This window comes from Prionailurus viverrinus, chromosome D2, assembly GCF_022837055.1.
Source record: "Prionailurus viverrinus isolate Anna chromosome D2, UM_Priviv_1.0, whole genome shotgun sequence".
In the NCBI taxonomy this organism is placed as follows: domain Eukaryota; kingdom Metazoa; phylum Chordata; class Mammalia; order Carnivora; family Felidae; genus Prionailurus; species Prionailurus viverrinus.
Genome location: NC_062571.1, coordinates 23,705,963 through 23,778,051, shown reverse-complemented (window position 1 = coordinate 23,778,051; position 72,089 = coordinate 23,705,963). Strand labels below are relative to the sequence as shown.

General features: G+C 37.4%; 1 protein-coding gene across 2 annotated transcripts; it reads left to right on the top strand.

Annotated features, from left to right (window-relative positions):
• Positions 1-15,287: 15,287 nt before the first annotated feature.
• Positions 15,288-67,929, top strand: TMEM26 (transmembrane protein 26). 2 transcript variants are annotated; one of them, XM_047826002.1, is made up of 6 exons: positions 15,288-15,984; positions 31,489-31,567; positions 37,301-37,414; positions 39,332-39,552; positions 62,734-62,810; positions 65,550-67,929. In XM_047826002.1, the coding sequence occupies exons 1-6, from the start codon at positions 15,794-15,796 to the stop codon at positions 65,852-65,854; spliced, it is 987 nt and encodes a 328-aa protein (XP_047681958.1). In that variant the 5' UTR covers positions 15,288-15,793; the 3' UTR covers positions 65,855-67,929. The 2 variants fall into 2 exon arrangements, with proteins under 2 accessions (XP_047681958.1, XP_047681957.1); XM_047826001.1 differs by having other exon boundaries at positions 15,289-15,984; positions 65,545-67,929.
• The last annotated feature ends 4,160 nt before the right edge of the window (positions 67,930-72,089 follow it).

Genomic DNA, 72,089 nt, shown 5'->3' with positions numbered 1-72,089 from the left:
TTTAGAAATTTATAATTTACAATCCAGCCCTCAAAATACCAGGAAAGTATGTCTTCAGATACCCTTTATAAAAAAAGCCTCATCTAGGGTTTGTGCCCAGACTGGAAGTTTAATGGAATGGTTTAAGACATACAGACAATAATTGGACTGATATACTTCAAATAAATTCCCTCTTCTGTGATAGTAACAAATATCTCAGGTTAGGTTTGATCACTGTAGTAGTCAGCTCAGGCTGCTGTGAAAGATAACGCACACGGGGGTCTTAGACAACAGAGTTTTACTTTCTCACAGTTCTTGAGGCTGAAAATCCAAGAAGAAAATGTCTCCAGGGTTGATTTCTGATGGGACCTCTCTTCCTGGCTTGCAAATGCCACCTTCTTGCTGTGTCCTTACATGGTCTTTCCTGTGCATGTACAGATTGAGAGAGAGAAAGAGAGAGATCTGGTGTCTCTTCTTCTTACAAGGGTACCAGTCCTAACGGATTAGAGTCCCACCATTATGACCTCATTTAACTCTAATTCCCTCCTTAACAGTCTTCTCTAAGTACAGTGACATTGGGGATTAGGGTTTCAATACAGGAATTTTGAGGGAATTCAGTCTATAACATCTGACTTCCCAAGTACTTAAGTTATGAGATATCAAAGAGAAGAGTAAATACCACTCAAGGGCTTTGTTTCCTCTTCTGGAAAAAGGGTTAGAGAATTTTGGGTTGTACCCAGGATAGTTATATTGTTTTAGGTAGAAGAACGATCTTGCTATTTGCCTTATTTTAAGATTAAGTATGGTTTAAGGAGAAATGTAAAGGTGACAAGTTGACAAGGGTGGACTGGTGGTGACTAATTAAAAAATTTTTTTTTAAGATTTATTTCTGAGACAGAGAGAGACTGAGCATGAGTGGGGGAGGGGCAGAGAGAGAGGGAGACACAGAATCAGAAGCAGGCTCCAGGCTCTGAGCTGTCAGCACAGAGCCTGACGCAGGGCTCGAACTCACAGACCACGAGATCGTGACCTGAGCTGAAGTTGGACGCTCAACCAACTGAGCCACACAGGCGCCCCTGGTGGTGACTAATTTTATGTGTCCACTTGAATGGGCCCAGATTTTTTGTCAAATCAAACATTATTCTGGGTTTTTCTGTAAGGGTGTTTTTAAATGAGATTAACATTTAAGTTGATAGATGGAGTAAAGCAGATTGCTCTCCATAACCATAATGTGGGTGAGCCTTATCCAACCAGTTGAAGGTCTGCATAGAACAAAAGACTGGACCTCCCTCAAGTAGGAGTGAATTCTCCTGTCTCATGGCCTTCAAACTGGACATCTGTTCTTCCTGGTTCTTTAGCCTGCCATTCTTTAGATTCCAACTGGGACACAAACTGTGCAGATTTTAATCTTGCCAGCCTCCATCATCACACAAATCAACAGTTTATAATAAATCTCTTTATGTATTTTTTTTCTGGAGAAGTTGACTGATACAATCATCCCTACCTTTCAAAGGTCAGCTATCTCCAACTTATTGTCATTAATCGTGTATGCACACATTTATTGTAAATGTCTCCTATGTAGTCAGGGTTACAGTTTGTTGTTGCACAATTTAGGAATCAGAAAATCATAGCCATAGTTCTTACAGTTTTCTGACTCCTAATTTGAGTCAGAAATTTGAGTGATTACAAAATATTCAAATGATGACAAAATATTTCCTAAATTCTCTAATTTACTGGCTGCATGACCTAGCATGAATTGCTTATTTTTTTCTGAAATTCAGTTCCTCATTTGGAAATGGGGATAAAAATACATCCAAGTTTTACCTCATGAAATCACTTTAGAGTCTCATGTGAAAATTCTTCTGAAGATACAAAGCATCATCATATGATTGGATGTATTACTATTACTGCATAATACACATGTCCATTTGTTACTGTAGGCTGATCTTAAATTTAAAATTCCCAACTTTAGGAAACAGATCTTATTATGAAAAACTCTTTTGGTTAAACCGGGGATCATATGCTGCTACCCTCCATGCCTACTCTTTGGCAAACATATCAAACCTACCAACAAGGCACTTTCCCACAGAGCTTGTGAAGAACTTTGGGATTCTTCTAATGTCTCCTATTCCTGGCAGACACTATCAGTGGACCTGAGTAGGCACACAAGTTGATACCTTGCTGTCATCTCTGAATTAGTTACAAATCCAGCAATTCTGCAGCCCAGCCTGCTCTGTCAAAGGAATGTGTAGATTACTGTTAATTTATGTAATGCAATATGGATCTGTGGATGAGATGGAGAATATATATCCAATCTCAGTGACTGCATTTAGCAATAAGAATCATAACTTCTTGATCTGCTTTGCAGCACAACCCCCACCATCTTTAACCTTTGTGGTCAGAAATGCAGACAGGTCAGCTGTCATCTGCAAATTTCATTGCAAATGGGAGTTGTCTTTGTAGAATAGAGTTGTTTGAAAGGGAACAAGAAATCGGATTGTGTGCCAAGAGAAGAAAATAAGCTAAATTATACACATTCCTCACCACCTTTTTCTCACCCTCCTCCCCCATTATAGGTACAACTAGTCCTTCTGTGGATGTTTTCTCAATTCTTCTTCAGATTTCATAGAAGAAACCTGAGGTCTGTGATTAAAGTAAGCAGAAGGTTTTATGTTTCTTTTGTCACTGAGTCGTAGAGAAGAAACAAAACAAAACATGTTCAGCTCAGTCTCAACCGAACCAATCACATAGCTTTATTAAACATAGCATCAACAGAAAGAAAATATGAAGTCCTTGCCCAGGAAGGATGGATGCCAAGAACAGAGTAATTTTCTGGCTTTGTCCTTGATATCTATAAATCTTATTCTTTGTGCAAGTCACTACGTTCCTATATAGCTGTTGATATTAAACATTGGGGGAAACTTACAAATGGACAGTGAAATGCATTAGGGATTACCAGATGTTAGCTAGCCACACTCCATGAGAACCCTATTCACATCTGTTTTTGACCTCCAAAGTACATAAAGCACTTTCTTTTCTCTTCTATTATTCGATCTCCTTATTTTTGTGGCCAAATATATATTGGATGCAAAAACTTTTTCAGACCAAAACTTGGCATGTGAACTCTTGATTTGGCTGCAGTTGGGTTACCACCAATTTGCAAAATAAAGTATGAATAATAATCCAAGCTGTAAGAGTGCAAAGTAAAATAAATCTTTACTTTACCATCTTATCAGAGAATATAAATCAATCTGGCACATACGTCAACCTTAATTTCTGTGTAAAGTTTCCAGATGTAGTTATGATTCTATTTTATAAATATAACCAACATGTTATATATAATGAGAATTAAAGACCCCATGGATCTCATGAATGGCCCTTTCCTTATAAACACAATCTAAACCCAGAGCCATGGAATTCTATTGAGTTCACTTGACAGTGTTGCCTCTACACAGGTTTTTCTCATCTCTATTCCTGCCACTTCCTCAATTCAACTTCTTTCCCCTCTCCTTATTTCCTACTGTGTCTATGCCTCCTCCCTACCTGTAGACAAGAGATTAGCCCTTTGGAAAACAATCAGGGACACAAAGGGAATTGTTTTTAGAACACATATCTACAGAAATGATTTGGGATGTTGGCCTCTCCCTTGTTTTGTATTTCAAAACAGCCTTCAATACTAAACTCTTGCTTACTGGTTTTGAAACCAGAGACCTTAGTTATACCAGAACCTGCCACTGCTACTCTCCCTGCCTGGCACCAGGGCAGCAGCATGGGACTCTCTGCCCACCGGGGCTCTCTGCCCACTGTGTGCAGGCCTTGCATACACAGGCCAGGCCACCAGGACGCTCAGCCACACTCAAAGTTGAGAAAAAACCCACTGGCTCCCACCTAGTATGTATCTCCCACTTACTGTGGTACAAGAGCTTGGCCTTCTTTAGGGCCACAATAGCCTCTGAGAGCAAAGCTCTTATAAGTGAGGACAGGGAGGCTTAGAGAGTTAATGTACTTGCCTGTAGTTAACAGAGGTAGGTTGGCCTGATCTCAAAGCCCATGCCTTCAACATGAACTGATTCCCTCCTGGCCACATTAGAAGCAATCCCTTCTAGCCATTCTTCCCATTTCTGTAATCCTTGGTCACTAGGAAGAAGGCATCTCCACCTATCTCCTCTTCTTGCTACATTTCCATCCCTTACTGCCTTGCCATTCTGCACCCTCGACAGCACCAACACCCAGGATGCATTCTCCTGGCACCCCATCGAGTTCTTACCCTCAAGTATCCTCTGTTGAAGTCAGTGTCACCTGGGTTGAACAGCCTCTGCCTCTCTCAACTCTCTGGGCATCTCATTTTATTTACTCAGAAGCTTCATACATTGATTGGTCTTATTTTCTACTAAATTTTCTTTTAAGAGATTTCTTTTTACTTGCCCTTACCCCTAGAGAAACATCAAATGTCTTGCTACCTCAATTTTCTTTTAGTCCATTGGCTTCTTCAATTTCCCTTTTTGCCCTGCCGATTCTGGACTTTACAGCTGATGACTGAACAACTGACACCAGCCATTCTTGGCTCCTTTAGATCCCTATAGTCTGCACATCCTGCCTGGGAGTACTGAACCCAAGATCCACTTCCTCTGTACCTTCTCTACACTTGGACAGCTGAACGCTGCCAAAGGAAATTGCTTATTCCCCTGTTTGTGTTCAAACCAGCTCAGAATTGTTCACTAGCCCTTTATTTACCTTTTCTTACATTTGACTTTTCCTTCAGCCACAGTCCAAATCTTTATCACTCTCCCCAAGTTGCCCACTCAATTCAGCACACGGTCTCAGATCCTACTTCACTGTGATGACTGGTGTCCTCAGGGCTGATCTCGGCTGACTTCCCATTGCCCTTCAACCCCTGCTTTATCTAAACTCACACCCTTCCTTCCTTCCTTGCAATCTCAGAGGACAAATTACTTCTGCCTGGTATCCCTACCTCCTTTCTCTCCATCTGGCTAACTCCTCAATTATTTTCTAAGGCATCTAGGGTGGTCATTCTTCCATGAAGGATTCCTTAAAATTGGTCCTGTAGTTGGACTAGGTGCCTCTCCTTGGAGCTTTCTTGGCACCTATGTCTGCCCCTGTGCTTGTCAGGTTCTAGGGTAAAGCCACTTGGGTGTTTGCTTCCTAGACCAGGATATGAAGTCCTCAAGGTTAGACACTGGGTCTGATCCCCTTTAAATCCTCAATGCTTCCTGCAGACCTGTCACATAAAAGGGGACACAGTTTTACTTACTTGTTTTTGTTCTCAAACGTCCTTCTTTAACTTAGCTGGATGTGTTTCCTTAAGAGTCTTAAGGAAACAACAACAACAACACCCCCACCAGATCAACAGATTCACTAAGGAGCCTGTCTTATGCTTTTACATTTTATTTCTACTAAAAAGAAAGATTATATACATAATTCACTATATGATATATATTATGTATTTACATATTTACACACAAACACATGTATATATTCATATTTCTTAGTACTTTACATGCAATAAAAAAAATATTTTCTTTCACATTCTTACCACCACGAAAAACTAAATGAGTTGTGATTTTGGACAAGTCACCTGCCCATTCTGGGCCTCAGTTTGCAAAGTGAGAAGAATAATAAGCTCTGTGGTCTCCTCAGCACTGAGATAATTTTGTCGATGACAATGATAATAAAGCAGAGACTCTAGTTATGGGAGATGACAAACGAATAATTGATTCTGCTATTCTGAAAGTATTCTCACATTATCACATAATTCCTTTATCTGATATTTTTAAAGTGAGAATTTGAATTTTTAAGCTACTTTGAAATAAAATGAAATAACCAAATAAAATATTATAAGCATTTTAAAATAAACTTTTTAATATTGTAATAGTTTTAGATTACATAAAAATTTCAGGGATAATTCAAAGACTTCCCATATACCCCTCATCCAGTTTCTTTCTTCCTAACAACTTATGTTATCATGTTACATTAGTCACAACTACAGAACCCACATTGATATATTACTAGCAATCAGACTGTAGACCTTATTTGGATTTCACTAGTTTTTCCAGCAATATGCTTTTTGTCCCCATCCAAGAAACTGCATTACATTTAGTTATCTTGTCTGCTTCCTCTGGTCTGTGAGAGTTTCTTAGTCTTTTGCTTATTCTTCATGACCTTGACAATTTTGAGAAATACTGGTAGGGTATCCAACAGAATGTCCCTCATTTTGAGTTTGTCTCATGGTTGGACTAGGAGTATGGGCTTTGGGGAGGAAGACCTCAGAGATAAGGTGCCATTCTCATCACATCACATCAAGGGCACATACTATCATCATGACTTGACATTGTAATGCTAACCTTGACCCCAATGTATTTTCACAGAGCATCTTCATGTTCATGTCCTCATGCGATTCTTTTAAGGATCATGGAGTGTGCAAGGATGGACCTTTCAGCTCGATTTTACAAAGAAAAACCCCAAGGCAGGGCTATAACTAAGGCATTAGGACTGCCACCTCATCAATCTCTTCACAGCACCCTACCCACCTTCTAAATCATATCTAGAAGAAGCATTTATAGGAAGTAACACATTACAATGCTTTTCAGTGTAAGTTCATTTTAGTGTTCCTGTGGTTAATAATTTCCATGATTAATGTGACCCAGTAATTCCACTTCTTGGTATTGACCAAAGAAAACAAAAACACTAAACCAAGAAGAGATGCATCCCTCTGTGTTTATAGAGCAGCATTATTTACAGTAGCCAAAGTATGGAAGCATCCTAAGTGTCTATTGATAGATAAATGAATAAAGAAAATGTAGTATATATTCACAATGGAATATTACTCAGCCATAAAAAATGAAATCTTGCCATTTATAACAACATGGATGGATCTACAGGATATTATGCTAAGTGAAATAAGTCAGATGAAAAAAATTATCATATGATTTCACTTATATGTAGAACCTAAAAACATACCAAGTGAACAAACACAAAAAAGTAGAAATAGACTCACAAATACAGAGAGCAAATTACTGGCTGCCAGAGTGAGGTGCATAGGGGTATGGGTGAAATAGATGAAGTGGAAAATAAGGAACAAAATTCCAGTTATAAAATAAATAAAATAAAAAGAGAGAGATGGAAACAAGCCATAAGAGATTCTTAAATACAGAGAAGAAACTGAGGGTTGCTAGAGGGGTGTTAAGTTAAGCGGGGGGATAGACTAAATGGGTGATGGGCATTTAAGGAGGGCATTTGTTGGGATTAGCACTGGGTGTTATACGTAAGTGATGAATCACTAAATTCTGTTCCTGAAATCATTATTACACTATGTTAACTAACTTATATTTAAATGAAATTAAAAATAAAATAAAATAAACAAGTCATTGGAATGGCAAGTACAGCATAGGGAATGTAGACAATAATATTGTAATAACTTTGTATGATGACAGATGGTAACTACAATGACCAGGGTGAGCACCAAATAATGTATATAATTGTTGAATCACTGTGTTGTACACCTGAAACTAATATAATATTGTATGTCAACTACATATCAATAAAAAAAAAACTTAAAATAAGTTTTCATGATTAAATGCTATAGAGTATATTCAAATCATAGCTGTAACCGTAGGCTTGTTTGAAAAAATTTAAAATGGGTCAAAATGCCCACTTAAATGAATCAAATACATGAACTACATAAACTAAATATCATAATCTAAATTCGTGTTTTGAATAAACTTTCTTTTTCAAGCTGATTATATTGTGTTTGATAGTCACACTTTACTTTTGTAAATATTCAGGCTTTCTTACCAAACCCCAAAAATCATTCAAAAGAAGGTTGTTTTCTCATCCATAAAATAAGCTTGTGATTACAAAAGGATGTGACATTTTGTTTCAGAACAAAAGTGTGAATCACTTTTCAATCAGATGGGGAGGGAACCTGATAACTGTCCCTCTGAAGACACTAATAACAGCAATAATAAAGATCACTTTTTATAATTATAGCAATAATAATAATAACAATAGCTAACATATTTAACTCTGCCTGTGAGGCAGGCTTTGTGCTAAATGTCAATCTCATTTCATCCTCAAAATCTATGGATTAAGTCCTACTAATATCCTCATTCTGCCAATGAGGAAACTGAGGCTCAGAGAGAGAAACCTACCCACCCACGTTTACAGATATCACATGCTTGAAGTGTTTAGTTTGCTCAGGCTACTGTAACAAAACAGCACAGATGGGGTGGTCTAAAGAGTAGACATTTACTTTCTCACAGTCTGGATCGCAAGAAGTCTGAGATTGGGAGGTTGGGTTTCTTCTGAAGCCTCTGTCCTTGGCTTGCAGATGACTGCCGTCTTGTTATGTCTTCACATGGTCTTTCTTCTGTGCTTGTGCATCCCTGGTGTTTCCCTGTGTGCCCAAATTTCCTCCCTTTAGAAGGACACTAGTCAAATTGGATTAGGACCCACCTTAATGGCTGCGATTTTATTCAATCACCTCTAAAGATATTATCTTGAAATCTGGTTACATTCTGAGGCACTAGAGGTTAGGATTTAATATGTAGACTGGGGTGGGGGGCATAATTCAGTTCATAATAGGAGCTGTGATTCAAACCCAAGCCCTATGACTCCAGGGTCAAAATCTTAATTACTCAGCAATCCTGGCAGATGAGTCTCACACTATTCCGGGCAGTAAAAACGACCAGCATTGTCAGACTTGCTGTTATCTTCACAACCAACCATGCAGTGACTCCACTTATCTGTCGTCTCCTTCAGGAATGAGGCCTTGAGCTCATACCAATGACATTTACCAGCTTTATTACTTACCCTATCATTTACAAGCAGCTAGCCCTAGAAGAAGACTCAGCTATGGTATCTACCAGCTGGGCAGTCACACAATTCTGTTTTAAGGTGTTGTTTATTCAACCCTCATGCATATCTTCATTTATTTATTCAACAATTATTTACTGAGTGCCTGCTATATTTCAGGCATTTTTATAGGCACTATTGAAATATCAACCAATTTAATCCTTACAATAAATACAAAGGTACTATCATTATTCTTATTTTATAGAGAAGAAACCAAGGCTCAAGGAGATTAAGTAATTTGCCTACAACTGCATCACTTAGGAGGTGAAGCCAGAGCCTGCATAAAGCAGTTTGAAGAAGGCAACCTTCCTCCAAGTCCTTCACCTACACTTTAGATTTATCTTTCTTGCTAGCTTTTGAAGTGTCTGAAAAATGGGGGGCCTGGGTGGCTCAGTTGGTTGAGGGTCATGATCTCACGGTCTGTGAGTTTGAGCCCTACGTCGGGCTCTATGCCGACAGCTCAGAGCCTGGAGCCTGTTTCAGATTCTGTGTCTCCCTCTCTCTGACCCTCCCCCGTTCATGTTATGTCTCTCTCTGTCTCAAAAAAAATAAATAAAGGTTAAAAAAAATTTGAAGTGTCTGAAAATTGATAATTACCACTGAAATTTACTTAATTTTTTAAAGAAGAGTAATCATTACTATTACTGCTAACTTAATAGAACTCTCCTTTTACTCCACTATTATACATAATGTGAAACAGTTGCTGTTCTATTTAATCCACATATTTCAGAACAGCCAAGAAATCTGAGTTTTTGGATTCAAATTTTGATCTAGAAACTAAGATTTCACCTTTGAAATGGTAGAATTAATTTTTAAAAACAAAGAGGACACAATGAAAACAGTACTGGAAAAGTGTGAGGGGGTGGACCAGGACTTTTGAGGACTTTCAGGAAGATAGAATTGGACAGGCAGGATTGGTGTCAGTGGAGAAACCAGAGGGGAAGAAAATAGCCTGAGCTAAGCAGAAGTGAGCACAGGCCTTTTGTGAGAGCCCCATAGAAGCTGAAGTCATACCAGCAAGAGCAAACAGAAGTTGTTCTCAAGGGATTTACACATTAACTCTACTCAGGACAGTGGAAATGGTTGAGGATCTTCTCTGCTTCCTTACTCAGAGTCATTGATGATGTCAAGCTAAAATCTGAGAGCTGTACTTTTGAGAAAGATGGGAGTGGGGTGAGACTCCTAGTAAAAGTATAAAGAAAATCAGAGCATTCATGAGGAGTGGATATGGATATTTACAGTAGCCAGGGCTGGGGAATGACATAGAGAATATAAATCAAGGATGCTCTATCAAGGACTGAATGAATACCCTACGCACCAGCTCTCAGAGGAACTCTCCTTACCTTGACGTCATAGTCTGCTTCTCCTCACTGAATCCCACAGGGAAGCTGATCTGACAAATGTATCCTGCCCTAGTCCTTAGGTCCATAACCGACTCTCTCATTCAGTAGACAGCAACTCAGAACACCTCTACCAAATTTGTCTCCTGGCCAGCCTAGTTCATTGTTTGCAAATATAAATGGACAACAAAGAATCATCCTATTTTTTGAGGATCACCAGATTATAAAACCCTGAAAGTGAAAGAAGGAATGAATAAAAACTGAGCAATCAATGAAGTAAAAGCAGAAATGATCATCAGGAAAGATAAAATTATGAGTAATAGTAAAGGAATTTTAAAAGCTATTGCATCCATCAAATGATAACAAGCTGCTATGAAAAAAATGGGATATCAAGTAATTAATCAGTTAATAAGAAAGGCTTGTTACAAAATAAATTGGCCAAAAGAAACACTGATAGAGTTGAACAATAAGATAAAATCATCTGAAGATTAAGTCAGACATCGGGAAGAGAAAGTTAGGAACCTCTATCAGAACATAGATCAAAAAGACAAAAATGGAAAATATAAAGCATTCCAGAAGGAGAAAACAGAAACAATAGGGAAGAAATTATCAAAGAAATAACAGAAGATCAACTTTCCTAAATAAAGAAACAAGACTAATCTGTAGGGTAGTGTAAATGGAAAAAGTCCAATATCTATTTACACACATTCAAATGATAAACATTCCAGGGCTTTGAAAAAATCCTAATAATTCCAGAGATTAAAAAATACTTATCTACAAAGAGAAGACAATGAGATGTACATGAAACTTCCTATAAGTAATACTGGATTCTGAAAAATAATAGATGTTCTCAAAGTTCTGAGGAAAACATACATTGCATATGAAAATTACATTGAATACTAACTACATATTTTAAATATTTTGTGTTGATTTTCAGTTTTTAAGACCAATGCAATATATTTAATTATATCTAGGGAGCAGTATGTTGTTTTCATAGACAACATCATCTCTAACAAAATTTGGGAAGTAGAGGTGGAGTGAAGAAGAAAGAAAATATTGTGGGAGTATCAGACTCCCCAGCTTTCAAATTTTGTGAGTTGGCAAATTAAGAAACAGAGAAATATAAGGTATACTTTAAAAGATATAATTGTAACTGCCAAGAAAAATGCAAATGGAAGGTGTTAATTGTGAACAATTTCTCTGGGGAGTGGAAGTGTACTTTCCTACAGTGTATGATTTTTACCATGCATCACGCATGGTACGTATGTATGTATGTGTGTATGTATATGAATGATGTCTAAAGACCAAAATGGAGTCAAGGGAGGAATGAACATTAATAGGAAGCTGTGGCTTTTGAGACCCAACTGCAGCTTTGGTGGCTTCTGGAGGCAGATGTGATTTTGGATTGCATTGCTGTTTGGAGGCCATAATTGTGCCTACAATGTTTAAATAGTATCAGACAGGGTCATCTCTAACACTGTAGAAATAGGATGTGTACATATCAGCCAAGGGACGGATGGTCCTAGATGCATCAGTCAATATGCCTGCTGTGGCCCTTCCTTCTCTGCTCAAACTGTCCTACCCAGAACCCCATGGTGAAGGATGATGAAAGCAGCATCAACACCGGGCTTTGCATTGGAATGGCCAATGATTGAATTACAGTCCATCAATAGCCTACTCACTGGTCCAGTGTGTGGCCTGGTAACTAGAATTGAAAAAATTCAGTGAATTCCTTTTCTCAGGAGTTTGAACTCAGAATGTGGAGAGATTGCTTGTAAGTGGACAGTGGCAGAGAGTTGCTGTGAAAAGGTCTATAAACTGCAACTAGGAAATCCCAGAGCCCCTCCAGTCCACAGCTATCCTACAATTCCAGTTGCTCAAGCCTCTATTGTACTTTTGTGCTTGATTTCCAAGGGGTTTCATCTCCTTGTTAGACCTTGTTAGACCTTCCAGTAACTACTCCTTTTACTTGAGTTAGCATGAAAGAGATTCTTCCATATAAGCAAAATCACTCTATTTGACAGAGATGCCTGACAACGGTTTCATTTTGCATTCAGAAGGCAAGAGAAGTGTGGCGACTGCTGTCCCCTGGGACAATAGGGTGAGCTGGTTCCACTACATGCAATCCAACTCTATATCACAAGAACTGGGTGTATGAGGCTAAGATTGCTTTTTCAAGAAGAGACATTTTGGGCGTGCTGGGTGGCTCAGTCAGTTAAGCGTCCAACTTCGGCTCAGGTCATGATCTCACAGTTTGTGGGTTCCAGTCCCACGCTGGGCTCTGTGCTAATAGCTCAGAGCCTGGAGCCTGCTTCGGATTCTGTGTCTCCTTATCTCTCTGCCCCTCCCCTGCTGGCACTCTGTCTCTTTCTCAAAAAGAAATAAAAACCTTAAAACAATTTTTTTAAAAAAGCATCAGACTCTTGACTTCTGCTTAGGTCCTGATCTCATGTTTTGTGGGATCGAACCCCTCATCAGGCTCTGTGCTGACAGTGTTGAGCCTGCTTGGGATTTTCTCTCTCTTCTCTCTCTGCCTCTCCCCTGCTCATGCTCTTTCTCTCTCAAATAAATAAGTACACTTTTTTTTTTTATAAAAAGAAAGAAGAGTAGGATTTTTTTAAATTGCCTAATTTTTTTCTTTTTAAAAGATGTGTGATCTATTTGGATTGGAGATCTCAAGATAGTTCTCAAAGCCTCCAGTCTTCTAAAATGAGCCTAGGAACAATATTTTTTTAAATAACCTTAAAGTTATATTTAATGACAATTTTGTTTTTCAGACCCTCAGGTAATGGAACTTAGACTGAATCTAAACCTTCAAATCAAGAAGCAATATAGATGTTTGGAAGCTAGCAGAGCAACTCCCTTCCTTGTTAAACTTCCCAGGAGGCTTGAGAAAGAGGAGAGAGGCAGCCAGGCCAGGCCCTTCCATCCTCCCGTGAAGACAAAAATTTCACAGAACATGAACATCAAGCAGGGCCACTCTGTGAGGCTGATGGAGTGAGACAGAAGTAGGATCACTGGGCAATTTTGTCTGAACTCAGACAAAATATGAACATTGCCAAACCATGGAACTGACCTAACTGACCCCTAACTAAATAAGCTTTATTAAGACACCCCATCATAGAATTAACCCCACTTCCTGGGAGCATCCAATTAGAGTAGCGCCCCACTTTCTTAGCTGTCCTCAAATCACTGAACAGAAGTTCAAGCGCTCCTTAGTGAGTCCTTTCCAATGCCTTCTTCCTGAGATGCCCTCAGTTCTCCCCAGACTGTGCTCTCTTTCCTTCAAAGAGCAGTAAACCTCATTTGTTCAGCAACAGATGTGTTCCTGGTGGCATTCAGCCGGGATTTGACAGGCCTTGCGAGGGTCACATTCGTTGCTCCACTCTGAGTATTAATTGTCTCAGATCGTCAAAGAGCAACTCCCAGAACTAACTTTCTTGGTCCAGGCAAGAATCATCAGTGATTACCAAGCACGTCTTAGCTGCCAGGTTCTTTATATGGATTGATTCATTTGATCCTCACAATGGCCCTGTGAATTGATGAGTTTAGTACCCCATATACAGATGAGGAAACTGAGGTACAAAGTTTATAGCACTACTAAGTGACCGAGCCAGGAGTCTAAGACAGCCTGCTGGTCTGGCTGTAGGGCACCGGGGTCCACACCACCCTGCCCCCCACTGCCCTAGTGCACAGTGCTCTTGTGTGCCACTGAAGAGTGTGAGGTCACTGGTCACTGTGCTATCCGCCTACAATAAAAAGCACTATAATAAGCGATCCCAGAGATTTCACTGCTGGGTTCCCTGGAAGATATGGAAGAATGCACATCCACAGGATGAAGAAAATCTTCCTAATAACAGTTAATCAGAAATAACTGAGCTTCTAAGCAACTGGATTTTTTTTCACCTAATGAACACATGGATCATAGAATTCAGAATTTGCAACCTAATTTTAAGAAAGGTATGGGATGATTCTAAGTTGAATAAACCTAACCAAGAAAAATATTCCTTTTGTGTTTTCCTCTCAATTTTACTAATGCAATTGAGAGAACATTCCTGCTTGGTAGTAACATGACTACCATTTATTTCTCTTCCCAGAAAGAGGGGTGCTGAGGTACAAGAGCCTTAGAAGGCAGTGGTTAATACTTAGTGAGATTTCAATAACTTAGTTTCATTTTATTTTAATTTTGTAATTACCTTCCATCTATGGCCTACTATACTGTTTTTTTTCCATTTATGAGTGATATAAAGTTTCATTTAAAATTATTTCAGTATAAATTTGAGTTCATTTAAATAAAAATGTAAAATAAATAGTGATACAAGTGGTAGGAAACCAAACAGGAAAACAAAAATCATGGGGCACCTGGGTGGCTCAATCCCTTAAGCATCTGACTCTTGATTTCTACTCAGGTCATGTTTCCTGGGATCCAGCCCTGTGTTGGGCTCTGCGCCGGCAGTGTGGGGCCTGCGTGGGATTTTCTGTCTCTGTCTCTGTCTTTCTCTCTGCCCCTCCCCTGCTCACACTGTTTTTCTCAAAATAAATAAATAAATAAATAAATAAATAAACTAACTAACAAACTTAAAAAACTTTTTTTTTTTTTTTTTAAATCATGAAGGTGTTTTGGGAAACCCTGACTTCAGTGTCCTCTTCGCCTTGGATGCTGGAACACCAGAGTTTAATTCATTGGTCATTGATCTCCAGGGCGCAGTTCCCAGCTGCATGAATTTCTCCCTCCAGTCCAACTCCTGTCTTTATCTTCTACCTCCTCCCTCACTTTCCCCTCTGTCTTCCTGTCTTACTACCCTCCCTCTTTCAGATGAAATTAGTGGGGGGGGGGGGGGGGAGAGAGTAGGGACGACTTAATAAAGAACATCCCTTTGCTTTGGTAACACCGTGCCCAAAGACTGCAAGTGACCTGGACCACCTGCCCCCTAAATGCGGTGCGGGGAGCTCTCAGAAAGCCCCGGCGGATTCCCTCCCGTCCCGTGAAGTTTTCATTCTCCAAGCGGCGCAGGAACAGCGTTTCTAAAACTGCTTGGACAGCGGATTCTTTGGCCCTCCTGGGTTCCATCTCAGAGTCACTGTGAGAGCGTGTTCCTGTAAGAAGAGTGAGTGAATTAAACCACTTCGGCGGAAGAGCCAGGGAGCAGATGCCGCAGATGTGGCCCCCTTCCCTTTCCAGACTCCGTAGCACCTGGACCTTCACTCCCCTCCAGCCCTCGGAGAGTTTGGGGGAAGCCCCTGCGGGTGGGATGGGCTTGAGGGTCGGGATGGAGCCTGACTCCCGGCTTTGGGAGGGCAGTGGGCAGCGCTGGGGAATAACGCCCCGGACCCGGAGCCCCGGCGGCACAGCCCCAGACTTCCTGGAAAGCCCAACAGTCTAGACGTGCTGGGTTTAGATCTCCCCTCTCCGAGAGTTCTCAGGAAGTTTGGGGGAGGGGCGAGCCGCTGTCTCCCCTTCGGGCGCGGGAGGCTGAGCCGGGACTGCGGCAGCGGCAGGTCTCCAGCTGTCACGTCCCCGCCCACGGGCGGGCTCCGGGGCTCCCGAGAGGGGCGGCCGGGCGCGGGCGGGGGGCGGCGGCGGGCAGAGCGCGCCGGCCGGCATGGAGGGACTGGTCCTGCTCAACGCCCTGGCCACCCGGCTGCTGTTCCTGCTGCACTCGCTGGTTGGGGTCTGGCGAGTGACCGAGGTGAAGAAGGAGCCGCTGTACTGGCTGCTCGCGCTGCTCAACCTCTTGCTCTTTCTGGAGACTGGGCTCACCCTCAAGTTCAAGCGCGGCAGAGGCTACAAATGGTGAGCGCACCCCGGGAAAGGGCGGGCGCGCGGAGTCCCTGGGCGCTGTGCCCTACAGCTCGCGGGCAGCCCAAGAACCCATCTCCCCGCAGCCCGCCGATTCCTTACTCGGGTACGGACCCTCTTTGTCCTCGCCCGGAGCTTCCAAGGAGCGCGAGACCTTGCGCATCTCTGGGACCCGCCGGAGTACCTCGCGGTCCCAGGGCTACACAGGGAAGGCTCAGTTGCTGCCCGGTGTCACCCAGTCCCAGGTTTGGTAACTTGGAAGATATGAAAAAAGAAAGGAGGCGCTTGCCTGCTCTACAGACGGTGCCCCAGAGAGGGGGAGTCGTGCGGCAAGGGGGTGTCCATGTGCCCTGCTCCCTGGGGTGTGTGAGTGTGCATTCGCATGCAGGTGTGGGGATGGCTCCAGAGAGGGGGAGGTGTGGGGCAAGAGGGTGTCCACGGGCCCTGCTCCCTGGGCTGTGTGCGTGTGCATTGGGGAGTCGTGGGGCAAGGGGGTGTCCATGGGCCCTGCTCCCTGGGGTATGTGCGTGTGCATTCGCATGCAGGTGTGGGGATACGTTTCGCTGGGCACCAGCGACTTTTGTGAGAGCTTGTGTGCATAGAACAATCTCCCAGGGTGAGAAGTCCCTCGAAGCACTTCTGTGCCTCTTTGCTTCCTTTAGCCGGGGGCCCTGGCATGGCACCCGCTTCAGGTGTCCTGGTTCCTTCGGAGCTTGGTAAATGGTAAGTTCATTTTGTCAAAGAAGGGTTGCCACGCAACCTCAACCTGCAAGAACTGCCTGACGTTTTATTTGCTCCCTGAAGATTTGAATGGCAATAGAAGAATTGAGAAAAAGATTATTTTGCCATTTACAAAGAGTTTCCACCTCCATCCCTCCACTCCCAGGAGGTTTTCATCCCAAAGTTCTCCAAGTTAGGCCTCTTCCTATATTAATTTTTAAAAACTAAAATTATGGTCACATAAAAATTCAGTAAAATGTTTGCTATACATTAGTAAAAACAAAACAAAAACAAAACAAAACAACAAAAACCACCAGTAAGTCTGTGTTTTCATATGTCGATACTTTTAAAAATACCTAATCTACAAGAAAATATTATTAGTCAATTCAAATGTTACATACACGATGGCATTATAGTTAGCCACCAAATTAAGGGGGAAGAAAACCCCTCTCTATAGTTTTATAGATTAAGCTGCAAAAGGCTGTGTATTTCGTGACAGTTCAAGGATGAGATCCTGTTGTCTCTTAAGATGATGTGAATCTTGCTTAAATTTTCCACTGTTGAAAAATTTCTGGAATTATCAATGAGAAAATTATTCAAGTAGAATCCTAATATAACAAAATAAGGATTGGAATGTTACTATCCCTCCCTCTCACTATGAACAGCTTATTAAGCAGGAGAGATTTGAGGTACTTTCCAATGTACCTTTTAAGAACCTCAAAAAAAAATGGCGTTAGCTTCCCCCAATAAGCCTTAGGGTTAAAGAAACAGAAGCAGAGAAAAGTGTTCATGCAGCAGGTCATGTGAGATTTATTTAGTTTTTTACTGATCAGTTTTAAGATGCTAGAGTAGAAAATACCTTCTGTAACAGGAGCATGAGGTCTGAGGCTGAAAAGTGTTCCATGAAAGATAATCTTGTCACCAACTATCACAGCTTCTGGGAGAAATGTCAACCTTAGAGGAAGGACCAACTCAACCAGCCCTAAAATATCCTCCCTGAATATACTCCCTCCAAATATACTCCCTCCAAGAGTAAACCAGAGGCCTTAGCTCATGTGAAGTCAAAATTCCTCTTCAGTTGTATAGAAATACTGTAGCCAGTTGAAACTTTACCTCTATGTCTATACCATCATTGGCAGCTGATTCAGACTGGTATGTAACTTACCACTAAGAGAGGAAAGAGATTGGGGCAAAAATGGGTGATCAATGTGTAGAGTTAAATAGGGAACTGGGGACGTAGTCATGTGTGGTCTCAAGATCAGAAGAAAAATGGAGTAATCTGGGCTTTCCCACTTACTTGCTTTGAGGCGTTGAGCAAGTTACTTAACCTCTCTCACCCTTAGTTTCCTCATCTATAAATACATATAGGTTGTTATAAATCAAATGAAATAATATATTTGATAGTCAATGAATAAAAACGGAGTGTTTTTTTCTAGATCCTAGGGTTTTTCTTCTTTTTCTTCTTATTATTAAAAAACACTTTGTGTCAACTGGACACATTTTCTGTCTGTACAAGTCCAACAACTTTACTTGAGGGACTGGCCAATAAACCATTGATTCAGAATCAAAAAGTAAAAAAAAACATTCTCACCTTTATTTCAGAACAGTCCAATGATGTATACTGTGTATTATAGCACTAATTCAGAAAAATTGTGCTGGCTCCATATCTAGACTAATATTTTAAAATAAGCAAAGAAAACAGTAGATTTGGCTTATAAAATTTCAGGAACAAATGAGTCCTTATAAATAATGTAAATAGAAATGTGATTGATAATGCTTTGTTCTACTGATCTTACCAAATGTTTTGTTCTATGAGTCTGCAAATGTGGTCATTTTTTTGTGGTGGACAAAGTAGGTGGACACACTATTCTGTCAAAAGGAAAAAAAGTCAGAAGATGGGATGCTTAAAAAATATAGAAAAATATAGAAAATTATCCCTGATATAACATGGTAACAATGAAAAAGGATTTGATTTGGGACATATTTCTTTTCTGGGCTGAAGTTTTCTGAGTAAGGCAAGGCATAGTTTTTGTTATATTTGATTGTTAAAAAACAGTTTCAATCAGAAAATCAAGACTGATGAAATAAAAAAAGAGATAAGTACATGTTATGACAGTGTCTATATCTGTATACAGGAAAATGCAGATCTATCCATCTATCCATCTATCTATATATTTGATTGTTAAAAAACAGTTTCAATCAGAAAATCAAGACTGATGAAATAAAAAAAGAGATAAGTACATATTATGACAGTGTCTATATCTGTATACAGGAAAATGCAGATCTATCCATCTATCCATCTATCTACATGCAGATCTATATGTTATATGCTTTTTGATTCATTGGCCTTACATTTTAGAATCTACCCTATAGATCCAAAAGTACTCATATGTAAAGGCATATGTACAAAATATTAATTTCCATTTTGTACATAGAAAATAAAGCTAAAAACAACCTGATTATCTATCATGACTGTTTGAAAAATTGTAATATACTCACACTATATATAGTTTGCTGGTATTAAAAATAATGAGCTAGAGTTTAGCTATTGACCTAGATGGATGTCTATGGTATGTTGTCAGGAGAATAAAGTTACAGAATTATGTGTATTATAGGCTAAATTTTTAAAAAACTTGTTAAAGAATTATCCTTTGTATCAATTGAATACATTATCCATTTATAAGTCAAGAAGAAGAATAAGAAGATGAATCCTTCCCATACTTAAACTCAATCAACCAATAAAATAATGCCTGAATGGTAGATTAAGGTCTGTATACACAAGAGGTGAATGATTCTTTTCTGGAACATCGGATCCATGAACCTCCATTAGACTACTCAGAGCTACTTTGAACATTGTTCTTTTTACTAAAATCTGCACGTGGCCCCAAGTAAATCAAACTTACAGAAATCATGGAATGATACATTGAGCTATAGAGGAAAATGTGAACAAAGTTTCCTAAAACATAGCAAACATATTACACTTGTCCAAAGAATGTTTCTTTAGCTATCCTTTGGAAAGGAAACGTGGCACTAGCACTGCTGAGCTCAGCTGTCGGGGGACAGCAACATTACATCAACACTAATAACTTACAGTTGGACAAGTTTAATGTGTTGGAATCCTATAGAATAGAGAGGGCAAGCCAACGGACACATCCCCTGTTAAGCTCAATAAATGTGTGCTAGTAGAATTCGCTCCTTTTCACCTGGTATTTATTGATTTCATGTGCATGTTCACTTATATTTCTTTAAGATGGAGACTAGTATCACTTGCTGTATTTTTTCTTGATTTTATTCTCTATGGTCCAGTTAACAATTCAATAGATCCATGAATTACCATTTAGGTAAAGTCAAGCACAAGACGATGTTTCTGTTGATTTTTTGCCACTACCGATCAGGTATTTTTCAAGGGTTAGAGAAATGACCAAGACTGTGACAAGTTTGAAGCCTGTTCACATGAAAGCAGGAGGTATCTAAGAATAAATAGAAATCTAAGTTGAATTTATTGGTAAAAGTACAGAATTTTAAGCACTGAGCTTTCTTCCTCAGAATCCTAAGCATATAAGGTAAATATAATTGAGTTAATAAAATACCTCACTTCTTTGGTCACCTTTCTTCATTATGTCTCTTTCCTTTTTCCTTTATTGAGTTTAATCAGATGTCTGTTTGTTGAATCACCTAATAAGTACATGCAATACTATGCTAGACACTGTGTGAATGGGCAAAAGAAACAGAAAACAAACACACTTGAGATTTTAAAATAAAGGGTAGTATTTTGATTAAGTGCTCAAATGTGTGGGAATAAGAATAATTATGAATATTTAGCATTTGTTGATGTGCAGGCTCTTTTAAGTGTCTTACACAGATTAGCCCACATGACCCTAACAGCAACTGCAACGATTTTCTGTTTCTCTGTCTTCCCCCATTTTTAGATGAGGAGACTGAGGCACAGAGCTGTGAAATCAACTGAAGGAGCAGAGGTATTAAAAGTCCAACAGTTTAGAGGAGAAAAGATGTGACGAAGTGTACTGGGGATGGGGTGGGTAGAGACAAGCGATGTCATGGCATTTGAGCTGGATCAGGAAAAATGGGTAAGAGACAGGAGTGCAAAGGCTGTGTAGGTAAAGGATATCCTGAGGGAGGTGAGTGTAGAGAGACTTGAGCAGATTTCTCCGGAGGAAGCACACAGCCTTATCATTCTCGATTCAACAAAAATATCTGAAACAGCCAATATGTGTTAGACATTGAGTGTCAGGAATATGGAAGTGAATAAACAGGGGACTCAGAAAATAAAGAAGTAAATAATAAACAAGTGAGCTAGTAAGTAACAAATGAGTGATCAGAACTCTGGAGGCTTGAGTGGCAGGAGTTCCAGATGGATGTGGGAAGAGCCAGGGAAACACAAAAGAGAGAGGGAAGAGTTAAGTGTGCCCTGGGACATTTCTGACACACCCCCAGAAGACAAATAAAACTGGCTTTCTTTTCTACTCTTCCTTATCTCTACTCTTCCCCATGTCCTTTGCCAACACAGAAAAATTCCTTCTGGATTTTATACTGTTACCATATCTTATTTGAAGCATCATGTGTTAGCAAATATCTGGGTATCTCCGAACTCAAAATAGGAAAGACGAATTAAGAATCAGAAGGGATTCTATCCTAAACTGATTTCAAATTCAAACCAGTTTTGTAAAAAACAAAAACAAAAAACAAAAAACCAAAAGCTGAATGAAATCTGTTTTGAATACTCAATTGTATTCGGAAGGTTCAACAGCAGAGATGGAAACCTAGACTTGACAGATGCCACATGAAGCCTGATCTTGAAGGAGTCTTGGGTAGTGTAGGAGAAATTCTTTGTCTGATGTAATTCTGTAGTGTTCGACAAATTGCTTACAAAAATGCCAGCGAGAAAGTTGGGAAATAAAAGCATTCTTCTGCTCATCTTTTTGGCTATCAGAAAGGATGAAATAAAAGGGTTTAGAAGCAGACCCTGTGATTTCCATATAGCCAACTTGCACACTGGACATTCTCCCTGCAGATAGACTATTTCTTTTATTGTTTGCACTTGCTGTCCTGATTTCCTGAAACCTCTCTTTAGCTTTTCAGTTATTCTAGTAACACTTCCGACAGTGCACTGGGTTTATCAGCCTTGTCCGCAGTGTGTGTACAGTTTTATAATACTTGTCTTCACATGTGTTTGTGTGTATGTGTTTTATATCCTGAACCTTGAGCCCAATGCACGAGGATGACTTAAATTTGCATGTTTTTGGAGGCACACATTGAATGTTAGCAGCAAATGACTTTGTTTTTAGTGATCTGAGTCATAGCTTAAGAAGAGTCTTACCCTCACTTGAATTAGTACTGTGCTTCACTCCCAAGAAAAAGTCGTATTTTCTTCTTTTACTTCACAATGGACTTGGGACGAAAGCAATAATTGTGTCTGCATAATTAATAATAATTCTAAAAGAATGGGACCCCCAGGAAACTGAACCATTAAGTGATGTCCATGCTTTTTCCATGACTATGTTCAACTGAGACATTTAGAACTGAAAATTATGGTTATAATATTTTGTAACTTCTTGTACTTGACAGGAAGAGAAGCAAAGTGCAAATTGGTGTGGGCAGCTCTCGTGAGTCAGTATAAATATATCTTTACTTCTAAATTCCATGCACTTCCCTTTCTCATGGTAGTGCCATTATTTGCATTCAGCATCAGGACAAATCTGAATAGTTTAACTTCTTTTCCAACAGTGGAACATTCACTTTTCCATCAAGGTTTATCCGCCTCACGTGCACATCCCTCACTACTCCAGAAGGTCCTCTGAAGGACTGTTATCAGAAGAGTTAGATCTAGGGTATCTACATTATTCTGTTTAAAAAAAATCAGTGTTTTGTTTTGAAATAAAATAGGGTTTTTATATGCAAGTATCAAAAAGTGTTCTTTGAAAGTCACATGGAAATAATATTAAGGACATACAGATTGTTGGTATAAAATGCTAGTGTGGGGACTGATTTTATAATTTTTTTTTAAATATTTATTTTTGAGAGGCAGAGAACGAGCGGGAGAGGGGCAGAAAGAGAGAGGGAGACACAAAATCCCAAGCAGGCTCCAGGCTCTGAGCTGTCAGCACAGAGCCTCATACGAGGCTCGAACTCATGGACTGTGAGAGCATGCCCTGAGCTGAAGTCTGATGCATAACGGACAAAAGCCACTCAGGCGCTGCCTGATTTTGTTTCTTTTCTCTGAGTATGAATCCACAGTAGTTGTTTAGGAAGGGGTATTATATTTTATCCTCGATTTGTCTGACCTCACAGAGCCAGCTGGCATACAGCTAACAATGTTGTGCACTTATCAGAATAACAATTAATATTCCTTAGGGGGGAAAAAGTCCTCTCTACCATCAGGGCAGCTGCCAGCCCTTGTTGGGTCCTTCAGTATTCCTTTGCTTTCTTATTTCCCTGAATTAGCCTCCTATCTCACACACCTGTTTTAATCCACCTCGAATAGCTTCCTGATAAATTGGCTGTGCCATTTTCTGACAGTACGTTAACAGTAGTGGTGAGTATGATGATGAAGGGGACGGTGATGGTGATAATGGGGGTGGAAACAGTTATCAATTACTGAGTACTAACAATACTGCAAGCCTGCTTTACATCCATTATCTCCGGGAATCCTCGCAATAACCCTATGAGTTAGTTTTTATCTTTTTTTTCAAGTTTCTTAAGGTTTATTTATTTTTGAGAGGTAGAGAGCGCAAGTGGGACAGAGGCAGAGGGAGGGGGGACAGAGGATCCAAACTGGGCTCTGCGCTGACAGCAGCGAGCCCGATCCTGGTCTTGAACTTATAAACTGTGACATCATGACCTGAGTTGAGGTCCCTCACCATCTGAGCCATCCAGGTGCCCCATGAGTTAGTTTTAATCTTCATTCCCATTTTATGATGAGGATACTGCTGCACAGCAAGACTCCATCACTTATGTAAGGTCGCAACTAGTTGTAAAAAAATCACAAAAACAATTCCTAGCATCCACTGAGTCCTCACATTTACTGAGCCAAGAATTCACATTGTCCACATTACCTGATTTGGTCCTCACCATAACCCCAGAGGTATTATTCTTGCTTCTCCTGGCAAAGGAGGAAGCAAAACCTCAGAGAAGGAGTCTCCATCCCAGCACTGAACTCCATCAGCCTATTTCTTGTGCTCTGCATTCAACATCTGATTGGGTTTTCTCTGTGGAAAATACAACTACATAAATTTTTAGGATCAAGGATTCCCAATAGCAAAGAAAGGGTCAAATTATTTTTCTATTTTTCAAACTTGGGTCGGCAAAATTCTGGGGGACCTGAAAATGAGCACTGGGATGATTTTGCCTAGTGCAGACTTTGGGAAAGTCCAGACTACACATGGACGTGGCTCAGAGACATACTTGCACAAGCAGACATACTTGTAAAACCAAAATAGGATGTAAAACAAAACAGAAGAGGAGGAAAAATCTCAAGTGCCTTTATTTTGGGTCCCAAAGTAAAGAAACAATCTCTTCTACAGACCAGAAATAAATACCACTGTCTTTTATAGAATGAAATAAGTTAAAGCATTACATAAATACCATCCATCATGCATTTTATCCTCTCAGAGACCATTAAAATTCCTGTAGTCATTAACATTTAAGTTCACTTAATCATTAAACAATCATTTATTGTACTAAGTGCTATAATGATGTTTTTGAAGGAATATAAAATAGAGGCAGTTATATGGGAACAGGAGAAAACAACACTCTGAGAACAAAATAATTTTCCACGAATTAAGCCCAAGACTGCAGAATGTCTGCAGAATAAAGATATGATCAGTACAGTAGGCTTGTTAGACAAGGAAAATTTCTCAGGTAAGTGATTTATGTACGAGCTTCTGTAGTAGCTGGGGTTTTACAAGAGTGTAGAGAAGAGAGAAGGGCTTTTCAGGTGGAGGCAATATCATGATGGCAGGGTTTTAGTTGGAACCAATTCATTTAAGAAGATGCCATGATTTTCTTTGCCTCGGAAATTTTCCATGAGAAAAATAATACATAGATCCTAAAATTGATGCAGATTTTGTTTAGTCGTCCTAAAGCACACTGCTGAGTTTTGAACGTGAGCGACTCCAATTTTAATAAAGCTTGTTCTTGCTTTAGGTATCCTTTTGGAAAATTTTAAGTGAAGTATATAGTACTAATTTTGCTGCCAGCTTATATCATAATTTGGGAATATGACTTTATTTAAAAAAAAAACAACCGGCAGCAGCAATCAATGAAAATTACAATTAAGAGCCCTAATATTCACCTTTGGAGGTATTCTCTTTGCAAGTCTAAAAGTGGGCATTTTTTAAAGGGCTTTTGAGGTATGAAGAATGGTTCCACTGCAGGGGGTATTTCCAGCCCTTATGAAATTCCTCCCAGGCTCTCTGTTCTTGTGCTTAGTCCGCTCTCTCATAAGATCAGACAGACAAACCCATCATCTGATTTTGGCACCTATTAAAACACGCACACTCCTTGTTAAATTTTTCCTTTTAGGGGCAGGTCTCATGAGTAAATGCCCAGTTAATTTTGGCCTCCTCCCCTCCCTAGTGGGCGGGCACAGGCAAAGGGCTCTGGGAGGGAGGTGATTGTGAGGTTACGGTAAGCTAGTTAAGAAGGCCACCAAAAGGGTGGGGGCTGGAATTGAACTAGTGACTTCCCAAGTGTTCAGAGGTTCAGTGGTCTGCAAGAGCATTGGGCACATTTGGAGGTGTATGCTGAGGCTGTCATATTGGCCACTCTTTCCTGCTCTGTATTGACATAAAGCCCTTGATGAGCAGCCCAGAGGGAAATCGTGGATGTTAAGGCCCACTTGGAGAAAGCAGTCTGCGTGAGAGAGGGCAGACAATCCTTAAACTGTGAGATACCCTTTGGGGGCTTGTGAAAGGGTATCTTGACCCAGTTTCTTGATTTCCATGAAATTAGGCCTATTATCATAAAATGCCCTGGAAATTTTATTGAGGATACTCAAGGCAGTTGAACGTGAGATTGTGAAACTAGTATCCTTACAACTCCAATCCGCCTTTGTAGAGTAGGGAATACTGAAGAATGAGATACAAGTAAAATCATGATCCACATTGAAGTAATCTTGGAACATTATTTTGCTTCACTTAAATATTATCTATTTTCTGATTCATGCGTATGATTAGAAGACTAGAATCCTCATTGTTTGCAGAGAGGAAAGCTAAACAGGGTCGTAGGCAATAGGATAGTTAATTTTTCTATTTGCTTATTTATATTGTGGTATGCTTCTGAGATGAATGAATCTTACTTTCTCAATAAGGAAGCACTAACTCATTTTTAGAAAAATAAAATGGAATCCTGATTTTAGACTAATGGTGAACTAAGGTAAATAAGATCCCTTTGTAGGGCCAAATTGTTAAATGTCATGAAATAATCATTTTGTGAAAAATACTGTAATTTGTTGAAATGACAACTGTTTATGATAAATAATATTTTTGGATGAAACGAACTGAAAAAAAATGAGGATAGACCTTTAACAGCTCAGGGAAGTGTCTAGCATGTAGGAAATAAACATCTCTACTTGGTAAACAAATGAGTACATAAACAAATGGAGGGAAAAAAAAAACCTTCAAGATAGGTGATACTCCTGCCATGTACTTTAATGAGAACTGATAGGGTGAATAAACCCTGAAGTTTCAAAACCAAAACTAAAATACCAAACTTCTGTGGAGAGAAAGAATATCTTTAGGAAGATATTAATTTAAAAAATAGCTAATTCAAATAATTTGTCATTAAAGTATTAATGTTGCACACATTCTGTATTCTGACAGAGTAGTAGGAATTGGTATTATAGTAAAGCTGAGTCTCTAAGGGCAGATAGTGGATTAGTAATGGGGTAGTACACATTTTATAAAAATTTCCCACTTGGACATATCTTCTGAATTTGATCATAAGTTTATCAGTTTTTGTTAGCTTGTGAATAAATAGTGTATCTTATATTTAAAAACAAGTATCCAGAAACCTGATTTAAGTTATTTCTGGGTTGGCTAGATCCTTCTATGGTATTAGACTTCGTACAAAATACTTGGCATTGACTTACTTCTGATGCCATTAAGACATAAAGACTGGAGTAAAATTATTTGGTAGCTCCTAAGAAAAGGCACACAATTTGATTAATTACATAGAAAAAGGTGGGGTCGGGTCTAGTTTTTAATTTTTAGAGTTCAGATTCTCCTTGGTTCCAAAGGTGAATTACACTGACAATGCATGATCAAGAATATACCAAACCTTCTAACTAATAAGTAGTGGCTAGATTGTCACCTTGAAATATTAAATCTTTCATAGTAGCAAAATAATATTATATTCATATAAGAACAGAATAATTAATTTCTTCAGTAAAACTTCTGATAAGATTCCATTTATGATGATATTTTAAGAGGAAATTTCTAGCTAAACCAGCAACAGATTGTCAAGAAAATAGAAAACAGAAAAATCAACCAAGGCCTGATCAAATCAATAAAATAACCCACCTTGGGCCAGGTACTGTGGGAGGACCTGAGGGTATAATGATGCACTTACCCTTTTTGTGCTTATACTACCTACAATTGCCAGGAGACAACTGATGGGAAACATGCACATACACATGCACACACATACAGTTATAAATTTTGAGGACCTATAAGGTAAAAGTGAAGAGTGCTATAGACAAGCATGACAAGGAAATCTAATTGAGACTGGAGGGACAAGAAAAGTTTTTCTGTAGAGTTCCATATACCTGACATGAGCTATGAAAAGGAGATACACAGGTGAAAAGTGGGTGGGATAAAGAGATATTTCAAGGGAGAGAAATACATGTGTGAAGGCCTGAGTTAGGAAGACACATAGTTTTTCTCCAGAAATGAATGAAAAGCAATGTTACAGGAGCACAGTGAGGAAAAATGGCAAGCAAGAAAGCCCAAGAGTTAGGCCGGGCCCTGACCGTGCAGCATTCTGTAGGTCATCATGGGCAAATGGCCCATGCAAACCACAACTGTATAACAGTAATTGCCATAACATCGAATATGGAGTTTGTCCTCAGCAGCGCAATTTCCTTTGATTCAAGATGTCTTAAATAGCTTTAGTTTCGGGAATTATAGTTTGAAAATAGAATTGATTGTGAGTTGGTTGAAGAAACAGTCTTCCGAACTGGTGCCCTCTGGGTAGGTACCAGTTATGTAGCTGTGAGTTTACTTGCAGAACGGAGCCTAGACAAGGGAGTAGCTCACATGTATTAAGCATGTACGCCATCAGGCCTGTGGCACACACTGCCTCATTTAATCCTCACACCCATCCTAGGAGGTGGGTGTTATGGTCTCCATTTTATAGATGAGGACACTGAGTCACAGGGAAGGTAGTGAATTCCACTACCCTGGAAGAGACAAGATTCAAATTTGGGTCTCCTAGGTTTGTGAAATTTCTACTGCAGTGTAATAATTCCTCAAGGGACACACTCCGGGAGCATACTAGATCTCATGGAATGGGAATAAAAGTCAGGTAGATGCTAGTACCCTTCATTCCCTCCATTTGCTTAGTCCTCCCATTATTCATAAATTCACAGATTAAACATTTAAGGATGTGCTTAGTAAGCATTTATTAAAGACTTAGTAAGACACCTGATACCACTGAGAAGAGGAAAAGATGAATGAGAAGTAAGAGGGAAGGGACATAAATATATAGAAGACTCAAAAATCTCCCTTCAAGGAGTCTTTATTAGGAAAGCTAAGGCTTATATACACATAACCATGAAATAGGGGAGAATATGTTGGGTCACGGGAGAAATATAAGCTAAGATTAATTCCTGCTATGCTTCTGAAATACGGGTAGGATGTTGATGGGTAGAGATGTAAGAGGACAGCATTCCATAGCAGGCAGTCATAATTTGGGAGGACATTTGCTCTAAAACCATTTCAGAACCTCTCTTCTCAGATTAATCAAGCTAACGGAGCATGGAACGCTTTGTTCTATATATGGCTAAAATGTAATCCCTCATATCCAAAATACAATATATTTAGACACATTTTAACACTTCCCTAGATAATTGAGACTTCTATTTTCTCCATAAGTTTTGCTGTTGTTTTAATTTAATTTCTGCTGTACAATGACCACTGCCTGCTACAGGGAATTAGAAGGAGAGGAAGGAGAGAAGGGACCTCCTGATGCTGCTTTGCTATTATTTACCTTGGGGTGCTGTGCATTTCATCAATAACTCTACCTGGAAGCTTCCTGAAATTCCAGCAAATCCTCTCAGGTGTAGGGTTAAGAGGATGGGACATGTGAGGAAAAGGCTATGGACTGAGTTGAATAGGATAAATTCTTGGGCTTTCGGTGCGATTGCTTCTTTCTACCTCCTTTTCACTTATGTCAAAAAAGTCTGTGAAGATGAACTGAAGTGAGGGGAACTTTAGAGAAAACATTTTATTTTGTTTTGGGGCTATGACACAGGAAGAGAAAAGGGAAGTGGAAAGACTAGAATATCGAAGCTTTGAATATCAGATTACAGAATTTAGATTTTCTGTGGCAGGCAGCATAGAAAATCTTGGATCTTGAAGTTTTTAGTTTTGGTGTTTTGATATAACCAGATTCCTAATTAGAGGAAGTATCTTGAAATGGGGTAGTATTTTATTTTTCAATTATAGAAATAAGCCTCATGCATAGAAGATGTTAAGAGTTGTTGTTATCTGTTTAACCTTGTTTAAGAACTATCATATGTTCAGTCCAGAGTTTCCTTAGATATTATTGTAATGGCATTGTTAGGGGAGTCAATCTCAAAATTAATCCCAAGAGAGTCAAGAAAACTGCAGTCCAGTGGACATTTGACATAGCAGAACAAACATTTACATATTCCAAATGTCCTTGCGACTGGAAATCATTTCCTTTCTTAGTCACACAAAGGAAATACTCTCTCCTGATGTTTCCCTTGATATGTAAGGTCAAGGAATTAATTTCCCCACCCCCCTTTTTTTAGGTGGATGTTCAACCATGGGGTTTTTGCTCTCTCCATTGCCCAGCCATCTGCCAAGATTTCAATAATATCATGACCTATAACCTTTGTTTCAAAATTGGTTCTTTGCAGGAAATCAAAGATGGAGGAATTTCTATATTAAATACTGATTTTTAAAGAATTCACTTTCTTTTGTCCTTTCTTTCTTCTCCCCAGAAGTTAAAAGGCAATATTAGTGAAAGGGTTAAGAGCCTTTCTTTAAAAAGTCCATTCTAGATGTTTTCTTCCACTTAGGTCTGGTCACTTTTCTCTCCTGGGTTATAATAATATGGTTTTAATACCAATTCATCTTGAATAATTGTATTTATTGAGGAATTAGCATTTCTAATTTTTAGGTCATTTTAAACCACCACATGCATATACTATAAGTATTTTAATAAAATTATATTAGCTTACAATTTTGACTTTGAGATGGTCTATAAAGCAATAGTCCAATCTAAAATGAAGTGCAATTTGAAGAAATAAATTTGGAAACTATGCTATTTTTCTCTTATTTCAAAGTTCTAAGGACACATTTTCATTGTATAATGTCTTATAAAAATATTAATAGTAATTACCTGTTATGATGTGCCTACGTCTGCTAGGCATTCTTTACAGAAAGTATAATAAAGACCTCTGTGGGATAAATGTGACCACTATGGACTGAATTCTGTTTCCCATAAATTCATATGTTGAAACCCTAACCCCCAATGTGACTCTATTTTGAGATAGAGGTTTTAGGAAATGAGGTCATAAGGGTAAGATCTTAAGCCAATAAGATTGATAGACTTTTAAGAGGAGAAGAGAGATCTCTCTTTCTCTCCTTGTGAAGTGCATGTGCCCCGAGGAAAGGCCGTGTGAAGACACAGCAAGAAGGTGTCTTCTAAAAACCAGGAAGAGAGACATCACCAAATCAAAATCATCTTTGAACCCCAATCTTAGACTACCAACCTCCAGAACTGTGAGAAAATAAGTTTCTGTTGTTTAAACTACCCAATCTGTGGTATGTTGGTATGGCAGTCCAAGATGACTAATACAGTGACTGTCCCCATTTTGTGGATTAGGAAGCAAACTGAGAGTCACTGGCAAAACTGATATTTGAAACTGATTATTTTTGATTATAAAGGCCCACTATTTGAACTGCCCTCGGAATTTTGAGCCAGAAATAATGAATGTAGATAGCTTTAAAAAAATACCAAGCACTTCATGTGTTGTTGTTTGTTTGCATTTTTATTTTCACTAGGCTTAGCAGATACAGTCAGTAGATTTTGCTCATTCCTATTCATTATCATCTGATTTTTGTGTTCTAGCAGGATGTTACTATTTGAGCTTTCAGAATTCTAGGTTAATATTAAAAAATGCAGCCAATTTTCCTGAAATTGCAATGCTGAGAAATCCAAGAAGATTTACTGTTGCTGTATTTGCTATCTGTAAAACATATTAAACACAAAATATCCAGTTTTGTGCCTGCAACTAGTTGGCAGTGTCCCATTAAACCATATTAAAATTAACTTCTATTAATTGGATTAGAAATTCAGTGAGAATGACAGCTGCTAGTGCCTTTTGCAGTTACTTTGTTTCTCTATAATCCATATGGCAGAAATCACATAATGCTTTTTTCCCTATTGAAATGAACACTTCAGATAAAGAGGATTGACTGGATGTGATCAGGGTATGTGCATTTGTTTTGTTTTCTTTAAATTTTTTTTTTTTTTGTAAAAACTAAACTATCTTTTTCTCTTCTTCCACAGGTTTTCACCAGCCATATTTATATATCTGATTAGCATTGTTCCATCATTATGGCTTCTTGAAATGCACCATGAGACCCAGGTATGGCCTTTTGGAAAGTAGGAAAGTGGAAAATTCATCAATAAACTACTTTCATACTATAATCCAATTTGTTTCAGAAATGCATGTCTCAGAGGAATTGGAGTTATCAAGAATTGAATAAGTAAGAGGCCATTAGCAAAAGAAAGTGAATTCACAATCTGTCAAAACCAATAAAAATGTTACATTTATTTAAGATTTAAAATTACATAATTAATTAACAATTTATGTTAGAGATCTTGTTCCTAAGCATCCCCTAACCTCCGAATATGCTAGAGTTTATATGGGGGGCAGGCTGTGTGTAAAAATTTGGTTTTAAACTTTACAGATTTAATGAGTTTCTGTATTGTACCAAGAATGGGCAGGGCTCAATAATCCAGCATCCTCTGAAATATTTTTAAAAATAGCAAAAACAAAATAGAAACCCATTGTCTATACCCTGCTATGTAAATACAGTCAAACTTGGAGGGTCTATTTGAAATAGTCTATCTTAAAATTTAGGCCTTACAGATTACAAAAGATTCCCTTTTGAGAGTCCTAAAGTCCTATGATCTGTTTTAGTGAAATAGGAATTCTATTCTGGAGCCAGACATTCAGGGTAAAGGAGAGGAGTATGGCACCCACCATTGGGAAAGGTGGACTATATGTATGAGGACCACACTGATTTAAAAAATAAACAGTGGTTTCCAATAAGAGTCCCTAATCTATATATAAAGAAAGAGCTGCTAAGCGAGTTGCTTCTCACATGGGCAACCCTAAGTCTCAGGCTCTGGAATAGTCTCACAATCTGTTGTTATTAAGGCTCCATACTGTGGATGGCAAATCCCATCAGATTCCAGACCACACTTCACATCTTCAGAGCGTGGATAAAGGAACTAGGTTACAGATGAACTTTAGCTATGGTATAATTTTAGTACCTTTACTGATAAAATGCTTTAGTCAAGATAAGACTTTGCCCCTATACAGATTTCTTTCCTACAGTCAATCATTTTATAGTAAAGTTAAGCCTCTTGTGTATGTTTCAGATATTCAAACTGCATCTGGAAAATGTTCCAAATTTTAGGTACACACAGGGGAATTTAACTCTATGGACTATTTTTGAAGAATTCCACAAGCACATACCAATAAAACAGGCATAAAGAAAACATTATCTGCCTTAAATCTCCTATTTAAAAAGTATTAAAGTCATAGGCTATCTTTATATCTGTGGCAAAAATATTTTTGTTACAATAGATAGACTGGTTCAAGTTATCATGGTTTTTAAAACTGTACCATGAGGAGTTAGGGGACTGTTTCAATTTCCTTACTACTTACAACTTTCAGGGTTATGGAAATAAGCTCTGGTGATTTGAATCATTTCTTTCCTTCACATCCAATTCTATAACATGACTATCATCCACAATAACAATTCATTTCCCCAAACGCTTTTATAATATAAATGCATTGCACAGTTAATTGATATACAGGTCAAATCCCATTACAACAAATAGCATGCAACCAAAAGCTCTCTTTTTAATAAAAAAAAGATTTTTGAGCCCCAGGCAGTACCTCTCTAATTTTCATACTACAAAAGAAATTGGACCTTTAGTAGTAATGGATTTGACTCATTTTGACACTAAAAATTAAAATGAATGCCCAAAGATTGAATTGGGCAGGGTGGGCAGAGATGGAAGTAGAAAAAAGTAAGAGAAAGAGAGACAAAACAGTAGTGGAATTGCATCTAAGGAAAATAAATGGCAGAAAAAAGGGAGGCACAGCAATTCTCTTAGTCCATTCATTTAAAAATGTTTGGTTGTGATAATAACCACTTTTCTTTATATCATCCTTTTTTTTCTGAAAGTATTTTCAAATACATTTTCTCCTTTATGAACTCAGGCACTCCATAAGTTAGGCATGGTATATATATATATATATATATATATATATATATATATTTCTACTTTATAAAAGAGGACGGCTAAGACTCAGAAAGATTAAGTAATTTTCTCAAGGCCTGCTCAGCTAATCAGTAAGAATTCTGGGGCTTAGCACCTAGGCCTTGATCCCTGCTCTGTTAACCCACACTGCCTTTCTCAGTTACATGTTCTATGTTTTACAGGAGTTTTGAATCAAAATCATCTGACTTTTTTTTCATGACAGGAAAGAATAATTAGTTTCTTTTCACATTTTCCATGTATTCTACATCCTAAAAGTTCTAACCTGTGTTTTGGCATTCGTAAAACATCTTGACCTATTTCATGAAGAGATTCCAAATCTTAAATGATCAATTCTGTGCCTTCATTTCTGAATCTGGCTAGGTCTACATAGCTGAAAACAACTATGACCATAACTCTCAAGTCTATTTACGAAGTAGCAAAATTAAAGCAATGAAAAGTTTCTAGTCTTGAAGGTGTTTTAGTCTGGTTTGACCCAAAGGAATATTTTTGAAGCTAGTAAGAGTTTTTAAGACATAGCCCATGAAAAAGTGGTTTGTTGGTACCCAGAACATCTACATGACTCACCTATACAACGTGAAATGTAAATAATATTACCATAAAAACAATACAAGTTGGGTTAGGTTGTAGGCATCAAACCAGTTGGTTTTTGCTGTCCAAATGCAGTTGCCACTTAAAGGAAAATTTCATCATTTTGTAGTAAGTAGAATTACAAGAATAGAATGGGACTCAGATAGGTTGTAATATCTTAATATGGACTACAAAGCTATTTGCTACTGCAGTGCAGATGACTTTATTTAAATAATATGTCTATGGATTTTTGGTGATAAGGATGTAAAAAAACATATGAAGGTCACCATTTTTAATATACACTGTGCTTTCATGCCTGCAAATAAAGTGGTCAAAATTTGTTTCCTATTGCCTATTTGATTCTCACAAAGCTACTATGCAATAAGGATTTGTTGCTTGGTTCAAAGATTGAATTTTTTATCTTCATTATCTTTTCTTGGAGCCTTAGCTGTACAGAAAAAAATAGTGTGCTAACAGCTGGATTTTTGCTTTTAGAGATATGGCACATGGCCATTTTTCCTAATTATTCTTGTCATTTCACTCATAACACTAGTTGTTTGGGGAGAGACTAGAAAAAAAATAGTTTCTTGACATTTCTTTTTACTTTTTCAAGTGGTTTATTTAATGATCGATGCAGTATCCAAAATAATTAAGAAAAATATACTTCTCACAGCGTTAGCATTTGAAAAAAAATAGTTTCTCTAAACCCAAATACATGAGTGTGGATATGTGGTGCTGGTGGTGGTGATGGCAGTGCTGTGTGCATCTGTTTGTGTATGTTTCAAAAGTATGTTAGCTCTGCAGGTGTTTAAAACAAAATCTTCAATCTTTTTTTTTAAACAGTGTGTGAAATAATCAGTGGCTACCACTACATTTTCAAGTGCCACCCCTTTTCTCTCTTATAAATCTTTTCTCTACCTCAGATTCCCAGCATCTGGATAAAAATCATGCACAGTCCACCTGCAGAAATTTACACACAAAATGAAAGAGTGAGGGGGGAAAACATTTAATTTAGGTCTTTGTCAAATTTTTCATAAACCTAAGTTGACTTTCAAAATGCCACTAAAATGTATATTTTGATGGGTGAACATGATAATTCTTTTGATTGTTACAGTGCTTAACAGGCAAGATTGAATGTAATTGGATTACCGACCTAAGTAAATGGTATTTTAGATAAAGAGCCTTCTGGACAAGAAATAAACTCTTAGAATCAACACTTTGGCCAAGATCATACATGTTTTAATGCTGTCATTGGTTGTTGATTTGTTTTGCAATTGTTCCAGGATTCAAGAAAGGAAACCCAACTATGACTCCATAAATTGTACAGCTCTCAAATACCAACAGCAGTTTTCACAGAACTAGAACAAACAATCCTAAAATTTGTCTGGATCCACCTAAGACCTCAAATAGCCAAAGCAATCTTAAAAAAAGAAAAGCAAAGCTGGAGGCATCACAATTCCAGAGTTCAAGTTGCATTACAAAGTTGTAGTGATCAAGACAGTATGGTACTGGCACAAAAACAGACACGTAGATCAGTAGAACAGAATAGAAAGCCCAGAAAAGAACCCACAACTATATGGTCAACTAATCTTTGACAAAGCAAGAAAGAATATTCAATGGGAAAAAGACTGTCTCTTCAACAAATGGTGTTGGGAAAAGTGGACAGCAACATGCAGAAAAATGAACTTGGACCACTTTCTTACACCACACACAAAAATAAATTCAAAATGGATTAAAGACTTAAATGTGACACCTGAAACCATAAAAATCCTGGAAGAGGACACAGGCACTAACATCTTTGACATTGGCTATAGCAATTTTTTTCTGGGATTTGTCTCCTGAGGCAAGGGAAACAAAAGCAAAAATAAACTACTGGGACTGCATCAAAATAAAAAGCTCAGCACAGTGAAGGAAACAACAAAACTAAAAGGCAACCTATTGAATGGGAGAAGATGTTTGGAAATGACATATCTGAGAAGGGGTTAGTATCCAAAATATATATATATATATATATATATATATATATATATATATATATAAAACTTCTAAAACTCAACACCCAAAAACCAAATAATCCAATTAAAAATGGGCAGAAGTCATGAACAGATATTTCTCCAAAGAAGACATACAGATGGCCAAAAGACACATGAAAAGATGCACATCACCACTTATCATCAGGGAAATGCATATCAGAGCTATAATGAGATATCACCTCACACGTGTCAGAATGGCTAAAATCAACAACACAAGAAAGAACAGTGTTGGCAAGGATGTGGAGAAAAACGAACCCTTGTGCACTGTTGATGGGAATGCAAACTGGTGCAGCCAATGTGGAAAATAGTATGAAGGTTCCTCAGAAAGTTAAAGCTAGAACTACCTTAGGATCCAGCAATTGTACTATGAGGTATTTACCCGATTAATACAAAACACTAATTCAAAGGGATATATTCACCCCTATTTTTATGGCAGCATATTTATAATAGCCCAATTATGGAAGCAGCCCAAGTGTCCATCGATAAATGAATGGATAAAGAAGAGGTGGTATATATATTCAACGGAATATTATTCAGCCATATAAAAGACTGAAATCTTGCCATTTGCAATGACATGGATAAAGCTAGAGAGTATAATGCTAAGTGAAATAAGCCAGTCAGAGAAAGACAAATACCATATAATTTCACTCATATGTGGAATATTAGAAAAAAACAAATGATCAAAGGGGGGAAAAAAAGAGAGACAAAACAAACAAACAAAAATCCGGACAATTATAGAGAACAAACTGATGGTTACCAGAGAGGAGCTGGGATGGGGGTGGGGGTGAGTTAAATAGGTGATCAGGATTAAGGAGTGCACTTGAGATGAGCACTGGGTGATGTATGAAATTGTTAAATCACTATATTGTACACCTGAAACTAATATAACACTGTATGTGTATTAATTGGAATTAAAATTAAAACTTAAAACATTCTACAGCTCTGCACAATGAACTTGGAGCTTCTACATCCTCATAAACTTGTGGAAAAATAAAACATGTATAGTTGAGTCTGCTCTCATATTAATTGAAAAGTGGTTTTCTATCTCAAGACTATAATCTGATTTTTGGAAATGTTTATGCATGCTGTGTAAACTCTGCATATCTACTCATAATTGCTTAGATAATTGAAGCCACTTGGAACTCTACTATTGTGTGTTTTTTTTTTTTTTACATATTGCCTTTTTACAAAATTCTTAGCATTGCAGTAGCCAATCTGAAGGGATGTCACAAAATACCAGCAGCAAAGAAAACTTCAATCAAACTTTGATGTCAAGTGAACAAGCCAATGGAGCAGATGATCTCATTAAGACGGTGAGAGCTTTTTCCACTGTGTTTTAAAGGATCTGGCAAATCACCTTTTCATTTGGTGAGAATAACATGCTCTACACCTTGCAGCTCATTCTTTCCTAAGGAAATTTGCCAATCATTTAATCGTTTGCTCAGGATTTTGCAAAACAATTGTATTTTTATATTTATTAAACACATTTAACATGCATAATAGTCATATATATCTAATATATACCTGTATATTAATAGGTATATTTAACTTGCAGCATTAAGTAACCTATAACACTTAGGTCAGACAATGTATGCACAAAGGGAGATACATATTTTTGGTAAAGGAATGATATAGTTAAAAGATTGGGATCTGTCCTGTATATATTTTAGGAGTTTACATTAATAAAATAGGGAAGATTTTCAGCCAAAATAGAATTACTTCTTTGTTCTTCACATGCCTGATATTTGTCAAACTAACCATGGCCTATTAGGAAATGATATATGGGAGAGACTCGAGGCCCAGGCCTGTACCAATGAGCCATGGTTTCAACAATAAGATAGATTATTGATTCTAAGAGATTTAATTCAGTCTAATTCATGGATTCTAAATCAAGCTCCCGTCACAGCTGACTGACATCACTTTGAAAAAATCACTTAATCTCTCTGTATCTCAGTTTTTCATCTGACAGTTGAAAGTATTAATATCTACCCCACTAGTATGCTTCCTATAAGAATTAAGTAGGATGTATGGGGCACTTGGGTGGCTCAGTCGGTTAAGTGTCTGACTTTGGCTCAGGTCATGATCTTGCGGTTCATGAGTTCAAGCCCTGCGTCAGGCTCTGTGCTGCCAGCTCAGAGCCTGGAGGGTGCTTCAGATTCTGTGTCTCCCTCTCTCTCTGCCCCTCTCCTATTCACACTCTGTCCCTCTCTCTCTCAAAAATAAATAAACATAAAAAAAAGAATTGAGTAAGATGTATATGAAGTCTCATAGAAGAAATATTAAATAGTGTGTAAAGGCAAGATCACTGATCTTCATGCGTGGCTTCAATCAGGTTAGCATCCTGCCTTGTCTTATCCTGCCTTTACCTGTACATCAGTAAGTAATTGAGAGGAGTAAATAGATTTGCACAAACATAGTCAAGTTACTTGTATAAATCAGAATCAACTATCCAATCCACCGGAGACCAACATTCCTGGTCTTTAAAAGATTATAGCCTCTGAGGGCCAGTGATATATTTTAAAACTGATATAGAAGTTAAACGGGCAAGAGATATCATTCAGAAAACAAGAAAGGAGTGTAAATTTTTCTCAGAGTCCAAGATTAAAGGCAGAATAAAATTTGGTTGCTAGCTTATAGATTTTTCAATTATGTTAAATGTTCAAAATAAAAATAGTAACTATAGTTAGTCTCTTTCTTTACATTTACATAATTAATAAACATTATTATACATTCTCTCATTTGATGTAGCAGTGTTTTAGAGCAATAAAAAACAAGAGATTTGTACCATTTTAAAATATTCCCAGATTACTAAATTCAGACTTGAAATCTCTGAAAGAAAAATACAAGGATTTTTTTGTGATTTTAATATGGTATTTAAAAACTTTTGCTATGTGTTGTGTCATACTTTGTTACAGAGAAAGTAAAATGAGAAGTGATCTTTAAAACGTCATCAGATTGGCTCTTTAAATACCAAATGTTACAATCCTACTAGCAAGTGTGAGGTTTAAATTACTTCTTATAAGGCTGCCCCATTTTAAAAACCATCTTAGCTTTTTTTCTCCAGAGTTTTCAGTTGAAAGGAGCTTTATTTTCTTTAGTAAGTGAAGAATCATTTTTATGAAAATGACCTTCCAGAAAAACTGTGGATTGAAAGCCATGGTGAACATGGCATCACTTTCCAAGGTGGCAGCTCATGGTCCTTCTCTCTGTATGACATTTCTGTTACACAGGCCAAAGTTTTTGTAAATAACTTATCTACAGTATGTGAAAAAGTTTGGACTTTGGGACTCCATCAGACATTCTTGCTAATGCTCATAATTGGAAGATGGCTTCTACCCATTGGAGGCGGGATCACTAGGGACCAACTCTCGCAACTTCTCCTTATGTTTGTGGGAACAGCTGCTGACATACTGGAATTCACAAGTGAGACCCTGGAGGAACAAAATGTGAGGTAAGTAGGCCTGCAAGGTCAGGCCCTCATACGTGTCTATTCTTTTATTTACAGAAGAAATATAAGGATTTCCAGTCTATCATATGACCAGTGATACAATCATAGAATTTCCTGATGTTCAGGTTTAGGTACGAGCCCAGTTTATATATACATGAACTTCCTGCTAAGGAAAATGGGCAAATAATATTTCCTTTGGGTGAGAACAGAAAGGCTCTCTACATGTCTGCATGACCATAACTAACCTATGGGGCTGTAGTGATCAGAAAACCTAGAGGTAGAGTCACCATCCATAGCTCCTCTCTCATATTCTCAAATGTCCAGGAATGCCCCCAATCATAAAATTCTCTTCTAGAGCAGAGCATAGCTACCATTCCAGGAAATCACCTAGAAAAGACATAAGGAAATCTCTCCTCTACCCAGGTGAGAATTTATATTCCCTCGTGTGAGTGGAGAATGGGGCAGATTAGGTTGGGGGTTTTTTTTGTTTTGTTTTTTTTCACTAAATTTTATTTTTAGTCAGTTTTGTTCAAAGTGCCCAAAGGCTTTCTGGTGGAGATGCCTATAAATTAAAACTTATTGAGTTGGTACTTTTATTTTTGCCACAAGCAAATAAACTCAGAATCCATGATCACATCTGTTTATGGAACTACTTTCTTACCTTTAGGGATTTAAGTCTGAGTGCCTGTATGTACTTTCAGCTTGGGTTGTTTTGCACTATGCTATAAAAATAAATTGCAATGAAGCTGGCTTTTAATGCTACAGTTTACTTTATGCTGTGTTTCTCAAATAACGAAACATAAAGCTGAGCAAAATGCACTAACTTACTGAGTAAACTTAATATCCCAATTATAGCACAAAGTATATCTGTAACCATAGGTTACCTGTATATAATCATTTCCTATTCCACTTGTACTGATTTTTCTTATATTTTATTAAGTACATGTAGAATTTTAAAAAGAATTCAATTTAAATTGATCCATTGTCCTCAAAATGTTGATTTCAGTTTTGTATCTTTAATACCTTACATTTAGCCAGTGTTTTACATTGTATAACAAATTTTAAGATACTTTAGGACACTTATGACACAATGGGATTACAAGAAAAACATGAAAAAATCATGACCAAGCACATAAAAACAATAAGTAACTATATAGGCACAGTGACAGGGCCATAAAAATACAAATATGACTAGCCAAACTGTATAGAAATAAACACATACATGCTAAATATCTAGGGAGATGGGAGGGATATAGGGTAGGAAATGGAGTATTCAGGAGGAATATGTTTTGTAGGGCTGATAATAAAAATGCGAGAAATGGGCACCTGGGTGGCTCAGTCAGTTAAGTGTCTGAATCTTATTTTGGCTCAAGTCATGTTCTCATGGGTTTGTGAGACCAAGCCCTGCATCTGGCTCCACGCTATCAGTCTGGAGCCTGCTTGGGGTTCTCTCTCTCCCCCTCTCTCTGTCCCTCTTCTGCTTGCATGTGTGCTCTCTCTCCCTCTCAAAATAAAGAAATAAATATTTTTTTAAAATAAAATAAAAATGTAAGAAATGACTAACTCGGCTATCTTAATGGTCTGTTTATTAGGTCCATCCAGAAATGACACCAAGGTGCATTTAACAGATCAGTGTTTGCCAATAGATGTTAAATATTCAATAGGTTAGTCATTAAAATCTTAATTCCCCCCAAAAAACTTTGAAAATCATGAGGTACTCATTCATTCATCAACTGTAGATTGATTATCTAGTGTGTACCAGGCAATGTGCTAGGTGGTTACTGAAGAGCAAATGGTGAGTAAGTAGTGAGAGAAATTCTGGACACACAGTCGTATCCCAATCCAGGTAATTTCAATTCAGCAAATTCTCCTGCCACCTACAAATTAATGTGAACATTTCAAAAACCTTTTTTTTTCTTATTTTAAACTTGTATTATGTCATGAGAAGGGATCAAATAAAGTATGCCCTGGTTATTGTTTTAAATTTTTAATTTTTTTAATGTTTATTTATTTTTGACAGAGAGAGAGACAGAGCATGAGCAGGGGAGGGGCAGAGAGAGAGAGGGAGACACAGAATCCGAAGCAGGCTCCAGGCTCTGAGCTGTCAGCACAGAGCCCAACACGGGGCTTCAACTCACAGATCGCAAGATCATGACCTGAGCCGAAGTCAGACACAACCGACTGAACCACTCAGGCACCCCTGTTTTAAAATTTCTTTTAGGTTTCATGGTTTCAGACTGAAGTTTTTTAAAATTTTTATTTATTTACTTTTTAAAATGTTTATTTATTTTGAAAGAGAGAGAGAGAGGACATGAGCAAGAGAAGGGCAGAAAGAGAGGGAGGGAGAGAATTCTAAGCAGGCTCTGCACTGGGCTCCATCCCATAAACTGTGAGATCATGACCTGAGCCGCAATCAAGAGTTGGATGCTTAACCGACTGAACCATCCAAGCTCCTCTCATTTTATTTTTGATATAACTACATGGTGTCAGTGACCTTCTGTAGTCTCCTCCCATGCGACTCCATCACTACTCAGACTCAGAAAGAATTTAGAATTTTTTCTCCCTCTTAAAACCCACCTTCTGAGTTTTGATTTTGTCACCAGTATCTTCTGTACTGGAAGGGTAGACACTGCAAATGTCATCTCTTCAGAGGAGAGACTTAAACCTCTCCCACTGGGGTATAGCCTTCCCCTTTGACCTTAAAAAAGACGATCATGAAAAATAAATTTAATGTGCTTGTGAAAGATGTTCACGTGCAATAGTAAAGGAGGCTACTTCATTATAACCCACTTAGCATTACCTATTTTTATAACATTTTATTTTCTATTTTTATTTAATTCCATAATTTGGGCTGACAGATTTAGGAGAAAACCTTCAATAATGTGTACACCACGATGATACCTAGCTCTCTTTCCTGCATCCTGGCTAAATATCTCAAATTCAATTTTTTAAACTTAAATCAATTTCTGTATGCTCACTTTAAGTTCATTTGCCTAATAGTTATGAATTTACATGGACTTGTGAGATGCTGCAAATTTTTCTTAAGAGCTTAACTTTACACACCATAAAATTCAACTATTCTAATTCTGTGGTTCGATATTTAGTAAATTTATTAATGTGTAACCATAATCAGAATCTAGATTCCTTATAGCTGTTTGGAGTCAATTCTCACTCATTCCTACAGCGAACCCTAGGCAACCTCTGATATGCTTTCTTTCTGCACAGTGTCCTTTTCTAGAAATTTCATGTAAAAGGTATCATAAAATATGTAGTGTTTTGTGTGTAGCTTTTTCACCTAGAATGTTTCTAGGGTTCATTCACACTGTTTCATGTATTGGTAGTTAGCCGCTTTTTAATTGCTAAATAGTATTCCATGCATATACCACATTTTATTTATTCATTTCATAGTTGATATATGTATGTACTGCTATTATCTTGCTATTAAGAATGAGATGGCTATGGACATACACTAAAATCCTTTGTATAGATCTTTTTTTATTTCTCTTGGGTATATACCTAGGAGTAGAATGACTGGGTTTATGTTAAGTACATGTTTAATTGTTTAAGAAACTACCAAACTGTTTTCTAAAGTGGCTGTATATTTTTATATTCCATTTCTTCTCATTTTCACCATTTTTTTAGTATTTTGATTATAAACATTCTGTTATGTTCTTGTGGTATCATATTACAGGGTTTTATTTATTTACTTTTTAGTTTCATTTTTAAATATAATTTATTGTCAAGTTAGCTAACATGCAGTGTATACAGTGTGCTCTTGGCTTTGGGAGTAGATTTCCATGATTCATCACTTACATGAAGCACCCAGTGCTCATCCCAACAAGTGCCTTCCTCAATGCCCATCACCCATTTTCTTCACCCCTTCCATCCTCAGTTTGTTGTCTGTATTTAAAGATCTCTTACGGTTTGCCTCCCTCTCTGTTTGTAACTATTTTTTTTTCCTTCCCCCACAGTGCTCTGCTAAGTTTCTCAACTTCCACATATGAGTGAAAACGTATGATATCTGTCTTTCTCTAACTGACTTATTTCACTTAGGATAATACCCTCCAGTTCCATCCATGTCATTGCAAATGTCAAGATTTCATTCTTTTTCATTGCCAAGTAGTATTGCATTTTATAAATATCCCACTTATTATTTATCCATTCACCAGTTGATGGACATTTGGGCTCTTCCCATAATTTTGCTATTGTTGATAGTGCTGCTATAAATATTCAGGTACATGTTCTCCCATGAATCAGCACTCCTATATTCTTTGGATAAATTCCTAGTAGTGCTATTGCTGGGTTGAAGGGCAGTTGTATCTTTAATTTTTTGAGGAACTTCCATACTGTTTTCCAGAGTGGCTGCACCAGTTTGCATTCCCACCAACAGTGCAAAAGAGTTCCTCTTTCTCCATCCTCACCAACATCTGTTCTTTCCTGAATTGATAATTTTAGCCACTCTTACCAGTGTGAGGTGATATCTCAATGTAGTTTTGATTTGTATTTCCCTGATGAGCCAATGTTGAGCATCTGGATGTCTTCTTTGGAAAGTGTCTATTCATGCCTTTTGCTCATTTCTTCATTGGATTATTGGTTTTTTGGGTGTTGAGTTTCGTAAGTGCTTTATAGATTTTGGATACTAACCCTCTACCCAATATGTCATTTGCAAATATCTTCTTCCGTTCCGTTGGTTGTCTTTTAGTTTTGTTGATTGTTTCTTTTGCTGTGCAGAAGCTTCTTATCTTGATGAGGTCCCAAGAGTTAATTTTTAATTTTGTTTCTCTTGCCTTCAGAGACGTGTCAAGTAAGAATTTGCTATGCCTGAGGTAAAAGAGGTTGTTGCCTGTTTTCTCTTCTAGGATTTTGATGCTTTCCTGTCTCACATTTAGGCCTTTCATCCATTTTGAATTTATTTTTGTGTATGGTGTAATAAAGTGCTCCAGTTTCATTCTTCTGCATGTTGCTGTCCAGTTCTCCTGGCACCATTTGCTAGAGACTGTTTTTTTTTTTTCCATTGTATACTCTTTCCTGCTTTGTTGAAGATTAGTTGGTCATACATTTGTGGGTCCATTTCTTGTTCTCTATTCTACTCCACTGTTCTATGTGTCTGTTTTTCTGCCAATACCATACTGTCTTTATGATTACAGTCTGTACTGGAGTACAGGCTAAAGTCCAGGATTGTGATGCCTCCAGCTTTGATTTTCTTTTTCAACATTACTTTGGCTATTTAGGGTCTTTTGTGGTTCCATGCAACATGTTGTAGGTTTCTAAAATTTATTTATTTATTTATTTATTTATTTATTTATTTATTTATTTATTTAGAGAGCAGGGGCAGGGCAGAGAGAAAGGGAGAGAGAGAACCCCAAGCAGGCTCCACACTGACAGCATGGAGGGCTCCATCTCACATACCATGAGATTGTGACCTGAGCTGAAATCAAGATTCAGAGGGTTAACAGACTGAGCCACCCAGATGCCCCCATATTATAGTTTTAATTTCTGTTTCCCTAATGACTAAACATGTTGAGCATCTGTCTATGTGCTAATTAGCTAATCCTATATTTTCCTTCAGTGAAGTGTCTGTTCAAATTTTCATCCATTTTTTTTTCAATTGATTTTTTATTGTTGATTTGTAAGAGTTCTTTATATTATTTATATTTGGACACAAGTTCTTCTTTAGGTACATAAATGTAATTTCCCCCCCTCTCCGCAAGTATACAGCTTTCTTTTCATTTTTTGTCATTCAAACACTATTTTTAAAAATTTTGATAATGTATCATATCAATTTTTTTATTTTAAGTAGTGCTTTGGGTGCCATATCTAGGAAATATTTTCCTCATCAAAACTGGAACTATTTCCATGTATAATAATCTGACTTAACTTTTTGTGGTGTAATATAAGGATCTAAGTTTGTGTTCTGTCTTTTTGTTGTTGTTGTTTTTTGGCACTGTACCAGAACATTATTTTGTCCTAGCTGAGACCAATTATGTCAGCACCATTTGTGGAAAAGACTTTCCCTACTAAATTGCCTTGATATCTTTGTCAAAAATCAACTGACCACATCTGTAAGAGTTTTCTTATATTTTCTATTGTGTTCTATCGCTCTATATTATCTATCCTTATGCCAATAACATACTATTGTGATACTGGAATTTTATGATAAGTTTGAAACTTGATGCTATAAGTCTTCTAACATTGTCCTTTTATAAAAAGTTTTTGGGTATTCTAGGTCCTCTGTATTTCCATTTACGTTTGATGATCAGTTTGTCAAATTTTATAAAGTAATCCTGCTGGAGTCTTGATAAGGATTGTGTTAAATCTAAGCATCAATTTGTGAAGAAAGGACATCTTAATATTAAGTCTTTTAATACGTAAACATGAATCATCTCATCATTTACTTAGATGTTCCTTAACTTGTCTTATCAATGTTTTGAAGTTTTCAATATATGGGTCTTATTATGCTTTTCCTTAAGCTTATTCTTAAGTATGTTATTCTTTTTGACAAAATTATTTTCTTAATTTCTTAATTTTTTATAAATTTCTTAATTTCTTAATATGTAATATTGCTACTACATAAAAATACAATTGACTTTTTTTATTATGATCTTGTACCCAGCAACCATGAACTTGTTTATTAGTTTTGTAAATTCCTTAGGATTTTCTACATGTAAGTTAATGCCATTTGTAATTAAGATAGTTTTCATTCTTTCTAATCTGCATGACATTAATTTCTTTTTTTTTGCTTTATTGCAGTGGCTAGAATTTCTAGTACAATGTTGAATAGAAGTATAAGAGTAGGCATTTCAATCACAAAGGATAAGCATTCTGTCTTTCACTATTAAGGATGTTGTTAGGTATAGGTTTTTCACAGATACACTTTATAGATGCCCTTGATCAGTTGGAGGGAATTCTTATTTATATCTAGGGTATTGAGAGTTTCTTGCTTGCTTGCTTGCTTTTTTTTTCTTTCTTTCTTATGGACATTGAGTTTTGTTTATTGATTTTTCTATTTTTATTAAGGATATTATGTGATGGTGTTTTGCATTCTATAAATATGGTATATTACATTAACTAGTTTTCAGAAGATAAAACAACCTTGACGTCCTGAGTCAAGATAAGTCTCACTTGATTATAGTATATAATGGTTTCTAAGTATTGCTGTTATTTGTTTGCTAACATTTTGTTAATAATTTTTACAACTATGCCCATGAGCATATTGATATATAGTAATATTTTCTAATGATATATTTTTCTTGCTTTAGTATTAGGATAATACTGCACTCAGTGAATACCTCAGGAAGCATCCCTTCTTTCTTTATTTTCTGAAAGATTTTATAAAGGATTGGTATTAATTTTTCTTTAAATATTTTATTTTATTTATTTATTTTTTTTTTAATAGGCCTACCAATTTTATTTTTTTTTTTTTATTTTTTTTTTTTTATGAAATTTATTGACAAATTGGTTTCCATACAACACCCAGTGCTCATCCCAAAAGGTGCCCTCCTCAATACCCATCACCCACCCTCTCCTCCCTCCCACCCCCCATCAACCCTCAGTTTGTTCTCAGTTTTTAAGTCTCTTATGCTTTGGCTCTCTCCCATTCTAACCTCTTTTTTTTTTTTTCCTTCCCCTCCCCCATGGGTTCCTGTGAAGTTTCTCAGGATCCACATAAGAGTGAAACCATATGGTATCTGTCTTTCTCTGTATGGCTTATTTCACTTAGCATCACACTCTCCAGTTCCATCCACGTTGCTACAAAAGGCCATATTTCATTTTTTCTCATTGCCACGTAATATTCCATTGTGTATATAAACCACAATTTCTTTATCCATTCATCAGTTGATGGACATTTAGGCTCTTTCCATAATTTGGCTATTGTTGAGAGTGCTGCTATGAACATTGGGGTACACGTGGCCCTATGCATCAGTGCTCCTGTATCCCTTGGATAAATTCCTAGCAGTGCTATTGCTGGGTCATAGGGTAGGTCTATTTTTAATTTTCTGAGGAACCTCCACACTGCTTTCCAGAGCGGCTGCACCAATTTGCATTCCCACCAACAGTGCAAGAGGGTTCCCGTTTCTCCACATCCTCTCCAGCATCTATAGTCTCCGGATTTGTTCATTTTGGCCACTCTGACTGGCGTGAGGTGATACCTGAGTGTGGTTTTGATTTGTATTTCCCTGATAAGGAGCGACGCTGAACATCTTTTCATGTGCCTGTTGGCCATCCGGATGTCTTCTTTAGAGAAGTGTCTATTCATGTTTTCTGCCCATTTCTTCACTGGGTTATTTGTTTTTCGGGTGTGGAGTTTGGTGAGCTCTTTATAGATTTTGGATACTAGCCCTTTGTCCGATATGTCATTTGCGAATATCTTTTCCCATTCCGTTGGTTGCCTTTTAGTTTTGTTGGTTGTTTCCTTGGCTGTGCAGAAGCTTTTTATCTTCATAAGGTCCCAGTAATTCACTTTTGCTTTTAATTCCCTTGCCTTTGGGGATGTGTCGAGGAAGAGATTGCTACGGCTGAGGTCAGAGAGGTCTTTTCCTGCTTTCTCCTCTAAGGTTTTGATGGTTTCCTGTCTCACATTTAGGTCCTTTATCCATTTTGAGTTTATTTTTGTGAATGGTGTGAGAAAGTGGTCTAGTTTCAACCTTCTGCATGTTGCTGTCCAGTTCTCCCAGCACCATTTGTTAAAGAGGCTGTCTTTTTTCCATTGGATGTTCTTTCCTGCTTTGTCAAAGATGAGTTGGCCATACGTTTGTGGGTCTAGTTCTGGGGTTTCTATTCTATTCCATTGGTCTATGTGTCTGTTTTGGTGCCAATACCATGCTGTCTTGATGATGACAGCTTTGTAGTAGAGGCTAAAGTCTGGGATTGTGATGCCTCCTGCTTTGGTCTTCTTCTTCAAAATTCCTTTGGCTATTCGGGGCCTTTTGTGGTTCCATATGAATTTTAGGATTGCTTGTTCTAGTTTCGAGAAGAATGCTGGTGCAATTTTGATTGGGATTGCATTGAATGTGTAGATAGCTTTGGGTAGTATTGACATTTTGACAATATTTATTTTTCCAATCCATGAGCAGGGAATGTCTTTCCATTTCTTTAAATCTTCTTCAATTTCCTTCATAAGCTTTCTATAATTTTCAGCATACAGATCCTTTACATCTTTGGTTAGATTTATTCCTAGATATTTTATGCTTCTTGGTGCAATTGTGAATGGGATCAGTTTCTTTATTTGTCTTTCTGTTGCTTCATTGTTAGTGTATAAGAATGCAACTGATTTCTGTACATTGATTTTGTATCCTGCAACTTTGCTGAATTCCTGTATCAGTTCTAGCAGACTTTTGGTGGAGTCTATCGGATTTTCCATGTATAATATCATGTCATCTGCAAAAAGCGAAAGCTTGACTTCATCTTTGCCAATTTTGATGCCTTTGATTTCCTTTTTGTTGTCTGATTGCTGATGCTAGAACTTCCAGCACTATGTTAAACAGCAGCGGTGAGAGTGGGCATCCTTGTCGTGTTCCTGATCTCAGGGAAAAAGCTCTCAGTTTTTCCCCGTTGAGGATGATGTTAGCTGTGGGCTTTTCATAAATGGCTTTTATGATCTTTAAGTATGTTCCTTCTATCCCGACTTTCTCAAGGGTTTTTATTAAGAAAGGGTGCTGGATTTTGTCGAAGGCCTTTTCTGCATCGATTGACAGGATCATATGGTTCTTCTCTTTTTTTTTGTTAATGTGATGTATCACGTTGATTGATTTGCGAATGTTGAACCAGCCCTGCATCCCAGGAATGAATCCCACTTGATCATGGTGAATAATTCTTTTTATATGCCGTTGAATTCGATTTGCTAGTACCTTATTGAGAATTTTTGCATCCATATTCATCAGGGATATTGGCCTGTAGTTCTCTTTTTTTACTGGGTCTCTGTCTGGTTTAGGAATCAAAGTAATACTGGCTTCATAGAATGAGTCTGGAAGTTTTCCTTCCCTTTCTATTTCTTGGAATAGCTTGAGAAGGATAGGTATTATCTCTGCTTTAAACGTCTGGTAGAACTCCCCTGGGAAGCCATCTGGTCCTGGACTCTTATTTGTTGGGAGATTTTTGATAACCGATTCAATTTCTTCGCTGGTTATGGGTCTGTTCAAGCTTTCTATTTCCTCCTGATTGAGTTTTGGAAGAGTGTGGTTGTTCAGGAATTTGTCCATTTCTTCCAGGTTGTCCAGTTTGTTGGCATATAATTTTTCATAGTATTCCCTGATAATTGTTTGTATCTCTGAGGGATTGGTTGTAATAATTCCATTTTCATTCATGATTTTATCTATTTGGGTCATCTCCCTTTTCTTTTTGAGAAGCCTGGCTAGAGGTTTGTCAATTTTGTTTATTTTTTCAAAAAACCAACTCTTGGTTTCGTTGATCTGCTCTACAGTTTTTTTAGTTTCTATATTGTTTATTTCTGCCCTGATCTTTATTATTTCTCTTCTTCTGCTGGGCTTAGGCTGCCTTTGCTGTTCTGCTTCTAGTTCCTTTAGGTGTGCTGTTAGATTTTGTATTTGGGATTTTTCTTGTTTCTTGAGATAGGCCTGGATTGCAATGTATTTTCCTCTCAGGACTGCCTTTGCTGCGTCCCAAAGTGTTTGGATTGTTGTATTTTCATTTTCATTTGTTTCCATATATTTTTTAATTTCTTCTCTAATTGCCTGGTTGACCCACTCATTCGTTAGTAGGGTGTTCTTTAACCTCCATGCTTTTGGAGGTTTTCCAGACTTTTTTCTGTGGTTGATTTCAAGCTTCATAGCATTGTGGTCTGAAAGTAAGCATGGTATAATTTCAATTCTTGTAAACTTATGAAGGGCTGTTTTGTGACCCAGTATATGATCTATCTTGGAGAATGTTCCATGTGCACTCGAGAAGAAAGTATATTCTGTTGCTTTGGGATGCAGAGTTCTAAATATATCTGTCAAGTCCATCTGATCCAATGTCTCATTCAGGGCCCTTGTTTCTTTATTGACCGTGTGTCTAGATGATCTATCCATTTCTGTAAGTGGTGTATTAAAGTCCCCTGCAATTACCACATTCTTATCAATAAGGTTGCTTATGTTTATGAGTAATTGTTTTATATATTTGGGGGCTCCGGTATTCGGTGCATAGACATTTATAATTGTTAGCTCTTCCTGATGGATAGACCCTGTAACTATTATATAATGTCCTTCTTCATCTCTTGTTACAGCCTTTAATTTAAAGTCTAGTTTGTCTGATATAAGTATGGCTACTCCAGCTTTCTTTTGGCTTCCAGTCGCATGATAAATAGTTCTCCATCCCCTCACTCTCAATCTAAAGGTGTCCTCAGGTCTAAAATGAGTCTTTTGTAGACAGCAAATAGATGGGTCTTGTTTTTTTATCCATTCTGATACCCTATGTCTTTTGGTTGGCGCATTTAATCCATTTACATTCAGTGTTATTATAGAAAGATACGGGTTTAGAGTCATTGTGATGTCTGTATGTTTTATGCTTGTAGTGATGTCTCTGGGACTTTGTCTCACAGGGTCCCCCTTAGGATCTCTTGTAGGGCTGGTTTAGTGGTGACAAATTCCTTCAGTTTTTGTTTGTTTGGGAAGACCTTTATCTCTCCTTCTATTCTAAATGACAGACTTGCTGGATAAAGGATTCTCGGCTGCATATTTTTTCTGTCTAGCACCCTGAAAATCTCGTGCCAATTCTTTCTGGCCTGCCAAGTTTCAAAAGAGAGATCAGTCACGAGTCTTATAGGTCTCCCTTTATATGTGAGGGCACGTTTACCCCTTGCTGCTTTCAGAATTTTCTCTTTATCCTTGTATTTTGCCAGTTTCACTATGATATGTCGTGCAGAAGATCGATTCAAGTTACGTCTGAAGGGAGTTCTCTGTGCCTCTTGGATTTCAATGCCTTTTTCCTTCCCCAGTTCAGGGAAGTTCTCAGCTATGATTTCTTCAAGTACCCCTTCAGCACCTTTCCCTCTCTCTTCCTCCTCTGGGATACCAATTATGCGTATATTATTTCTTTTTAGTGTATCACTTAGTTCTCTAATTTTCCCCTCATACTCCTGGATTTTTTTATCTCTCTTTTTCTCAGCTTCCTCTTTTTCCATAACTTTATCTTCTAGTTCACCTATTCTCTCCTCTGCCTCTTCAAGCCGAGCTGTGGTGGTTTCCATTTTGTTATGCATTTCGTTTAAAGCGTTTTTCAGCTCCTCGTGACTGTTCCTTAGTCCCTTGATCTCTGTAGCAAGAGATTCTCTGCTGTCCTGTATACTGTTTTCAAGCCCAGCGATTAATTTTATGACTATTATTCTAAATTCACTTTCTGTTATATTATTTAAATCCTTTTTGATCAGCTCATTAGCTGTTGTTATTTCCTGGAGATTCTTCTGAGGGGAGTTCTTCCGCTTGGTCATTTTGGATAGTCCCTGGAGTGGTGCGGACCTGCAGGGCACTTCCCCTGTGCTGTAGTGTATAACTGGAGTTGGTGGGCGGGGCCGCAGTCAGACCTGATGTCTGTCCCCAGCCCACCGCTGGGGCCACGGTCAGACTGGTGTGTGCCTTCTCTTCCCCTCTACTAGGGGCGGGATTCACTGTGGGGTGGTGTGGCTCGTCTGGGCTACTTGCACCCTGCCAGGCTTGTGATGCTGGGGATCTGGTGTATTAGCTGGGGTGGGTAGGCAAGGTGCTCGGGGGCAGGAGGGGCAGGCTTAGATCGCTTCTCCTTAGGTGATCCACTTCAGGAGGGGCCCTGTGGCAGCGGGAGGGAGTCAGATCCGCTGCCGGAGGTTTGGCTCCGCAGAAGCGCAGAGTTGGGTGTTTGCGCGGAGCGAGCAAGTTCCCCGGCAGGAACAGGTTCTCTTTGGGATTTCGGCTGGGGGATGGGCGGGGGAGATGGCGCTGGCGAGCGCCTTTGTTCCCCACCAAACTGAGCTCTGTTGTCAGGGGGCTCAGCAGCGCTCCTTCCCTTTGTCCTCCAGCCTTCCCGCTTTCTGAGCAGAGCTGTTAACTTATGACCTCCCAGACGCTAAGTCGCGCTTGTTGTGGGAACACAGTCCGTCAGGCCCCTCCACTTTTGCAAGCCAGACTGTGCTTGGCCGGCGAGCCGCCCCTCCGCCCCGGCTCCCTCCCGCCAGTCCGTGGAGCGCGCACCGCCTCGCCGCCCTTCCTACCCTCTTCCGTGAGCCTCTCGTCTGCGTTTGGCTCCGGCGACTCCGTTCTGCTAATCCTCTGGCGGTTTTCTGGGTTATTTAGGCAGATGTAGATGGAATCTAAGTGATCAGCAGGACGTGCGGTGAGCCCAGCGTCCTCCTAAGCCGCCATCTTGCCGCCGACCTCTTTAAATATTTTAAAGGTTTTTCTATTGGGAAGATATTTTATTTCTAATAGGTTTTTCTATTGGGAAGATATTTTATTTCTAATAGGTTTTTATATTGGGAAGATATTTTATTGCTAATTCAACATAATTATTTATAAGCCTATTCAGTTATTCTATTTATTCCTGAGTTAGTTTTGATTGCATTTTTTTCTTTCTAGGAATTTTCCCATTTAAATAAATTATCTAGTCTTTTATATAAAGTTGTCCATAAAATGATTTTCTTATACTTGTGTCCATTTCTATAGGGTCACTTATTATGCCCCCTTTTATATTCTGAATTGGTCATTTGTGTCTTCTGTGTTTTTACTTAGTCATATTTATCAATTTTGTTCATGTTCTAAAATAACCAACTTTTGGCTTCATTGATTTTTCTCTATTGTTATTTTGTTCTCCATTTCATTGATTTGTGCTGTGATGTTTAATTTTCCCTTCCTTCTGCTTGCTTTGGATTTAATTTACTTTTTTTTCTAGTTTCTTAAGATGGAAGCTTACATTATTGATTTGAGATCTTTTTGCTTTTCTAACATGACATTCAAAGCTACAGAATTCCCTCAAACCACTGCTTTATGTGTATCCCATAAACTTTGATATCTTATCTTTTTATTTAATATGGTTCAAAATATTTTCCAATATCTCCTTCAATTTATCATTTGACCTATGGATTATTTAGAATGTAAACTATTTAATTTCCATATGGAGATTGCCCAAATTTCCTTCTGTTGTTTTCTATTAATTCTGTTGTAGTCTTTAAATTATTTTGATCCTTTAAATTGATTGAGGCTTATTTTATGGCCTAGCATATAGCTTATCCTGGAGAACGTGCTATATGCACTTGAAAAGAATATATACTTACAGGTTGTTTGCTTGAGTTTTCTGTAAATGTCGGTTGTGTCAAGTTGGTTATTAGGTTATTTAATTCTTCTTACTGATTTTCTGTCTAGTTGTTCTATAAATTACTGAGAATGGGACATTGAAATCCTCAGCTCTAATTACTGAATTGTCTATTTCCTTTTTCAATACTTTTTCATATCATCTCTTATGATATGGGATGTCTTTTCCCATCCTTGTACTTTCAAACTCTTTGTATCTTTACATCTACACGGTTTCCCTTATAGACTAAATATAGTCGGATTTGCATCTTTTGCCCCAGTCAATCTTTGTCTTTTTTTTTACAGTTTATTTATTTTTGAGAGTGAGAGAGTGAGAGAGCACAAGCTGGGGAGGGACAGAGAGAGAGGAAGACACAGAATCAGAAGCAGACTCCAAAGCTGTCAGCACAGAGCCCCACATAGGGCTCAACCAATGAACCACGAGATCATGATCTGAGCCGAAATCAGACACCTAACCAACTGAGCCACCTAGGCGTCCCATTCTTTGTCTTTTAATTGGAGTGTATATTAGTTTCCCAGGGCTGCCATAACAAAATACCACTAACTGAAAGTCTTTTTTTTTTTTTCAACTTTTTTTTTTTTTTATTTATTTTTGGGACAGAGAGAGACAGAGCATGAACGGGGGAGGGGCAGAGAGAGAGGGAGACACAGAATCGGAAACAGGCTCCAGGCTCTGAGCCATCAGCCCAGAGCCCGACGCGGGGCTCGAACTCCCGGACCGCGAGATCGTGACCTGGCTGAAGTCGGACGCTTAACCGACTGCGCCACCCAGGCGCCCCACTGAAAGTCTTAAAACAACAGAATTTATTTTCTTACAGTCCTCAAGGCTGAAAGTCCAAATCAAATTGTTGGCAAGGTTGGTTTCTACTGGAGGCTCTGAGGGAGAATCTGGTGCCTCTTTCCTGGATTCTGGTGGTTGCTGGCAATTCTTGGTGTCCCTTGGCTTGTAGACATAATCACTCCAATCTCTGCCTCTGTCTTCACATGGCATTCTCCCCAGTGTTTCTGCCAGTGTTTCCACATATTCCCCTCCTTACATGGACACCAGTCATTGGGTTAAGACTCACATTAATTTAATATGACCTCATCTTGACTTGATTACATCTGCAAAGACTATTTCCAAATAAGATTACATTCTGAAGTTTGTATACATGAAATTTGGGTAGACATCATTCAACTTATTACAGTGTGTTTATTCCATTCATATGCAATGTAATGATTGATTTGGTTGATTTTTGTCTGCCATTTTACTATTTGTTTTTTTCTTTCCTAGGTCTTTTTTATTCCTGTGTTTATTCCTATGTTACTCATTTACTAGTTAAAAATTTTTAATAAACAATTTTAGTTGATTTTTTGTATTATTACTGGTTACTTTAGAGATTACAATATATGTTTTAAATCTTCACATTCTATTGTAATTCAACAGCTCCATTTATTCCCCCTATTTTTTACTATTATTGTCATATATATTACATCTCTGTATGTTATAAACCAAATAATACAGTTTTATAATTATTATTTTATAGACTTTAATTTTTTTAAAGAAATTAGAAGAAAAGATAACCACACATTTATGTGTTCTCTTATATTTGCCTACAATTTGAAGATGCTCTTTATTCCTTCTTGTGGATGTGAGTTACTGTCTGGTATCATTTCCTTTCAACCTGAAAGACTTCCTGTATTGTTTCTTCTAAGGCAAATCTGCTACTAACAAATTCTCCCAATCTTTGTCCAGAAATGTGTTTATTTTGCCTTCATGTTTCAAAAATAGTTTTGTTGTATAGAGAATTCACGGTTGTCAATTTTTACTTCAGCATTTTATTTATTTATGTATTTATTTAAAATTTTTAATGTGTATTTTTGGGAGTGAGAGAGAGAATGAGTGGGGAGGGGAAGAGAGAGAGGAAGACAGAGGTTCTGAAGCAGGCTCTGCACTAACGGCAGAGGGCCCAATGCATGACTAGAACTCATAAACTACGAGATCATGATCTGAGCTGAAGTTGGACACTTAACCCAAAGAGTCACCCAGGTGCCCGTCAGCATTTTAAATATACCATTCCACTGTTTCTTCATTATTTCTGATGAGATGTTAACCATTGCTTTGTTGTTACCCAGTACAACTTGCTGTTTTCAAGATTTTCTCTTTCTCTTTGACTTTCATTCATTTTACTGTGATGTATGTAGGTATGGTTCTCTTTGCCTTTATTACTACAACATTTTTTATTTTGGATCTGTAAATTAATTTTTTTTCCTCAAATTTAGGAACTTTCAGCCATCATCTTTTCAAACATGTTTTGTTTCATTCTCTCTTCCTCCTTCTGAGACTCCTATCACAAATAAGTATGTTTAAGTGTGGTCCATAGGTTTCTGAGACTGTTATTTTTTCCCATATGTTTTACTCTCTTTTTTTCAAATTGGATAATTTTCATTGATTTATCTTCCACATCACTGGTTCTTTCTTTCATCATCTTAAATCTATATGTACAGTCAAATTATATAGTTTACCTAGTGAATTTTTCATTTTGGGCCCCCTAGTTTGAACTATAGAATTTCTATTTAATTCTTTTTACAGCTTATACTCCTTTATTTATCTGTTGAATCACTGTCATCACACTTTCTTTAATTCATGGAACATAGTTTTATTTTATTCTTTGAACATATTTATAATAGTTACTTTGATGCCTTTGTCTGCTAATTCCAACACCTAGACCCCAATTTCTTTTTTTTTTTTTGATGTTCATTTACTTATTTTCAGGGTGAAAGAGTGGGGGTGGGGGGAGAGGGAGAGAAAATCCCAAGCAGGCTCTGTGTTGTTAGCACAGAGCCTGACACGGGGCTCAATCCCATAAACAGTGAGATCATGACCTGAGACAAATCCCATAAACAATGAGATCAGACCTGAGTCTGCATGCTTAACAGACTGAGCCACCCAGGCACCCTTCTAGACTTCAATTTCTACTGATTTTTTTTTTCCTGAGTATAGGTTACACATTACTGTTTCTTTGAATGTTTTACATTTTTGGTGGTAACTGGACATTTTAAATTATATTTTGTACCAAATCTTATCCCGACTCTTCTCTTTTAACTCAGGCTTCTTATTTTTTGTTGTCTGAATAAATTGCCTGAACTTAATCTAAGGACTCTCTCTTCCATTGGATTGTAGCCACTGATGTCTCTGCTCTTTTTTCTTTTTTAACTCCTTCTTCTATTTATCTGTCTTTAGCATGGCTTATTAGGGTTATACCTACTCTAATCAGCCAATGATTTGGACAGGATCTGTGATCAAACACTTCAAATCATTATGACCTCCACCCTCTGCCAATGGATATGTATTTGTGTTGGATAGCACATTTAAATTCAGAAAGTTTTCATATATATTCAGCTTTTAATTCCCCTGGGTTTTCTTGGATCTTCCTGGCACATGTCTGGCATACACAGAGACCTTTTCTAGCCCTTCTAAGGCTCTTATTTTCAAAATTTCTCCATTAAAATTCAAGTTAGTCTGCCAGTCACCCCAACTGAGATTGCAACCTCAGAGTAGCAAGGCTGTAGGTTTTCTCATTCATTTCCAACTAAGTTCATTACTCTTACTGACCACACCTCTAAGCATAAGATTTCACAAATCACTCCAAGCCAAGTCAGCACACTGTGACCATGAGGGACCTCTGGTTTTCATTGTCAAGACCTCTCTGGTAAAACTACTATTCTGACTGACCAAGACACCATTGACATTCCCCTCCTTTTGACTAAACTTTAAAAAGGTCTGTTGTTGAGTATATACTTCTGACCTTCCTTTCCTTACAGCATTTACTTTAGAAAACTTGCAATTATCAATTCTTTCTCTGCTCCTTTGAGATTAAGTCTTCTCCTAGCCTCTTTTGTGTTTTACTATCCAGGAATATCTTTGTAATGGATGTAGACGATGTCCCTTTGAAATGTGATCATCAAAAAAGATAGCACCCCTATCTCTTGGTCTCTTTGGGGTGTTAGAAGCCTAACTTGGTTAGAAGTTAGAAATCGGTTTTGTTAGCAGCCAATTAGCAAACACAAATAGTCTAATCATGTTGACCAATCTCCCCTTCTAATGTCCTCTAGTACTTTTGCACTAACTCGCGTCAGTGCTTAAAATCTCTCTTGCCTTTTGTTTCAGTAGGGGTGAACTCAATATTTCTCTCTTATTTCAACAGAGTTGAATAAAGTCTTCCTCGCCTGTTTAACTCTGTCTAGTGCAATTTTTCATTGATATAGCCAAACTGGAGGGGTGTGAAAATCCATGGACAAGAATACCTCAAACTCCCACTATTCTTAACCGAAGCTCCACCAGTTTTTCATAAATAAATGCTACTCAATTTGTTGTTTGCCTTTTGGTTGATTTCCAGAGATCTGAAGTGGTTGTTTTTGACAATTTGTCTAGTATGTATGTTTGTTGTAGAGAGGTTTTGCTGACCTTTTCATTCTGCTATAGCCATCCTCCAACATTTTTAACAATTCTGAATTTCAATATCATTGCCAGGAAGAGTTAACTGATTATTCACACATTTAGAAGTAATCTTTAATGTACAGTCTTTTTTTGAACACAGATCATTTTTAAAGAGAAAAACTCTATTCTCATAACATTATAGTTATTTCACTATATTTGACCACACAAAGGAGAATTTTCCTATTTTTGCACTGTGTTTTCTGTCCATTTAGCTCCTTTTGCTTGGTAAAATATTTTTTCTGGGCTAGGTTAATACTTAATTTTCTCACCTTATTTTTCTCTCTCTCCTTTATTTTTTTTTTCTTTTTCTGAAGAGGTTTGTTGGATGCTTTTCTAAAAACTAGGTGAATTCTATCCATTGATCTCTTATCTACAGGAACATTTACACTTCCAAAAAGAAATCGTTAAGCAAATTAGCAATGTATGACTCTGTTTTTACTTTTCATCCAGTAGATTTGGTGCACTGATCTACCAAATTCCAGTCTTTTATCCCCCTAACTTTCCAGGTGGAGAAGTGATACTCACATCTATAATTATATTTGTCAAGATCTTTTGTCTCTTCATGAATAGAGTTCAGTGTCTGCTTACAAGCTTCTCAGTTGACATTTATGAAGACATTACACATGAGAAAATGAGGTGAGACAATTAGGGGAGACAGTTAGACAATGGAGATGATGTTGGATAAATTCACTCCAAAATTCCTTTACAAATTTTGAGTGATTGCCATTTAAGCTCAATGATTTATTTACTTTCCTTTTAACCTTTCTGAGTAACTTTTACTATCGGACTTAATACAAATTTATCTGCTTCAAAATTTTTCTGGCCATTTTTTCCAAAGTTATTTTTGATAAATTTACTAATATGTTTATCAACACTCACATTTCCCCATATTTTGTGTATACTCAGATACTTGTATATGCAAGATATATGTTTATTATTGTAAGGTTAGAATTTGGCTTACATAGGGTGAGGATTTATTTATTATTTATCCTTAGTTTGTGAAATGATAGAATTAAAATACAGAGTTTAAGAAATATGTTCAACATAATAAAAATACTACTGCTACCATTGCTGTTACTGCTGTTGATACTACTGCTACTACTACTGCTAGTACTACTATTACTACTACTGCTGCTACTGCTACTACTACTGCTAGTATTACTACTACTACTACTACTAGATAATGTTTATTTATCTCTTGCTGTGATCCAAGTACTGTTTTAAGGGTTTTAATTGTGATAAGTTAGTCTTTACAATAGACTATGAGGGGGATACTATCATTATCACCATTTATAAGCTGAACTGTGGCAGGCGAGAGAAGTTGAGAAAGTCTCAAGGTTATAAGATAATAAAAAATAAAAAAAATAATACCTGCATAATTAGTCTGTTTCAAGTGCTGTTCTAAGAGCTTTACATGTTTAACATATTTTAACAACATACTTAATGAAATTATGCTGTAAAATCCAGTAGTTATTATTATTGTTATCTTCATATTGAAGAAGATAAACTAAAGCATATAGATGTGAAATTACTTGTTCATGTTCATGTAGTCAGTAAATATTCTGGGATTGGAGGCCCACATCCTAGCTCTCTAGTGAGGGCTGGAGCTGGTGTTTGAACTCCAGCAACCCAACACCAGACCTCATGCTTCACCATTGCTTTCTGCTGTCTGGCAGACAAATTGCACATGAGTTTTTGGTAGAATTATTGAAGTTTGGGATTAGAAGAAACTTCAAAAGTCGTCATCTATTGAACAATCTATTTTACATCTGTTGCAAAATCCTCTCCAGAATTTTTTCTCAACAAGTTTTTGTCCAGACTTTCTTTGAAAATCTTCACTAATAGAGAATATAGTAACCCCAGGCCATCTCATTCCATTTTGACTTGATATTATTAGAAAGTACTTTTCTCTATTGTGATAAAATTTGGATTCTTATAGGTGCCACTAAAATCCTTTGAATCTGAATTGGCCCTCTGAAGTCACAAGAAATGTTTAATTCCTTTTCCGCATGATAGCCTTTAAGTATATGAAATAAAGTTTTTAGGGACTCTTGTCTTGTTTTTAGTTTCTTGAACTATCCCACATAGAACATGGCTCTACGATCTCTCACCATCCTAGTCTCTCTCCTTTGGACCAAAAACTTTATAAACTTTCCTCTCAAACCATGAAGCACAATACCTAATATTTCAGATATATTCTGAACATTATAGAATATAGCAGGCTAAAACTTTCTGTTTCCTTTATGTAAATAAGTTTAGCACAATGGTTAAAAGGGTGGATGCTGAAACCAGCTGTCTAGTTTTGATTTCTGCTTCCAACACTTATAACCACATTACTTTGGACAAGTTTCTATAATTCTGTGCCTCAGTTTCCTCACTGGTCTAATAGGGATAAGTGTAACTATTTTGTAGAATTGATATGAGTGTGACCCTTAGAAACCCTTAGAAAGCTTCCTGAAATAGTATGAGCTTCAGAAACTGTGGGCAAAATTATTTAAAACTTCAGGAACTTATTGGAGGTCTCTTATATATAGACATTGACATTGCAAAGATGGAAAAGTTATAGACTCCATTCCCTAGGTATCTCCATTTAAAATTCTAGACTTTATACTTCTTATGAAGCGACCTATAATTGCATTTGATCTTGGAAAATCATCAATAATGTCACACTGTGGACTTATAATTAGATAATAGTAAGGGAAAATCCTTGAGCTTTCTTTATGGTGGCTGCTTTGAAATGGTATCTCTTCTATCCTATTCTAGGTCATCCAGTTACAACTTGAGAAGATCTTTTAGGATCCTGATTGTGTCTTCTGGGGAAATGGTTTCCCATCCAACCTCCATGTTTTATGTGTATATGAGAAGCCTTCCATCAATGTGCAACCAAGTCATTGGTGAAATGTGAAGTAGAACAGAATCAAAGACAGAGCCTGCAGCAACCCTCAGAGAGCTCCCTTTGGGGAGTCATTTACAGAGTTAGAAATCCACCTAATTGTGCTCACACCCAGAACATTTCTTAATCTTGTTAATTAGAACACTGTGGGAGGCTTTTTTTACAAGCCTTATTTAAACCCAAATGTCTGATATTAATTTATTTATCATTACTTCTTTGGTAATCCTAACTCTATTGAAGAGAGAAAGAGAGAGAATGATCTTAGTATTTACTGAGTGCAATTGTTCTCAAGGAAGCTGTGCTAATTCTTAGTAATTACTGTCTTCCATAAGGGCTTTCAGAAATCTTCTAAATAATCACTTATATAACCTAACTAGGGATTAATAGTAAATGTGCCTTTTGTATTTTAAGATACACTTCTGCTTCATTTTGAAAATTAAGACTTTATTATTTTTTTTTGTCTCCACCCTTGTCTCTGCCATTAACTGCCAAGATAATGATGGCTCATAGTTTTTGAGATCTAATTTTTCAGGGCCTCAATACTTGAAGCATTTAAAGATATCTTTTACAATCACCTCATTTCTTTTGGTTTCAACTACTCTTCCCTGATGCCTTTCTATTCCTCTCCAACATTAAAATCCCTCCTGACAGAGAAGTTGGCAATCAAATCTGCTATAATACCACTAATCTCAAATTGATAACTTCCTTTGTATTTTCACTAAAAAAAATTGACTTTGACATTTCTATAGTATCCTTTGTATTTTTATAACATCTATTCTTTCTGACTTCAGTATTCAAGACCATTCTTTTAGGTCGATGACATTTGTATATTTGCCAAGTATGGATCCTTCTTCTGTACATTCAACAATTCCTTCCACAAATATTTGTTGAGAGTCTATTATTTTCCAGTCACTGTTCTAGGCCCTGGGGATACAATAGTGAAAGAAACTCTCATATTCCTTGACTGACATATTCTAGTGTAAATTTTTGATTATTGGATTTATCTTTCTGCTTTTTTCTGACCTGAAGATACTTTTCTTTTATATGCTGAGCTTTTCATTGTTGAGCATCATCCAGTCCTTTTGAGATATATTTTTAAGTTAGAGTCTCATGATCTTACCAAAAAAGTTCGCACTTTTTCTTGAGAATTCTTGAAATCAGCCCTCTGAATTTGTGAGTCAATGTCTAACATTATTCTTAGCATTTATCTCCAATAATGTTTCCATGATTTTGTAAAACTAAAGGCAACAATATGGGACAAAGAGGCTTTGCCATAATTTACACAGATGTTGGCACATGTGGGAGTTGGATTTTAAGTGTCAGTTTTGCTTTGTGTGTTTTATTTTTTTTTTACTTCCTCATTATTCCATTATAATCATGCATGGAGTTTCATGGGTTTTTTTATATCACCAAGATGTTTTGACAAGTCTCAAGAGGTTTATTAGTGCATACTCAAATATGAAAAAAAAGATAAATTATTTCTTAAAAAATGATCATATTTTTATTACTAATTTAAAATTATGTCTGCATTTTAGGAATAACCCTGCCCTAGTCTATGCCATCCTTGTTATATGGACCTGGAGCATGCTGCAGTTTCCACTTGACCTGGCAGGTGAATGTCTTGATGTTTGCTCAAAGAAACAGAAAACGATTAACTCTTGATTAAAAACTGTAATAAAGCTAAGGAGGCATCTGAGAGGATTATCATTTTGATATCCCAATGTTAATTCCAGTTCAGTTTAGAAGAAAAGTCAACTGAAACTCAGGAAATACACTAGTGGATCCACCCTGTTACATGGTGAGCGGGAGATAACTGAACATTACCAGAGCACAGGTTTACATTCTCTTCAAAAGTGGTTCTATCATGTATGAGTTGGAAAATATCCCTCAAGTTAGTTAACACATCTGTGCCTCAGTTTCTCACCAATTAAATGGGACTGATAATCATAGTAGCTAGGATTGAAGGTTCTTGTGATGACTAAATAAGGTATGGTTTGTAAAATGCTTAGCACATTTGCTGGAATATAAATATTCCTTCATGATATTTTAGGAGCTCATTTTTGTCCCTTTGTCAAAACATCACAAGGGAGTAAGAGCAGTTCTGGGGTCTCGTGGAAAATTAAAATTCTTCTTAGAAGTAGTCCTTGGAATTCCATTGGCCTTATTTTAATAAATACATAAACTCCTGAGACTGCAAGAAGAAACTGTTTTCTAAGCATATCATACTAACCTAGAGTTGCATTGTCTAATATGGTACCTGCTAGCTACATGTGGCTATTGAAATTTAAATGAAAATTAATTAAAATTAAACAAAATCCAAAGTTCAGTTCCTCAGTCACACTAGCCTCATTTCAAGTGCTCCACTGCCACATGTGGCTGCTGTGGTAGGCAGTGGATTAGGCAGAACATTTTTACTATCACAGAAGTTTCAATTGGACAGCATTGATCTGGAGTCATCCCTTAACTTCCAGGAAGGATCCCTGGAATTCTGACTTGAGAATTCTCCAGGATGCCACTTTACTCTGAAGAAATTCTAGGATTTAGTAATTACATTTTCCTTAAACCTAACTTCTTTTTTATGGCACCCTACCCACTGGCATCAGGATTAGAATTAATCTAGAATAGGGATTTTTATTTAATCTTCTCTGCATCTTTTTTTGGCTTATGTTAATAGGCCCAGAACTTTCATAGGTAATTTTAGAATTTAGCAACCACTTTATGAAACAAAATTGTCACCAGAGTAGATGGAAAGAATGACTGTGGCTTTTTAAAAATACCCCAAATCTCATTACTAATTAATAATTACAAACAAATTTTTGCCAGTAACACACATCTCTCTCTCACACACACACACATTTTGTCATAATGTGCCCAGTCTATACTTATTGATCAGGTGGTGTCTCCCAACAGAATATAAGGTACCATCACTTTAGATGTTGAATAACAGTCTTAGGAGGTCCCTTCAGAACCATTTCCTGACCCTCACTTCTTAGGAGAGGCCACTATTGATCTTATGTTGGTTTTTCTTTTGTCATTCACTCTGCTGATCCTCACCCTCCCCTATCTTGTGGTTTATAGACTTGCTAAGAAAATTTTTATTTGGGAAAGAAATTCTGTAAACTTTCGGGGGTGATAATGTTATGCAGCTGTTTGAAAAACAAAGACCAAATGTTACTTCTGACTAAATCACTATTGTATTTTCCAACAAACAGTACATTATGTTCACCCATATCAAAGCAGCTTCATAATATTTGCAGGCTCCAGTAGACGAAGGCATTCTTTGTTTGAAAATTCCAAATGGAAGGCTTCATTATTATAAAGGATTATATTATGCCCTTGACCTTGAATTAAATTAGCATTTTAGAAATTAAAACAAAAAGGTTCATCTGTTGATTGGGCCTCCTTTTGTTCAACTGGAAAATCAGTAATTATATCCAGTGTTTCTTGTAAACTGTGAAACAAAACCATAAGGCATTAGACAAAATGAAATAACAATGGCATTTATTTTGGGCTTTTGTCCCCCCACCATTAGAAAAATATGTTCAACATGAATTGAGTTTCAATTTGAATTATAAACACTTGAATTTCCACAACATAATTTATACATATGCCTAAGTCAACCAGGAAACAGGTAGATCCCAAAGGGAGGATACAGAAGGATCTGGGCCTTGTATCTATACTCTGTTCTGTCTCCCAAACTCAGCAGTCAGATAAGTCATTCATTATCCAAAGGGAAAGAGAGAAGTGAGAAATCAGAGAGGAGCTAGTGGAAACAAAAAGAACTGGTGAATAGGGGCCCCTCTCCTCACAGACATCATTGTTACCTCAGTTTTCAAAGGAAGAAGTGGGCCCAGGAAGGTTAAGTAACTTGGCCAGAATCTTGCTAAAAAAAACGAGGCAGCCAGTCTATCTGGCTTGAGGCCTAGAGTGCCCGGCTATGCTGTCTCCTTACGCAGCAGACCCCAAGGACAGACCCAGCAGTTTGTCTTGTTCTATATTCTTGCTAGCCTAATTGATTGTGCTTTCCCCAGGATTCATACTATAAGGTGATCTAAAATTTGTTACATGGATAGAAACATGATGACTGGCTTTCTTTGGTGTTTTATTGAAATTATAACAGATTCTTGATTTTAAAGATAAAATTACTAAGGATATTAAATAGTTAAGGGGTGACTAAGGATGGTGTTAAATGTAAAGGGTGGTATCACCTTTCCCCCCCAGAATTAAATTATAGAATCACTCCCAATTGTTAACTAGCACAGCACCCATTGTTAATGACTCTTCCCCATTTCATTCTGCCTTATACATTTCAGGGATGTGCTAATTGTTCTGTCTTGTGTTCTCAGTACAGCATGTCGTCTGCCCCTTGTCTGTGGCAATGAGGGGGTTCCCCAGTCTGTTTTTTTGCCAGTACAGTGCCGATCTGTGGAACATTGGAATCAGCATCTTCATACAAGATGGTCCCTTCCTTGTCGTGCGTCTCATATTGATGACCTATTTCAAAGTGATAAACCAGATGCTGGTGTTCTTTGCCGCAAAGAATTTCCTTGTGGTGGTGTTGCAACTCTATCGCTTGGTGGTGCTGGGGCTGGATGTCCATGCTTCCTTGCGAAATCGGCCAGGAAGACTGAAAGCAGAGCACAGCTGCTTGTGTGAGCCAGCTGTGAGTGGGATCTCACCAGGAGATTGGGCGAGTGGCTCTAATGGGGGCTTGGGTACCCCCTTGCAGGCCTTGCCTGTCACCCCTGAGCACTCTCACCCCACACCGTAGTTCCTTACTGACAGCAGCATGCAGCTAGAACGTTCGACTTTCTGGTTCCTCTTACAGACAGAATCTACCCACCCCCTTCTTTTTTAACTTTGGCATGTAATAATTTTCAAAGGAACAACATAAAAAGTGATCTTAAGCCAAAGCCGAGGAATTTTCTTTTTTCGACTGAATGGAAAGAACTTTGATTAGTGGCTATCGCTACAACTTCTGTGTGATGGTATCAGATGTTATAGTTGTTCAACGACTAAGTGATTTGTTTGTCTTGAACTGTTTGAAAAGCTATGGACAGGGTTACAGTGACATGCCCTCAAAAAGATTTAGTGCAGACAAACTGTCACGGCTGTTACCTGAAAATAGAGAAGCTTTGAACTTTGGCTCCATTGTCAGACTATCTCATCTGATCTTTTCTGCAATGTCCCTGACATCAAAAAATGTACATTCAGTGAATGCAGAACAAATGAAGGGAAAAGTGCTTTTAAAATTACCTCACTGTGAGCTGGAAGCAGTGAAAATCTCTGCCCAGCTTCCATGGCATTGAGAGCCCTCTTCATCGCTGCACAGACCTTCCCAGGAAAATCATTTTTCTGGGCTGATGTGGTATTCTGTCATGGCGCATATGCTCTTACAGAAATTTTATTGCTTTTGGCTTGGGCACTGCGAAATTCACAGCAAGCCATTTCGGTTGTGAGGCAGGAAATACTGGTAATGCTAGCAAAGTCACAATTTCCACCCTGAAACATGATTTGTGGTATTCGTCAGTATTTTTCTTAACTCTACTTTACCTTTTTCTCCATTGCCAAGTTGAATTATGTGGGTTGAAGCAAGGAAGCACTGAAGCAGTGAATAAAGGTGTTTCAGTCCCTTTAAGTGTTACCATAGTTTCTGGAGTCCGCCAGTGGTAGGCAGGACTCCTCTGAGCTGCCACTATGGAGCCGAGCCTGCCTTTGGTCTCAGGGAAGGTACTGGGGCTGGAGGCTGGCATCAGCCCTACACACAGCCAACAGCCGTTGATTAGTGACAGGGCTCAGAAGATGCCACCACATTGTGAATGTCAGAAAATTCGCTTTTCTTGCCTGCATTAACGACTTCACTTTCCCAGTGTTGAAATAGCCATACGTTACCCTTTATACACATCTGTACTTTCTAGATGGAGGTCATTCAGAACCTTTTGAAATGATTTTTGCTTTTAAGATGCAGTGTGGAAAGTTACCTGACTATATAGCAGTAATTACATGTGGGGCAAGCAGTTCCAAAACTCTTCTGTTAGGGTTCAAGGCACAATTCCTGCTTGTTAGTATGCTGAGGAATTCAAAAGGACATGAAAGATAAGACACAGTATGACCTTAAGTTGGGTGTGGCTGTGTGACAACCAATCAGAACAATTTTATCTATAAATCTGTGTGAATGATATCTGCTCAAAGCATTGGGTAAAAAGTTTCCTAGGCAAATTCTGTTTTTATACAGAGAAATTGGTATTTTCCACTTCATGGCTTTGGTGCCTCATAACGCCTTTCTGTTTCTTCCTCTTCTTCCTTGTGCTTCTAATTTTAACAAGGTGATGATTATAAAACTTACATGTGAAACTAACGGAGAACATTTGTAATTTTCATAATAATTTTGTGAACCTTAAGACCAGGAAATTATATTTATATAAAGTAAAGAACTTGACAACTTTTAAGGGCGTGTTATTTAAAATGCTTAGCAATTGGAAGCAAAATAATAACTGCTACTATTTATAAGAGTGCCTCGCGGAATCTGTTTTTATGTTGACTGTTTTATGTTGAATGTTTTCCTCCACAACATGTATGTGCTGCTTATTACTGCAGAGTTGCTCATGGCATACTTTTCATGTTTTAATTTTTTTTCTCCCAGCAAAACAAACATTGAACATCTAAAAATAGATAAACTATAAAGTAGTACGAGCTGTTGCAAGGATATTTTTAAATGCTTTCAAAAATGAGACTTGGCTGGGCTTCGTGAATGAATTCCTAGTGTTTAAGTAAAGTATTTTGTAATTAGCACTCCTCCAAAGGCCTGGGAAATGGGAAGTCCAGAGTCTTGCTTTCCTTAGAGTGCCAGGATGGCAGAGAGCACAGAGGACCGACTCGGCAATGAATAGTGGCAAAAATAGACACACGCTGTACAAGGTTTTCCAGGAAAATCTGCTAAGGGCAGCATTTGTTAACCTAACTGCCAGTACGCTCACTCTTTTCGACTGTTTTTATAGCATAAAAAAACCTATATTCATTTTGTTTATTTAAAAACAAAACCTAAATCCAGGTTGTATCCCTAGGACCCCTGATGGCAAGAGTTAGAATTGTATTCATTTAATTGTATACTTTTATTGTAGATTGCTAAACGTTGGAGTGTTTGAAAACATCCCAGCCTTTGCTATGTCAAGTGGCTAGATCAGTAGTTACCGCCCATATATTGATTGACAGCCTGGGACTTGCTTCCATTTCATTTCTAATCAGATAACGATTTAGACCATCTGTACAATGTGTTGTAAGCCATCCCTCTCTACAGCCTTGCACAAGACACGTGACACGCTAATCCCCGGCCACCTAAGAGAGTGGCTTGTTTGTAGTGGTGTGGTTATTGTTGTGGTAGTTGTTCCTGAATGGCTTGATTGAAGCCTGATCAAACGTCCTCCATAAAAACATTTTCTCCTTGTGAGAAAACAGTGTACGTGTTTCAACAACGCTGCATGCAAACAAACCTTATAACCATCTCGTGGATTTACTTTTCACCTTAGTAAAATAGGTCTCAAAAGACGTGACTTCATAGTGCAAGATGTCTAGCTGTCTTCGTCTTTCATCATTCTGTTAATTTTTATTTACAGATAACATAAACTGGAACTAACATAAAAAAATAAAAATTCGTATCGGCCAATAACATCCTCTCTAATCTTCCAAAATGAAAAATCTTGCACAGATCTATCAGCTGGCTCTGCAGTGCTTCCATTCACATGCAGCAGCATTTCAGGCCTTGTAAGATCAGAAAAAGCCAAGAAGTACCAGGATTCACTATTGTAATACTAATTGTGAATTTTTTATTTATTGGAAAGTTTCCAAAGCCCCGGAAAGGCATGCATTGTCTGTTCACATGGTTTAGGGTTTCCTGCCAAGTTTCAGAGTTCAACATTGACTTCTTTCTATTCTCTTTGGCATTTAATTTCAATGATTTGGAATCCATTCTCCTGTTAAAAGAGAGATAGAGAGGCAAAAGGCCAAGCCTCTGTCCACCTTCATTCTACTTCAGCTCTACGAAAGTGGAATGTTGAAATATACTGCAGGGCCTTAAAGATGCACATAAAAAAAAAATCTTGAATTATAAGAGACTTCCTTTTGTTGTTGTTGTTTTTTCTAACTTCTTTTTACTTACTGGACATTCTTATCCACTCTTGCTAATATCTGATACAAGGCAGCTGGAGAACATTTATAGCCTTGAGGCTTCAAATAACTTTCCCTATGATGGGAGGAACTTTAAACAATGTTCGAATAATCAACTGTTGCAACCTTATATTTTACACATGTCCCTCCTCTAAATCCTTCTTTCTAGAATATTTTGTGAGAATATTTTCTCTGAATTATTTATATTTATACTATTTTGCTATGAATGACCTTTGTATTTTATTATACACATTAAATAGTTTGTTAGAACCTTATCTTGATGTCTGTTATCTGTCTGCATTTCTTGTCTTTGTTGTCTACTGTCATTAGTTTCATTTAGTTTTTAAACTTGGATTTAAAAAAAAAACACATCTATTTAGAATGTGACTAAAGTGGCATTTCAAACTAGCGAGGAAAGACTGACCAATTTTATAAATGATGTTGGGAAATTTTGTGAACCATCTGGAAAAAATAAAGTGAGATTTTTATCTCACGCAATATATAGAAATAAATTCCAGATGGATTAAAGAACTAAATGTAAAAGTGAAAACTATAAAATATTAGAAGAAAATATGGACTGTGTCTTTAGCACTGGGGAATGGGAAGGTCTTTCAAAGCAAGACATGAAACCCAGAAGCTATGAGAGAAAAGATTGACAGATCAATAAAGGTTTAAAATTTCTGAATGGCCAAAGGTGTCAGAAATACATCACTATCATTTTCTGGGGAATGGTGTCAGTTCAGTTATACAAGAGAAATGAGAGATATAGAAATTAGAAAGAAGTCAAGTTTACTATTTAATTCTAGAAGATCGAGTCTTGAACATCCAAGAAAAACATGCAAAAACCTACGGCAGTATTAAAAATAATAATCTAACATCATGCAAAAAATCAATGCTTTTCTCTATATAAACATACATCACATAAAATATGTATTTGAATGAGAGATTTCCATTACAATATAAACTAGAACCATAAAGTAGATAGGAATAAACTTGGTAAACTTGGTACAAGATTTTTGTAAAGAAAACTTCAAAAATGATTTTGAAGACCTCAGTGGATAATTTAGCATCATAAGTTACATTTCTATTGGAGAACAGTTAGATGCCTTGATATTTTAAAGAATTTCTCCTAAATTGATCTATAAATTTAACACAACCACCATAATGACAGCAATAAGATTTTACTTTTTAATGATTACCCAAGCTAATTCTAAAGACTTTTTGATAAAGTAAGGATGAAAGAAAGTCTGGAAAATACTTAAAGTAAGAAAAAAAATGAGAAAGAGATTTCAGTATATTTAAATATATTATACATCTACAATAACCAAGAGAATTCAGTTCTGTCAGGCAGAAAAAAAGGAACAGAATAAGGTCAAGAAATAGGTTGAAATACATAAGGGTTTTGATATATGATAAATCATGAGTAGAGGGGTGACAAAGTATAGTATGTGGCTTAAGGTTTTTAAAATATCAAATTGAATATCTATCTCAACCCTTATGTCCAAAATATTTCCAGATGGATCAAAGAGTTAAACATTACAAATTTTAAAAATATATTATAATTGCAATTGTGAGAATGTTTTCTAAGTTATACGTAAAACTAGAAACCATAGGCAAATAATAAATTTCCACTTGTAAAATTAAAAATTTTAGCATCATAGGGGCACCTGGGTGGTTCAGTCACTTAAGCCTCTGACTTCAGCTCAGATCATGATCTCACAGTTCATGGGCTCGAGCCCTGCGTTGGGCTCTGTGCTGACAGCTTGGAGCCTGGAGCCTGCTTCAGATTCTGTTTCCCTCTCTCTCTGACCCTCCCCCACTCATTCTCTCTCTCTCTCTCTCTCTCTCTCTCTCTCAAAAAAAAAAAATTTTAAAAATTTAGCATCATGAAAAAACCGTAAGTGAATTCAAAAATTGAATAATGAACTAGGTAAATACTCTTGAACAAATGTAACAAATTGTTATTTTTCTCATAATGAGCAAACAGCTCTTACAAATAAGAGAAACAAATCCTTTGGAAAAATAAGCAAAAGATATATGATTCAATGCAAAAGGAATAGTTAAGGAAATACAAATCAAACCACAATGAAATACCATTTTTCAAATGCAGACGAAACCACAAGATACCATTTTTCAATTATCAGGTTGGCAAAGATTCAAAAATGTTTTAGGATGTTGTATTAGAAGGACTCAAGGGAAATAGGCGTTCTTACTCATTGCAAGTGAGGATATAAATTGGTATAACTTCTTTGGAAGATGATTTGGCAATATTAGTCAGAGTTAAAAATACATTTGTTATCTGACCCAGCAACTCAGCTTTCCAAGGAAGTATCCTACAGATAATGTGCACAAAAATGTAGGTATAAAGCCATTCAAAGCAGTATTTTCTATAGCAGCAGCATAGTGTCCATCCATAGGATTATTATTAAATTATGAAATAGCTATACTACATAATACTGTGTAGCTTTTTAAAGGAATAAAGCAGATGCATAAGTGATGCTAAGGAACAATCACTTCGATATTTTGCTAGGTCACACTAAGGGAGCAAACCATGAGGTTAGTATGTCACTCTTTTTATAAATGTTATTCATCTTTACAAGTGACTGGTAAACCTACAAAATGATCCCCAAGTTTCTGATGATCATAGATGTTCCCACCTTTTCTATTCTTTTTTTTTTTTTGTGGCTGCTTTACTTTTTACAATTTGAAAGTCTTAAGTATTCATTAT

Excerpts from the sequence above, each read along its gene's own strand:
- TMEM26 (XM_047826001.1), top strand. The coding sequence starts at position 15,794 with ATGGAGGGACTGGTCCTGCTCAACGCCCTGGCCACCCGGCTGCTGTTC. Across the intron at positions 37,415-39,331 it reads CAGATGATCTCATTAAGACG|GCCAAAGTTTTTGTAAATAA; the intron begins GTGAGAGCTTTT and ends TCTGTTACACAG. Across the intron at positions 39,553-62,733 it reads CTGGAGGAACAAAATGTGAG|GAATAACCCTGCCCTAGTCT; the intron begins GTAAGTAGGCCT and ends TCTGCATTTTAG.